Source organism: Lissotriton helveticus, chromosome 1_1 (assembly GCF_964261635.1).
Source record: "Lissotriton helveticus chromosome 1_1, aLisHel1.1, whole genome shotgun sequence".
Lineage (NCBI taxonomy): Eukaryota > Metazoa > Chordata > Amphibia > Caudata > Salamandridae > Lissotriton > Lissotriton helveticus.
Genome location: NC_136057.1, coordinates 1868290038 through 1868362126, shown reverse-complemented (window position 1 = coordinate 1868362126; position 72089 = coordinate 1868290038).

The window sequence follows — 72089 nt, the reverse complement described above, 5'->3', positions numbered from 1 at the left end:
TTTATCGATCAGAAGTACGCTCATGAATTAGGCATACCTTGCATAAAGAAGCTAAAGCCGGAACCTGTAAAACCAGTAGATGGTACTGCTTTGACATCAGGACCAGTATGTTACCACACCCAGCCAATTTCTATGCAATTGGGATTAATTCATTTTGAGACCATACAGTTCGACCTTATTGACGCCCCGAACTTTAAACTCATTCTAGGCATGCCATGGCTGACTATGCATGACCCCAATGTGCAGTGGGCATCACGCACTATAAATATTAATTCCTCGTTTTGTGCAGAACATTGCACAAAAGAAAGAAACCTTCAGCCACAGTCCAGATTTGAAAACCCTGCGGTGCTATTAGCATCAGGGTGCAGTACACAGAGTGTGTGCCTTGTATTCTCTTTACCAGAAGTATATTCTGAGTACAAGGAAGTCTTCAACAAACAGGAAGCAAACAAGCTACCACCACATCGGGAGTATGATTGTGTGATTGACCTTGAGCCAGGAGCAAGCATACCTTGCAGTAGAATATATGCTCTCACAGAGGCTGAAAATACCTATTTGCAAGCATACCTCAAGAAACTTTTGTCCTCTGGGTTTATTTGCCCCTTCACCTCTCCCGCCTCGTCGCCACTTTTTTTTATACCAAAACAAGAAGGGGGCCTAAGGGCGTGAATCGACTATAGAGCGATCAATAGAGTGACCAAGAAGAACAGGTATCCTCTACCTTTAATTCCAGTATTTATGGATCAGCTGAAGGGAGCCACCATATTTACCAAATTGGACCATCTAGTGCGGGTGAGGCAAGTAGACGAATGCAAGACGGCTTTTCGTACCAAATATGAACTGTACGAGTACCAGGTCATGCCCTTTGGCCTGTGTAATGCCCCCGCCGCTTTCCAATATTTCATGGACATTTATTGAGAGGATTGCTGGACGTCTCATGTATCGTCTATATCGATGACACCTTAATTTACTCAGAGACATTGGAAGAGCATGTACATCATGTGGCTGCTGTATTGAAACGTCTACAGCAACACACTCTCTTTGCCAAACTGGAAAAATGCCTGTTCCACACTACTACAGTAGAATTCTTTGGATACATCATCGGCCCAGGAGGCATTTGTATGGATAAAAAGAAAACGGATGCCATCATGCACTGGGAGTCACCCTCTAGTGTGAAGAGTTTGCAAAGTTTCCTAGGTTTTTCCAACTTTTATCGGAAATTTATTAAAGGGTTCTCAAACATTATACAACCAATGACATTGCTTTTATGCAAAGGAACCCCGTTTCACTGGACTGAAGCAGCGGAAACAGCATTTCAGACCCTGAAAAGGTGTTTTACTAGTGCTCCGATTCTACGACATCCAGACCCAGGACATCCCTTTGTATTGGAAACAGATGCATCATACTACGCTCTAGGCGGAGTCCTTTCACAGAGGCATCCAGACACTGGGCAGGTCCACCCAGTCGCATTCTTTTCCAAGAAACTGTCTCCCTGTGAAATCAATTACAGTATTACAGACAAAGAACTGTTGGCTATAAAAAGAGCATGCGAAGAGTGGAGGCATCATTTGATGGGGGCAAGACATACGGTGGAGATATATACAGACCATCGCAACCTACTGTTTCTAAAGAGTGCCAGAGCCTTACAACCACGACAACTCTGGTGGTCCTTATTCTTTGCAGATTTTGATTTCATCTGGAACCATGCAGAGCCCGTTTCAAACAAGCGCTGGCGACCTATAAAGCCCAGATCAAGGTGGCCAAGGCCAGACATTTGGAAGAACTTTTGTTGGCCGCGGCAAATAAGTCTCAGACCCTATTTAAGGTCGTAAAAGATCTGGCCCACCCAGCCTGTACAAAAAACATTGTGCCTGCCTCGCAAGCTCTCTGCGATTTGCTGGCACAGGCATTTGAGGACAAGATTGTTACCATCCTAAATAAGCTTGCTTTGCCATCGGTTCAGACTGGGTATCCTTCAAACTGCGCCAAGATGGTGGAGGAGGACGCTAAGCTAGCGGAATTGAATATCTTGCCCTTACCTTCGTATGACGACTTCTGTGCACTGGCCGATGGCATATCCTCGGGCTCACCGTCCGACCCGTTGCCACCAAAATTCTGGAAGCTGTGCCGGGAAGAACTGTTTCCACCTCTTTATTCCATCTGCTGCCAATCCCTCAGCTCGGCGCAAGTTCCAGATAGCTGGAAACTGGTGGTTGTCTGCCCCCTCCTCAAGAAGGAAAACTTGGATCCTGCTTGCCCAGCCAACTATAGACCGATCTCTCTGTTGCCATTTCCTATTAAGATCCTTGAGAAATGGGCCACAAAACATCTTTCCAACTTTCTCGAGGTCAACAACTGTTTGGATGTGGCCCAGTTTGGCTTCAGACCAGCGCATGGGACTGAGGCAGCATTGGTGATCGTCCTTGACGATCTGCGAACGCGGGCCGATCAGGGCCGAGCGACCTTTTTGGTGCTGCTCGACATGTCGGCCGCGTTCGACGCGGTCAGCCAGACTGGCGGAGGTGGGAGTATCCGGGCTGGCCCTTGAATGGCTGAAGTCTTATCTCGATCATAGACATCAGCAAGTGGCCATCCCACCCTTTAAATCTAACATCAGAAGGGTCGGCCAGGGCGTACCTCAAGGGTCAGCCATAAGTCCCATCCTTTTCAATCTCTACCTCCGCCCCCTGATCAAGTTGATCAAATCTTTTGGCATCACGGTCACCAACTACGCTGATGACACCCAGCTCATCTTTTCCCTTGAGGGTAAGGATGGAGTGTCTCTGGAGGCATTTAATTGCTGTATGAACACCACGGCAGAGTGGCTGGGTAACAACTCCCTGCAGTTTAACTGTGCAAAAACGGAGGTGTTGCACTGTTCTCTGGACTGCGTCCCCAGACCTTTGCCGCCAGATTTCTGGCCTTTGGATTTTCAGGGTGCTACTGCGCCCGTAGAGTCAGTCCGCAATCTGGGAGTAGTGTTCAGTACTAATCTGCAGCTTGATGCTTCTGTGAATCGCACAGTGTCCACCTGTATGGCACTGCTCTGCTCGCTGCGTAAGATCTTGCCCCTACTCCCGCCCCAGGTAAGACCAGAGGTAGTGCGGAGCATAATTTTAAGTCGAATTGACTACTGCAACGCACTACTCCTGGGAGCTCTGGCCAATTTAGTCGGAAAATTACAGCGGTTGCAGAACTTTGCTGCTAAATTGGCCCTTTCACGCCGCCGTGCGGATTCCTCCACCAAGGCACTAAGAGACCTTCACTGGTTGCCAGTCTCGCAGCGCATTGAGTTCAAGGCACTATGCATGGTGTTTAGGGCCCTACATGGGCAGGGTCCACCCCCTTTGCGGGACCTCTTCTCCTGGTACACCCCATCTAGACTGCTTCGGTCAGCTTCCTCCCACCTGGTGGTTGTGCCTAGGATTTTGAGGTCTCGGAAGGGTGGCAGATCCTTTAGATTCGTGGCTGCAAAACTGTGGAACTCTCTTCCCCTGGGATTGAGAGGTCTGGAAAACTTCATTTCTTTTAAAAAAACTTTGAAAACTCACCTGTTTCCCAGGGTAATGTAACCATGTATTGTATGTGTATTGCATCAGGATAGTCTAAGCGCCAGGATGCCCGTCGGGTGACAGATACGCGCTATATAAGAATACCTATACATACATACATACATACATACATCATCAAATACCGACCTGGACCCCAGAACGGGAAGGCCAATGCACTGTCAAGACCGGTGCCCAGTTCCGAATCCAACAGACTAGGAGATGATGAGCCTCCCGCCATTCTACAGAAGGCTTCCTTCCAAAATGAAATAGCGGCTGTGACAACATCAGAGAGCTTCTTAGAAGAAGTCAAGGAGCAATACAACCTTCCTGATGAACAAGCATGGGTGGACAAAGATCCACTACACCAATGCAAGAGAAATGACTTATTGTTTCATGATAAACAGTTGTATATACCCTCTGGTCCTTTGAACAACAAGTACTACAATGGACTCATGATTCCCCGTTCGGGAGCCATTTGGGGCAACAAAAAACCGTGCAGAACCTGTCTCGATATTTCTGGTGGGAATCAATGAGGAAGGACGCCCAAAAATATGTTACTGAATGTTCCATATGTGCGCAAGTAAAAACTAGTCATCAACCACCCAGTGGATTGTTGAGACCGATTCCTGTACCTCCATCACCGTGGCATACAGTTTCCATGGATTTTATAGTGGAAATGCCTCCTAGTATAGGACATAATACCATTTTAGTCGTTATAGACCACTTGACTAAAATGGGGCATTGTATAGCTCTAATTAAACTACCCACATCGGGAGAATTGGCTACAACATTCCTACAGCAGGTAGTACAGTTACATGGGATTCAATTGGTCTTGATAACGGATAGAGGCACGCAATTCACGTCAAGGTTCTGGAAGGCACTCTGTACGAGCATGAAGATCTCGCCCGTTTATCAACTAATTATCACCCGCAGACAGATGGCAAAACTGAGAGGTTAAATCAGACCCTGGAACAATATCTCAGATGTTTCACTCTAAAACATAGTGAGGAATGGAGTACGCTAAAATGGACTGCAGAGTTTGCGTATAACAACGCCACTCATTCTTCTTTGGGATGTTCGCCTTTTTTCTGTCTCAACGGTTATCCCCCTAATATGATGCCATTTGAACAGCCAGTTACCTCCTCACATCCTACTATACCGGGACATCATGCACATCTTAGAGCAGTGTTACAGGAGGCTAAACAACATTTGAAGGCATCCAGAGATAGAGATAAGCACAATGCCGACATGAAGAGAAAAGCTGAGCCATCTTAAAGTGTAGGAGACAAGGTGTGGCTCAACACAAAACACTTGAAGTTTAAGGGAAACACCAGACTACAACCTAGATATGTAGGGCCATATACCATTCACAGCATCATTAACCCCGTAGCCATGAAACTTACTCTTCCTTCTACGTGGCATATTCATACAGTGTTTCACGTTTCCCTCTTGAAACCTTGTCTTCCCCACACTAGGTTGACTAGGAAACCATTGCCTTTGGAGGTTGAAAGAGAGATGGATTATGAGGTTCATATCATTCTAGATTCCAAACGGGTTAGGGGGAGAGTGCTCTACCTGGTGGATTGGAAAGGATACGGTCCTGAGGACCGTTCTTGGGAGCCACGGTCCAACTTACATTACCCGGCGCTTCTTTGGCGTTTCCATGCTCGGTTCCCTGGGAAGCCTGGTGGACCGCCGGGACGTCGGTCGTGGAGAGGGGCTTCTGTCACGTTCTACCCTAGATTGATTGCACAGAGAGGAATATGTGAGGCATGAATGTGGGGACTACAATTCCCAGAATGCTAAGGGAATGTATTCTCCTTCCTTCTTTTCTCTCCTAGCTACATAAACCCCTCCTCTTCCTTGATCAGCTGCTTGTCACCTGATTTTGTGGCCGAGTGTTTGTGGAGTTCCTAATGCTGAGTAACCCGTTTCTGTTTCCCGGGGAGTTTGAATGAGCGCTTGCCACACTGGATCACGAGCGCTGGCCGCGCTAGAGTTGAAGCGCTTGCCGCGCTGGTTTACAAGCGCTTACCGCGCTAGAATTGAAGCTCATTTGCCGCACTGGATTGGAGCTTTGGGTTCAAGGGCGCTTACCGCGCTGGATTAGGGACCCGCCAGGATTGTGACCTCGGAAGCGCGAGGTAGCGTTTCTCCCTCGAAACTTGTTTTTGGTGTTCTAAGTAGAATCGGTAGCGAGCTCGCTACAAAACGTATAGCAGCTGAAGTGAAGCTGTTAGTTCGTTCATTTATTTTTTGCACATTACATGCGTAGTGGTGCTAACCTCTGGGAGTGAGATGCCCCAGAATTCATAGTTACAGAGCATTGGAAGGCTCAGAAGAATCGCATGAACTTCAGGAACCAGAACTACATTAACCAGAAGTCCGTCTGGTACTCAGATAAGTTCTGATAGTATATGTTTTATGATGTACAAACTAGTACATTTATTCGCTATGTGACAATCACGGATTTGAGTGATCAACGCTTGAGTGTTTTCTTTTTTCTTTACTTTATTTTTACTTTTGAACTTTCTTGAAGAAAACTTGCGGCAGTTTAAAATGTAAGTTTATTCACACACATAGTCATATTGATCTACCCTGCTAGACGTATGTATTGTATGTATGACGTGTTCTCTCTCCCCTGCAGGATTCATGGGTTAGAGAGGAGTGAGACCCACGCAGCTCCCAGCCAGTTCAGGATTGATTATTGAAACTGCTGCATTTTTATTGTTTCTTTGTCCCTTTTTCCCCTTCCCCAGGTGTGGTTCAATCTGTTGAGTTTGCTAGTACTTGCAGGTGGTTCCATACAGGGGGACAGGGAGAACAAGCATCATTCATTGCTCCCGCTGTATCCGGCTGAAGAGGTTAGTGGTAACCTATGTTCACTTCGTGACAACACCTCGCAACCATAGGAAAGACCACCCTGAGCAGGAGAGAGGCCCTAACACAGAGCAGACAAGGCCTTAGAAACCTCTCAATTAGAAAAGCGCACTGCTCCTTACGGAGACCAGATTGTAGCACAGTCTGTAGTAGGTGCGGGTGGATGGGAGTGTGTGTGGGGGGTCCGCTCCTCTTGCACACTGCTCTCTCTGCCTGTACAATGACCTGTACAATTTAAATTAGCACATGGCTCCACGTCCTTCCATACCAAACTACAGAAGTCTGTAGTAGCTGCAGGGGGCATTGCTATTCCAGTTACACACCGCTTTACCTGTACAATGAGCCTTAAAAACGTTTAAATTAGAACATGGCTCAATTTCCTATGAATATTCGACTACATCAATCTGTAGTAGCTGCAGGGGGGATCTATACTCCAGTTACGACCTGCTCTACATGTTTAAAGAGTTTGACCTCCAAATCAGAACATGGCTTCACACTCTCTGAATATCCATCTACATCAACCTGTGGTAGCTGCAAGGGGAATCTCTGCTCCAGTTACACACTGCTCTACCTGTACATCGAGCCTTCCAACTCCCTGACCAGCAAACATTGTGTGTGGTCGCAGAGAACTTATTGGCTGCTATTGGAAGGTTCATGTTTGCACTGATTGGTGGTTGCATCTGGTGTTTCTATTGGATTAGGGTTAGAGTTCTCATTGGTTGGGTATTTGAGGGTACTAATTGGTTTCTGGGTCATTGATTCTATCGATTTAGGGCTTAGGGCTAGTGATCTGATTGGTGGATAGGTTTAGGGTTTCTGATTGGTTCCTGGGGCTGGTCTTCCTGTATTATTGGCTGCTGGGACTTGGGTTGGGACTAGAGCCGGGGTTAGGCTTTCAATTGGACGTAGGGATTAAGGTTTCTTGCATGATTGGCTGCTGGGAATAGGGTTGGGATTAGGGCTAGACTAGTCTTTCTATTGGACGTAGGGTTTAGGGTTTTGTGCCTGATTGGATTGTGGAAAAGTAAATTTTGCCATGTTGTATGTGCCTACGTGTTCCCCATATTTTGTTATATGTGCATGATCGATATGCATGTATTCCCTTCTGATCGATTAAAGACGCAATTACAGTTGTGTCCATCTCTAGTATGCCAGTTTCCAGTCTTCGTGAAAGCAACGAATATTAGGCCCATGTAAACCTATGTTGCCACATTTTACAGTGTGCACGTTAATTCATTGAATTGTCCCCGTTTCTAGGCCTCAAAAGGGCCCGGACTCAGATTCAGCTCCTGTCTCCTGAACCCTCTCCGAGGAGCGATACAGCCCCCACCTGTATCCCTGACCCTTCACTTACTTCTTGCCACGCAGTGCCCGGCCCGGCCTGGCTCTGCCTCCCAGTCTGCCAAGAATATGTTATGTTTCTAGTTATCAGTTCAGCCCTTCCTTCTCTGCATTCCTAAGCTACTGAATCGCATCAATAGTTTCCGTCATGGTCTAGCCTTTATGTCTCCATGAAAGAGAAATACTGTATTAATATTCATAGAATATTCCTCGCACACGCACTACATATAGAATTATGCATGCACAAGTCTTAGAGTCTATTAGCCTTTGCCCTGATAACTTTTGGATTCTATCAACATGTACTCTAAACATCAGATACTAGATATGCCTGGGTACATGTCGCTCTGACACTCCAGACTTTAGTCTCCTCTTCTAGCGCAGAAGTCATAGCCCCCAGTTCTCCCTGGTAACACGTCATTGCCAGTTTGCGCGCACCACTAGGTTAGAGGTCCCAGCTGCTCAGGTAGCCCCCTCCATGTTTCCGCCCCGTTTATGACACTCCTGTTACGTTTGCATCACATGTCTATGTATACGCCCTGTACACGCCTTCTTGTTACATCATTTTGCCCTTATCTTTCGCACCTGCTATGAACCACGCCTACTGCTACGCCTACTGTATTGAATGTAATGTATTTGTTTAACTATAAATATTGTGCACTGTTATTAAAAGTGATCCCTTATTATTCCCAGATCCTGTCCCCGGCAGCTGCCATCCTATTCCCGTACAGGCTGCCCTGTTCCTGTCCTTTATGCCTGATTAAAAGCCTGTAAACTCCAGCTACCTCGAATTTTGACTCTTATTTATTGAGCTATCTGTTTATATGAGTATCCTGAAAAATAGAACCGGTAATTAATTATTTATTTACCACATAATGGCGCCCGAACAGGGACTTGCCCTTTCCCCACGCGCCGGAGAAGCCACGCAGGCCCCCTGATCCTCTGCAGCCGTGACGGAACCATACCGTGCACGTGCAGATATTTCTGCTTCAAGTATCCCTCAGGCCCACGGAGGAGACGGAGGTTGCGGTCCAGCATCCAGACGAGGCGGTGGAGGAACGCGGCGAGTCCCGACCAGAGCCCAAGCCGAGAGTTCAAGGTCCGAGGTATCCGGAGGCCCACCTGTAACTGAAGTCCGAAGTTCGTAGTCCGTCGTCGTAGCAGTCCAGTCCAGTCCGAGGCCTTCCGTTCTTGCTGCCCGGTGAGTACCGTTGCTGGGGTAGTATCTAGACAGGGTCAAAAGTAATTTGTCTCTGGTCCGTGGGTTTGGGTACACAGATCCAACACGAAGTGTCCACCTAGGTGGATGCGGGTCCTGACATGTCTCTTTATGGGACCGGTAAGTTTCGTACTGTTTTAGCAGTGCATCTAGTAAATTCCAGTAAGTTCTGTTCTCGAGAAATTCATGTGTTCTGTTCTCAAGTATACCAGGTAGTATTTTGTCCGAACTGTTATTCTAAATGTTATTTCATGTGTTTTCAATGTCGTGGTATGAGTGATTCGTTTTTCAGTTATTATTGTGTTTATCGTGTATTGTATTGTGTCCAGACTCCAGCCTGAATTATGCCTTTGTTCTCGAAATTACGTCAGTTAAGAACTAGAAAAGGTCTGCTCGAGGAAGCAGTTCCTGTCCCGCCTAGGGACAGTCCAGGTCATTTTATGTATCATAAGCATGGCATAAGTGCCATATTATATCTAGACTTATGGGTGGAGTACACCAAGGAATTAGAAGAGAAATATAGATGGCCCGTGTCAGGTACATGGGATGCCGAGTGTATCATGCGAGTAGAAGAAGCATTATGGAAAAAGAAAGCCAGACAGTCCCAGAAAGATGCCATCGAGTTATGGCGCAAAGAATCTCATAAAAGAACCGAAAAAGAAATCAGAAAATCAGAATTAAGTAGGGAATCCTCAGAAAGAGCCCAAGAAAGGGAATTAATCGAAATAGGTGAACGAGTTAAAGCCGAACAGTCAGACAGACAGAGAAATGCTCTTATTAAGGGTATGTATCCTCTTCTTGCCGAGGGCTTGCCGAAAGCAACCCCGGAAGCACCATGTAATTTTCCGCCGCCATTAGTTCCGATTAAGCTACGTCACAAACCGACCGCAGCTGATATTTTTCTCTCGTCCTATTTGGACGACACAGTCCCAGAATATGCAAATCCTGTTCCGCCAGCTCCCGTAAATAATGTAATTCCTGTTCCTCCAGCCACCGGAGCACCCGTTACAGCACTTGTTACGGTACCCCCGGTCCAGCCCACAGTACAAGTACCCGCTACATCAGTCACTCTGCCAGCCCGTACGATACCCGTCGACGATTCCAGTTTAGGAGCCGCGGGGGGGGGAAGTCCTCCTTGTACCCCGCCGCAACACAGACGTGTGACACTAATCGAGTTACATGAACGTGCGTTACAGCGTACGCCCAAACCCCAGTCCGTTGCAGATATCAAGCGAGCTCTCACCGAATGCCGTTATGATCCAGTCCCAGGCGACAATGATATGGTCATATATTCATTGCGTGTAAGACGGATGACCGAGTATTTGGACACCTTACCGAATATGAAAGAAGATCTAGACAGAATGTATCGTTTCATCCGTACAGGAGTAGATCCAGAAAGTATTGGCGAAGCCATGTCTCAAAGGAAAGCTGAGACTCAGCTCATGCTTTTAAAGTTTCTAATTAATTGTTTGATAAGGGAACAAGATTATCCAGATAAAGATCCGACCGAAATGAAAGTCCTGACCAGGTGGAGTGATCATATAGCCGAGGGAAGACACAAGACACTAGGTAGTATAGAGAGTATGTACAAGAAAATTCGTAAGGAAATAATAAGGTTACACGAGAAACGCAAAGCAGCACAAGTAAGCGAGAAAGAAGACGACTCTCCTACTAAAGAGGTAGACGACGAGAATCCCACCAGAATAGCGTATGTAGGTAGAACTAGACTTCCCGACCGACATTCACGCCTAGAACACAAGAAAGTTTTTCCTCCTCCAGCACCAGAACAAGGTTCTCTTGAGCAAGTATTCCAAGCCACCGATCACATTCTGAAATCACGAATCGGTTATAGTGAACTTAGTACCATGCATGAACAAGAATTAGCCCGATCAGCAGTCCGATGGACTACCGATTCTACCACTTTTCCAGACGAAATAGTGGCACAAATGTTTCTGAAACTGCCCCCAGCCGAGCAGCGACTGGTGGGTATGTATATGATCCAGCACCTCATTACACTGTATGAGGGACAGCATTCTGATCCAGGTCCGTTACATGATGTTCTGAACGAGTTACTCCAGTACAGATGGAGAGGTTTAGGTACCGATTTAATTAGTGTCATTCTAGAACAGCGCCACAAATATCGAACGTTTCTGAACCCGCATTTTGTTCATGTCTCACCTCCAGAAAGTAAATCATTTTACATAGATAGACAGCATCCGTTACGAGAAGTGCATCCAGTTAGAGGAACGGGTGGTGGACTTGAACGAGTATTTGTTTACACCCCTATCACAAAGATGGAACTCTTAGAGATGAAAAAGTTAATTCCCTGTCACGACAAAGATCCAGCAGGGTTCCATCGAGAATTAAAAGACATGCTCCGTATGGGAGAATACACATATCCAGATATCATTAAAATGCTAAAGGTCCTGTTGCCCGCAGGGGTATATGAAAAACTCAAGGAAAAAGAATGGGAGGTGGGAGAGAAAAAGATTGATTGGACAGCTCTAGAAGCTGAAGATACTTCACGAGTACCAGGTACCGGTCTAGGGGGTAAAGTTAAAGAATTGCCCGAGTTATTGATACAGGTTTTGCCAAGGTTACTAGCCACGAAAAAGGAAGATTGGGATGCAATCTCAGCATGTAAACAGAAACAGGATGAAGACACTAGTGATTTTTATTCTAGATTTGAAAAAAAATTTATTATCAACAGTGGTTTGAAGACAAGTAGTGAGTCATACCCTCATCTTTTTGTTACTAAACTAGTCGAGAATTCAAGTCCACAAGTTAAAAATCGAGTACTGAAAGTCGAAAGTAGTTGGCAAGCTAATACTCCGTCCCAAATGTTACAGATGCTCCAGTATCACCAGAATAGAATCAGGGAAGAGCAAGAACACGAAAGGAGACGTATGAAAGACACGAAAATGAAAGTATTAGTTGCACAATCTGTTCCACAAGACAGTCAGAAGAGGGGTCCGAATCAAGCCAGTCATCCTGCAGCTCCCGTTAAAGGGACTTGCAATTATTGTAAACAGCCAGGTCATTTTATAAACGAGTGTGCAGTTCTGAAACACAACATAGCTACTGGTAAGACTAAAGAAAGACCACGTCCGCCTAGACAAGAACAAGTCTCACAGACTTCTCAGTCACCACAGAATGCACAACAGACAGTTCCAGCACCGCAGCCTATCGCTGCAACACAGCATGTTACACAGCAGATGTACCAGTATGCTCAGTCAGAGTATCCAGAGTATCAACAGTATTCATGAAACAGCCTAGAGAGGGAGGTAGGCTTGCCTCTCATCGAGATACCTGTAGATCAAGAGGGTCCCTATGTACACAGTCAAGTATTAGGGAAAGACAGAAAGTTTCTGATTGATACAGGGGCAAGTAGGACTACTATCAGTCATGACGAGGTTCCAGGGGCTCCGCTCTCAGGCTCTAAAAATGTTTCCCTTGGATTTTCAGGAAAGCCTATTGTTAATGAAATTTCGAAGCCAGTTTCCCTAGAAGTTGGTCCATTGTCCCGAACTACTGATTTGTTACTTACGACATCATGTCCAGAAAATTTGTTAGGTATTAAAACACTGAAAGAATTAGGTGCAGTAATTTGCTGCTCCCCAGAAGGAGTTCGTTTGTTTCTCAGAGACTTTAAAGGTCACTATGTATTACGTGATTTTGATCCAAGATTACTGAATGTTCCACAGCATTTATGGGCGCAAGGTCCAACTGATGTAGGATGTATGCACATCACACCCCATCGTGTGACTCTCAAACAAGGTATAGTTTTGCCACGAATCAGACAGTACAGATTGCCACCTGAGGCTGTAGCAGCCTTATCCAAAATTATTGACGAGCTCATTGTTCAAGGAGTGGTTGTAGAAACTGACTCCAATGTATGTAATTCTCCTATCATTCCGGTCCTGAAACGTACTGATCCAAATGCACCTCCAGTATATCGATTAGTGATTGACCTTCGAGAGCTTAATAAATGTATCATACCCCAGTATCCAGTAGTCCCAGATATTTCTTCCCTATTAACAGCCATTGATTCTGAAGCTACATTTTTCACTGTTATCGATCTCAAGAATGCGTTTTTCAGTGTCCCCATTCATCCAGACAGCCAGTACCTTTTTGGTTTTTGTTTAAATGGAAGGAGCTATAAATTCACACGAGCTCCTCAAGGTTTCACAGAAAGTCCTAGTATTTACAGTCAAGCACTTAAGAGACAACTAGACAATATTCACATGCCAACTGACACTGCCCTGCTCCAGTATGTCGATGATCTACTGATCACAGCCCGTTCTGAACGTGACTGCGAGCGAGCGTCACTTACCGTTTTGTATTTGCTGGCCGAGCAGGGGCACAAGGTGTCCCCTTCCAAATTACAATTCTGTGTCCAGCAAGTGATCTACTTAGGCCACTTACTGTCCAAGTGGGGTAGGCAGTTGACACCAGACCGTATCCAGTTAATAGCGAGTCTTCCACAGCCCAAGACACAGAAGGAGGTACGAGCTTTTATTGGCCTCACTTCTTATTGCAGACAATGGATTCCTCAGTATGCATTTCTAGCTAAGCCACTGATACAGTTAACGACACAGGAGGCAGCCGTATCGACTGTCCTCCCTTGGACCCAGGAACATACACTTGTTTTTAATGAATTAAAGAAAGCCTTATGCCAAGCACCCGTTCTAGCAACACCGAACTACAGTAAGCCTTTTACACTTTTTGTCACAGAACGTGATGGTACTGCATTATCTGTTCTCACACAAGATCAAGCAGGACAGTACAAGCCCTGTGCTTATTTTTCAAGCACATTAGATCCAGTAGCCCAGGCGCTGCCTGCGTGCCTCAAGTCAGTTGCAGCCACAGCTCTAGCTATCAGACAAAGTGATTCCATAGTGTTAGGACACTCCTTGACAGTACAAGTTCCACATTCCGTGGAAGTTCTTTTAAACCGAACACAGACTCAGCACTTGACAATTGCACGTTTAACAGGTTATGAACTGACACTGTTCCAGCCACACATAGAAATCAGACGCTGCAACATTCTAAATCCTGCTACACTGTTACCGTCAGTTACTTCAAATCCTGCCACACATGACTGTGTGGAAGTTGTTAACACCATGACAAAGCCAAGACAAGACCTGACAGACATTGCACTACCTAATCCCGACCTGACACTTTATGTGGATGGTTCATGTATGAGAACAAGTACAGGAGATCTAGTAGCCGCGTATGCAGTGACTACTGACACCGAAGTTATAGAAACACACCGTATTGACACCCTGTCTGCTCAAGCAGCAGAGCTAGTCGCTCTGACCCAAGCCTGCATACGTGCCAAGAACCTGAAAGTAAACATATATACAGATTCACGTTACGCATTCGGAGTCGTACACGACTTTGGAGTGCTCTAGCAGGAGAGAGGTTTCATGACTTCTCATGGAACCAAGATTCAGCATGGTCTCCTCATTCAAGCTCTGTTAGATGCAATACATTTACCGACAGCTATCGCTATCATGAAGTGCAAAGCACATACGAAAGTTACTGACATCATTTCCCAATGTAACGATTAAAGCAGATCGAACAGCCAAGCTTACAGCTCAGACTCCAGACATTCCAGTTAACACGACACAGACACTCACTCTAGATCAGACTACTTGTATGACAGTTAAGGACCCTACACAAGATGTCATAGACATACAGTTACATGCTACTCCCGAAGAAATCAAGAAATGGTCCGAACAAGGAGGGGTCCAGACAGATCAAGGATGGGTGACGAAGGGAAAAGCCACATGGTTTCTCCCCGACTCTATGGTTCAAGTCATTATTAATACCGCACATAGTCCAGCACATCTAGGAGAAAAAGCTATGTTAGACAGTATTCAGAACCTATGGTTCAACAAGCACTTACGAGCTGCAGCCAAGCAGAAAGTCCGTACCTGTATGATATGTTGTCAATTCAATCCAGGTAAAAGTGTCCCGGTGGAACAAGGTGGATTCCAACCCCCTGACCACCCTTTTGAAGTCCTCCAGATGGATTACATTCAGATGGAGCGATGTCGAGGTTCCAAGTATGTCCTCGTAGTTGTATGCGCTTTGTCCAGGTGGACAGAAGCATATCCAGTTCCAGATTACACAGCCGCGACCACTGCCAAGCAGTTGGTTCGTGAATTCTTTCCCCGCTATGGACTCCCTAGGGTCGTGTATTCTGATAACGGCCAGCCATTCTCATCTGAGCTTATGAAACATGTTTCCCTTCTGTTAGGGTACCAGTGGAAGTTCCATTGTGTGCGCCATCCTGAAGCAGCCGGTCTCGTAGAGAGACATAATCAGACCCTGAAAATTCGCATTGCCAAAGTATGCAAAGAGAAAGGTGTAGACTGGCTAGTTGCCCTGCCAGTTGCCCTATTTTATATGCGGATGGTTGCACATTCCAGATCAGGTCTGTCCCCGTATGAGGTCGTATTCGGCCGCCCCCCAAACATGTGGGGTACACCTAGACCCCGCAGTATTACAGATGTTTCCAGTAATATGCTGACAGATTACCTAGCTTCCTTGATGTCTGCCCTACACTCTTGTCGTTCACAGGTTGCCGCCGCATTTCCAGACAACACCGAGGTGAAACCGCATGAAGTCATTCCAGGAAGCCTCGTGTTGGTGCGGAATTTTGATCGTTCAAGTCCACTGGAACCCCGCTGGAAGGAGCCTCGCCTAGTTTTATTGACTACAAGGACCGCCGTGAAGTTGGAGGGCAGGAAGGGATGGGTCCACCTGTCCCACGTCAAAAAATTCCATGGACTTCGTGAAAAATCTTTTGCTAAGGACTGTTCCATTATTAAAGACTGCCTAAAAACAGACTCTGAACTTGATTCTGAACTCAAGCCTCCCCTGTTAGAGGAAACTCCGCAACAGGAGTATAAATTGAAATTAAGGTCTAGTAAATTAAGTCAGCCAGTTTAATTGTCTAAGTCCCTCTCGGGTGAAACGGTTAGACAGGTCCCTGACATGTATGAGATAGACCCCCATAGTGAGAGAGTTAGTCAAAACTCTATCAGATGTATCATCATTCTAAGTTTTTTATTATATGTAAGTCTAATGGTTACCTGCACAAGTTATGCTTTGCATTTATGTTTCCCAAGTTCACATGTAAACAAGTTCTCTAATGCTACAGTAGAGCACACATTTAGTGATCTGCCTCCTCACGAGCTATCCTATCGTCTTGCTATGAGAAATAATACATTCATCAGAATGTTACACTATTCACACCAGACCAGCAATGCCACTAATTGTTGGGTGTGTGGTCGACTCCCCCCTTTCCAGACACCGAAGGGAGTTCTACCACTCTTTCCTTATCCGTTTTCACATAATGGTTCGTGTGGAGCATGGTCCACGTTAACGTCATCCTCCAATGATATGTCCCTTCTGAATAGAACATGTTTTCCAGACAAGCAAGGTCTCTCCCATAGAACAGGGTTAGATCTAGAAAATGAAGTATATGATTTAGGTAATTATTCTTCGAATTTCATGATCCTGAATGTTCAGTCTGATACTACTCCAGATTTACCTGCCATTTCAGTACTACCAGTCAAAGGCGAATTATGTGTCAGAAAGAATGGTTCCACACATGTAGGACATAGTGATTGTACTACTATTATCGAGTATAGTGACAGTGGGAAATCTATTTTCAAAGCCTCACGTCATTCTTATTTTGTTTGTGGTCAGACCGCATATGTTCGTCTGCCCCTCGATTGGGATGGAACATGTTACATTGCCTTCCTACTGCCACCAGTTTTTCTAGCCCCATCTGATTATCACAGAAACACACATCTAGTACACGTCAGACATAGAAGGGAGATCGAGTCCCCAATTGTCGATCAAACTGAAACTACTCTAGAACAGTATCAAGACTTCAATAAAGGTTTCTTCTTCTTTATAGGACCTATCCAGAATAGTAAGTTAATACATAGGTTAACCAGAACCCTTGAAGCAGTAGTGAATGAGACTACTTCTGCTCTAGGTAACTTAACCGAAGAGCAAACTGCTATGAGATTTGTCGTGCTCCAAAATTGTCTCGTTCTTGACGTCATACTGGCCGATAGAGGAGGAGCATGTAGAGTCATCGGATCTAGTTGCTGCATTTTCATTCCTAATAACGCGCCGTCTGTTTATTCAGCTATAACCAGACTTCATAAAATTGCCCATCAGTTACACCAGAATCCAGGCACCTGGACATGGTCCGGTTGGCTCTGGAGTATTATATCTGCCTGGGGATGGAAAGTATTGTCATTTCTAGGTATTGCAGTAGTGATCATATTCAGTTGCTGCCTCTGTATACAATGTGGCCCTGCGATTTGCGGCATTTGTGCTACCTCTTGTATTCCTAGTCCTAAGTCCCGTTCCAAGACAATTCGAGACGAGCAAATGATGCTATATGAAATGATAGATGGTATCATGAATATTGATGTTTCCTGATGGAAACGTAGGGCACAAGGAGGGAATGTGGAAAAGTAAATTTTGCCATGTTGTATGTGCCTACGTGTTCCCCATATTTTGTTATATGTGCATGATCGATATGCATGTATTCCCTTCTGATCGATTAAAGACGCAATTACAGTTGTGTCCATCTCTAGTATGCCAGTTTCCAGTCTTCGTGAAAGCAACGAATATTAGGCCCATGTAAACCTACGTTGCCACATTTTACAGTGTGCACGTTAATTCATTGAATTGTCCCCGTTTCTAGGCCTCAAAAGGGCCCGGACTCAGATTCAGCTCCTGTCTCCTGAACCCTCTCCGAGGAGCGATACAGCCCCCACCTGTATCCCTGACCCTTCACTTACTTCTTGCCACGCAGTGCCCGGCCCGGCCTGGCTCTGCCTCCCAGTCTGCCAAGAATATGTTATGTTTCTAGTTATCAGTTCAGCCCTTCCTTCTCTGCATTCCTAAGCTACTGAATCGCATCAATAGTTTCCGTCATGGTCTAGCCTTTATGTCTCCATGAAAGAGAAATACTGTATTAATATTCATAGAATATTCCTCGCACACGCACTACATATAGAATTATGCATGCACCAGTCTTAGAGTCTATTAGCCTTTGCCCTGATAACTTTTGGATTCTATCAACATGTACTCTAAACATCAGATACTAGATATGCCTGGGTACATGTCGCTCTGACACTCCAGACTTTAGTCTCCTCTTCTAGCGCAGAAGTCATAGCCCCCAGTTCTCCCTGGTAACACGTCATTGCCAGTTTGCGCGCACCACTAGGTTAGAGGTCCCAGCTGCTCAGGTAGCCCCCTCCATGTTTCCGCCCCGTTTATGACACTTCTGTTACGTTTGCATCACATGTCTATGTATACGCCCTGTACACGCCTTCTTGTTACATCATTTTGCCCTTATCTTTCGCGCCTGCTATGAACCACGCCTACTGCTACGCCTACTGTATTGAATGTAATGTATTTGTTTAACTATAAATATTGTGCACTGTTATTAAAAGTGATCCCTTATTATTCCCAGATCCTGTCCCCGGCAGCTGCCATCCTATTCCCGTACAGGCTGCCCTGTTCCTGTCCTTTATGCCTGATTAAAAGCCTGTAAACTCCAGCTACCTCGAATTTTGACTCTTATTTATTGAGCTATCTGTTTATATGAGTATCCTGAAAAATAGAACCGGTAATTAATTATTTATTTACCACAGGATGCTGGGACTATGGCTGTGATTCGCTGTAGAAGTCTGATGTCCAATTGGTTCTAGGGCTTAGGGCTAGTTTTGTGATTGGTTAGGATTAGGGCTACAGTTCACATTGGCAGAAGGGGTGACCTGCTAATTAGAGCTATTTAAGGCCAGGGTTCAGAGCGTCTCAGCCTGGGCATCAAGGTTAAGGGCAGGGAGAAAAAGGTCAATTGTCTGTTTGAGCCTGTTCAAGACAGGTCAGGACTACCCTATGCCACCCACATCCACAACCAGAGTAACACACCCACAGAACATGTACTATGCTCTTTTATTACAAACTAACCCTATACAAAATGCATTGTCTCAGTACCCACTATAAAACCTCACAAACCACACCAATACACCCTTCTATCCCACCTACCACACATTTCCACCGTCACCTACAAACAGTACACAACTCTATTCTATACTGCTAACCAATGCACGTATTACTAATACAACTCAAATCCACAACATATTTAACTATATCCCATCCATACACAGACGTCCCTGTTCTAATTACTCCTTTTTGTCACTAACAAACCTATACTCAGCCTTCCATCCTTTCTCAAACTAACACCCTCCTCTTTTTTCTACCACAATAAAACAACCGCACAACACTTACACTCCACTGCACCACACATATTACCTCTTGCAACAGACAAGTCTACGAAAAACACTCTTCAGCCTCTCTTACATACAACATACACTCTACTCACAAACACATCACCACCTCAATACACAATACCAATCAAACAAATCCATATCCAAAAAAAACAAATACATCAGCACCTCGTTTCACTACTCCTCAAAAACAAAACATATCACGCACACCAACACAACAAAATCTCTCAAGCGCAACACCTCATAAAACTTACCATCACAAACTACAAACATAAACCCTTTAACCACACAAATGAACAAACTCCAATGCCAAGCTTTCTCTCTTCCACCAATCAATCAATCAATCAGATAATTTGTAAACCGCACTAAGGGCCCGATGTAGGTAAATCCCATTTACCGATTTTGAAATACCGAATCTTACCGATTCGGTATTTTAAAATCGGTAAATGGGATGTAGGTCCCAACATCTGGATTCGTTACCGAATCCTTAACAATTCATTAATTACCAATTGGGTAAATACCGATTCGGTAATGCCCATTCTTTCCTATGGGCTTTGAAGCCCATAGGAATGATTAGGCATTACCGATTCGGTATTTACCCAATCGGTATTTAAGGAATTCACAAGGGTGCAGGGGGTGTCACTTTGACACCCTCTAGCACCCCCAAAACGGCCATGTGTGCAATGTGGCACACAGACATGCCCTAAGGGCACGTCTGTCTGTCACATGGCACATGTGTACATGCACAGATGTGCATGTACACAGGAATCGGTTTTTTACCATGGATTTGTATTCCATGGTAAAATACCGATTCTGTAAGCCATGTGCAGCCGGAACATAGGCTACCTACATTGCATTTTCGGTAATTTTACCGAATCGTTATCATTACCGATTCTGTAAATATTACCGACTCGGTAAATTTACCGATTCGGTAATGATAACGAATCGGTAAAATTACCGCAAATGTGCCCCTACATCTCCATAGCCCTTTACCGATCGGAAACGGCCGAAAATCGGTATTTTCGGCCGATTCCGATCGGTAAAGGGCTACCTACATCGGGCCCCTAAATACCCGCGAGGGTTTCAAGGCGCTGAAGGGAGGGGAGGAAGGAGGTGCTGTATCTACTGGTCGAACAGCCAGGTCTTGAGTAGTTTCCTGAAGGATAGAAGGTTTTTCGGTTTGTCGTCGGACGAGGGGGAGGGTGTTCCAGGTCTTGGCGGTGCGGTGGTAGAAGGATTTGCCTCCGACTGTGGTTTTACAGATGCGTGGGACGGTAGTCAGGGAGAGGTCTGCGAAGCGGAGTTTCCTGTTGGGTACATAAAAGGAGAGTTGGCTGTTGAGATAGGCTGGGCCGGTCCTGTGGAGTGCCTTGTGTGCGTGGATCATGAGCTTGAAAGAGATTCTTTTGTCGACAGGGAGCCAGCGCAGGTTCCTCAGGTGGGGGTGATGTGGTCGTGGCGCGGGACGTTGAGGATCAGGCGTGCCGAGGCATTCTGGATTCTTTGCAGTCTGTTGATGAGCTTGGTCGGGGCTCCGGCGTAGAGGGCGTTTCCGTAATCGAGTCTGCTGCTGACTAGGGCCTAGGTGACTGTTTTCCTTGTGTCTGTCGGGATCCATCTGTACATCTTGCGGAGCATACGGAGAATGTTAAAACAAGTGGAGGAGACAGTGTTGACTTGTTTGGTCATGGTAAATTTCGAGTCGAGGATGACTCCCAGATTGCGTGCGTGGGTGGTGGGTGCAGGGGGGTGTCCCCAGTGATGCGGGCCACCAGGAGTCGTCCCAAGCAGAGGGGTTGGGCCCGAGGATGAGGATCTCCGTCTTGTCTCCGTTCAGTTTGAGGCTGCTATGCTCCATCCATTCGGCGACGGCCTTACTTCCCTGGTGGAGGTTGGATTTGGCGGTGAGGGGGTCCTTGGTGAGAGAGAGGATCAGTTGCGTGTCGTCAGCGTAGGAGATTATGTTGAGGTCGTGCTGTCGGGCGATGCATGCGAGAGGTGCCATGTAGACGTTGAACAGCATCGGGATGAGGGAGGATCCCTGCAGGACGCCGCAGATGATCTCGGAGGGGGGAGGCGGACTCTCTGGGTTCTGCCGGAGAGGAAGGAGGAGGTCCAGTCCAGGGCCATGTCCCAGATCCCTGCGTCGTGGAGTTGTGTGCATAATGTGCTGTGGCAGACGGTGTCTAAGGCGGCGGAGAGGTCCAGTAGGATGAGGGCCGCCGTCTCGCCGTTTTCCAATAGGGCCCTGATGTCGTCTGTGGCGGCGATGAGTGCGGTCTCGGCACTGTGGTTGCTACGGAAACCTGACTGGGAGGTGTCCAGAATGCTGTTGTCTTCGAGGTAGCGGGTGAGCTGAATGTTGACTATCTTCTCGATGACCTTGGCCGGGAACGGAAGCAGGGAGATGGGCCGGACGTTTTTCAATTCGCTCGGGTCTGCCTAGGGTTTCTTCAGTAGGGCGTTGATCTCGGCGTGCTTCCAGCTCTCAGGGAAGGTCGAGGTCTCAAAGGAGAGGTTGATGATGTTGCGTAGGTGGGGTGCGATGGAGCTGCCGGCTTTGTTGAAGATGTGGTATGGAAAATTGGTCAGACGGTGAGCCGGAGTGGATTGTGCCCATGGTCTTGATTGTGTCTCCGATGCTCAAGTTGGCCCAGGTTGTCAGGGGGTCGTAGTCGGTGGGGTGTGGTGGTTCCTGCGTGTTGGGGCCTGTAGGGGTCATCCGGGGGGGTGAAGCTGTTGTGGAAGTCAGCGATCTTGCAGTGGAAGAAGGTGGTGAGGGAGTCGCACAGGGCTTGCGATGGCAGGATGTCATTGGAGTTGGAGCTCGGGTTGGAGAGTTCCTTTACAATGTCGAAGAGCTCCTTGCTGTTGTGTGCATTGTTGTTGAGGCGGTCTTTGAAGGAGGACCTCATGGCGGACCTGATGAGGTGGTGGTGGTTGTGGATGGCGTCTTTGTGGGCTGCGCGGCTGCCAAGCGACTTCTCACTTTGCCATAAGTTCTCCAACTTCTGGCAGGTGCACTTGGACGCTGGGAGTTCCGGGGTGAACCAGTTGGCTCTCTTGCTGGTGTCGTTGAGGGTTTGTTTTTCGGCAGTGCTAGGGTGTTGGCGCAGTCGTCCATCCATCGTCTGAGGGCGCGTGCGCCAACGTCGGGGTTGGAGGGGTTGGTCGGTGGGATGAGTGCGAGGTCTGTCTGTAGTTCTACTTCGGTGATTCTGCCCCAGCAGCGATGGGGATCTGTAGGGTGTAGTGATGTGCGACAGGTTTCCAAAAGGTGAAGTGGATTCAGTGGTGGTCCGTCCAGGTGGGTTCGGAGACGTGGCTGAAGGAGACATGTGGGCTTGAGGAAAAGATGGTGTCGAGCGTGTGTCCGGCGATGTGGGTCGGCGACGTGTTCCAGTCCGAGGTTGGTGAGGTTGTCTATCAGGGTGGAGGAGTTGCTGTCGTTGTTGTTCTCCAGATGGGAGTTCAGGTCTCCGAGGAGGATGTAGTTGGTGGAGGTCAGTGCGTGTGCGCTGATGAAGTCGGCGATGGTGTCGCAGAATTGTAGTCGGGGTCCGGGTGGTCTGTAGATGAGGGTGCCTCTAAGGGTGGTCGTGGGGTCCGTGTGGATCTGGAAGTGCATGTGTTCAGCGGTGCTGAGAGTGTCGTCGGTGTTTGTTGAGACCCTGATGATCTTCCTGTGGATGATGGCGATTCCTCCTCCGACTCCGTTGGTGCGGTCTCTGCGGGCGATCTTGTATCCATCGGGGATGGCTATTGCGATGTCAGAGGAGGACGCTTCGTTCACCCAGGTCTTGGTCAGGAAGGCGACGTCTGGAGATGCGGTGTCGAGTGGGTCCCAGAGCTTGACGGCGTGTTTGCGTGCGGAGCGGGTGTTAATCAGGATGCAACGGAGCTGGTTGTGTGTTGTCGTGGCGGGTTTCTCTGCGTCTTCGATGCAGGAGAAGCTGCAGTTCTGGCAGGTGAAGGGACCATGGGTGCGCTTCGGGGTGGCCCAGCAGCAGGAAGTGTTCGTCCTGGGTTGAGAGCGATGAGGGTGCTGGCATCATATTGGAGGCTGTCATCACGGCTGGTGCAGTGGCCAGGGGTTCTGGCGCTGCGCAGCGGCCGCCATTTAATGGGGAGGTGGGAGGGAGGAGCAGCGGGGAGGCGGGAGGCGGGTGGCAGGGGCGAGTGAATGGGCACGGGGGGGCAGGCCCACAGGGGCAGCAACTGCGGTAACTGCGGCCTGGGAGCGGGGAACAGAGAGGAAAAGAGTGGGCACCAGGAGCAGCTAAGGCAAGGGGCACACAAGCGCTGGCGGAGCTGCAGCGGGGGAGAAAAACCTACCTGGCAAGGTCAAGGGTTGCTCTCCTCACCGCGCAGCAGCCGCAATTTAATGGGGAGGTGGGAAAGAGGAGCAGCTGGGAGGCAGGAGGCGGGTGGCAGGGGCGAGCGAATGGGCACGGGGGGGTGGGGATGCAGGGGCAGCAGCGACAGGAACTGTGGCTGGCAGCGGGGAACAGAGGGGAAAGAGTGGGCACAGTTGAGGCAAGGGGCACATAAGGTGGGAGGGAGGAGCAGCTGGGAGGCGGGTGGCAGGGGCAAGCGAATGGGCACGGGGCGGGGCCGCACGGGCAGCAGCGGCGGGAACTGCAGCTGGGAGCGGGGAACAGAGGGGAAAAGAGTGGGCACCAGGAGCAGTTGAGGGAAGGGGTACACAAGCGCTGGCAGAGCTGCAGCGGGGGGAGAGACCTACCTGGCAAGGTCAAGGGTCGCTCCATGCCTAAAACATATAAAGCAACCCAGCAACTCTCTTTTAACGTCCTCTAATCCATTGGAGATTTAGAACCTTACTAAATGACCCATATGCTGCACCACTACCCCAAACTCATACACCTTCTGCCTTAAACACACACAAACAAAATAATCAAAATGCCACACCTCACAGCTTCATTTCTCCATGTCTACTGCACAACAAGGTTACACCACAAAAACAACACAGCACACCAACTCACGCTCAAACACCGTCTCCACCACCTACACACGCAGCCCATCAAAATTTCTTTTTAGCCTGCTAGATAAGGAACACGATACCGAACAGATACAAGATTGCTATCCTCATATACCTAATGCTAACACCAAGAACACACCTGCAAGCCCTCAAAATACTGCTCACTCTTCTACAAAACAAAGTCACATGATCACCAAAGTACATTCTCTAGACTGTCTACTAATAAGTGCTCAATTGCTCTCTAAAAACTTCACATCAATGACCTTTTCACTGATGCGAAACCAGACATACTATTCATAACTGAATCATGGTTGGGAGATGATGTGGCGCCAGTCCTGTTGTAATTTAGCAATGATTAGGTTAAGCATTAGCAGTAGCATTCAGGTGGTGCCGGTCCTCGACTGAGATCTCTTCTGTTGATTCACCGTGCAGTGACCATTTGGTCAATTTGAGAACTTGGCAGTAGGAACCTGGACACCATTTGATTGGTAAGAGTCGTTCTGCGGCACTTGCTGTTGGTTTTGATGCCTTTGATTGGTAAGGTAGTTAGTAACACTTACTGCGGTATTGTTTGAAAAAGATTGGCCAATATCGAATCTAGTTTGATAAATATATATATGTGTTGCAATACATATAGGCAGGTAATGAGGAGATTTTTCTCTATTTAGAATTGTTTGAACAGCGCAACGTACGAAGAGTACCTTAAGCGCTACTTTTTCTAATACTGCATATTTTGTACTATTTTTTTTTGGGGCATAACTGTTTCCAGCACACATAGTAGGATGGGTTGCTTTTTGCTTTTGTAGTGGTACCACTTTGAAACTTGACGAAGCACAACTAGCCCCCCCGGAGGGGACGCCTAATAGGGACATGCATATTAAGTATGGTATTTCGTCCATAATGTACGGCACGTTATGGAACAAATACACTCGTAAGGATCCTGAGTTGCGTTGGCCTATGCATGGGTCATTTGATTTACGAAAGATTCAGTATTTGGAGCAACGAATGTTTAAGCGAAGGGCTAGGCAAGATATGTTTGATTGTGTACGAATGTGGAAGAAGGAAGTGCGTGAGCGAATGAAGCGTGAGCAGGCATTGATTGAAAAAGAACAACGTAAGAGCATGTATGCGAAAGCATTAGAAATTAAAAACAAAGAAATTAAAGAAAGGGAAGATAGGGAGCATCAGTTACAAGTAAATGGCCAATACGCTATTCGTAGGCCTCTTTATCCTATTCTTAACAAACCCCAAGAAGATTCTCTCTTATTAGATCGTTGTCCACCTCCGTATACTCTTCCCTCTGCTCCTGATGAGTCAGATGAGGACTCTCCTTACAGAGCAGGATAAAATCCGAGACACTCGCTCGATGTTAACTACCGAACGTTCCTCAGAGATTAGATCCGCGGCAATCGTAGTACTAATACTACTTCTGCACTACTAGATACTATTAAGAATTGGTCAGAAAAGGATCAAAAATATTTTACCGAGATATTTGCTGCAGAGGTTGTTGAACGATTTTGGAAATATTCAGCGGCTGTAAAGCCAGATGATATAGCAGCTGATTGTAAGCAATTACGTGAAGGTTCTTTTGTCTTCTCCCAGGTGATTGACACAATCAGACACTTGGTTAAACTACGCGATGAAGCAGTTCATTTGCGGGAGGAGAAAAAGGCAGCAGACGCAGCTGCACAAACATCCCGAATCAACATGGCACAAGCTTCGACACCCGAAACAGAAAAGAATATTGTAATTAATGTGAAACCCATGCGGGAAGCCGCGCCTTTATATGTTCCTCCTAAAGGAGCAGGTACAAGTGATGATAAGACTTCTACCGATGCAAAAGGGTACTTTATTTATAATTGGGTTTACACTCCTTGGAATAGAGCAGATGTCATGGCTCTTAAAAATGCATTGCCTGATCCGCGAAAAAATTCAACAGCCTTTTATGCGGAAATTGAGGGTGCCATTAGCTCTTGTACTATGACTTTGTCTGATATTGATTTGTTTTTTGGATTAATATTACCGCCTGATATGTGGAGAACTGTGCGTAAAGTCGATGATCGTGTGGCATTTGGGGCATCGTGGAAGAGATTTAGAACAATTAGATGAAGATAGAAAACCTGCACAGAAACCGTGTCAGCTAATTTTGGAACTTCCGGTAGCTATATTGGATAAATTAAAGACGATTATTCCCCCTAAAAAGATAGATTGGACGATGTTAGCGTCTTGTAAGCAAAAGATAGATGAATCAGTTTCAGACTTCTTCACACGCTTTGAAGAAGCATTCCACGATTTTAGTGGCCAGTCATTGACAGATGACACGGGTAGGCATCTGTTTGTCGATAAATATGTCACAAACATTTTGCCAGGAATAGCTAGTCGCCTAAAGGCCAGTGAAAGTTCATGGACTACCTCCTCTCCGGTTTCTCTCTTAATTATAGCTCAGTATTATGAACGACAAGAATTAGAAGCAAAAAGTAAGGAGGATAAAAAAATCTAAAGAGTTCAAAACAAAGGTTATGATGGCTCAGGCTTATGGCCCACCTTCTAGAGGCAATAATAGAGGTGGATGTGGATCTTATGGTTCGTCCTTTCCTCCATATACTCGTTCGAATTTGTCTGTTGGCTTTTTGACTGTCCAGTACTGCGTGCTCAGCAGGGTTCACGTGGTTGGGGACAAATGAAAAATCGTTCAGGATATTCAGGGCCTAGAGGAAACACAAATGATCGTGCTAGGTTTGATGCTAATACACGTGGACAGGAGGGGTCTAATACTTTTGACAGACGGAACCAATTTCAAATGTCCGACTATGAGCCATCTGATTAACAAGATTCTGCTTATGCATAGGATTGCCTAGGATGGGGTAAGGAATCAGTTGAAGTTCCAGTAGATCAGAGGGGTCCCTATGTTACAGCACATGTTTCGGGTTCTACTGATCAGTTTCTGGTCGATACAGGAGCTACTCGTAGTGCCTTGTCTAAACACTTGATTCCTAGGGCTCCCCTGTCTGGCTTAACTATTACAACGATAGATTTTGATGGAACGTCTTCCCTTAGCCCATTGTCACAGCCACTTGCACTCCATGTTGATAAGTTTACTGCTCCATGTCCGTTTTTGCTTTCTCCAAATACACCAGACAATATTGTGAGTCTTGACATGCTCAAATATATCAGGGCTACGATATGATGTTCTCCGGAAGGAGTACGGGTTATTTTAAATGACAACTACCCCATGATTGAGAGATCTTGTGTTATTAAAGAGGACATTGCACTAGCTTCACTCCCTAGTACTTTGTGGGCTACTTCAGACACCGATGTAGGACAAATGGTTATTCCACCAATAAATATTAGTGTCAAGGAGGGTGCTGTACTGCCGAGATTGCCTCAGTATAAAATTTCCCGAGAAGGAGAAGAAGCACTTACACGTATTGTACAGGATTTGATTAAGGCGGGGGTTGTGGAAGAAGTTCCTTATAATGTTTGCAATAGTCCGATTCTTCCCATTTTGAAAAAAGATGCTGACACTAGAATTTATAGATTTATCATCGATTTGAGAGAAGTCAACAAGATTGTTGTACCACAGTACCCAGTAGTATCTGACATAACGACATTGCTTACCTTGGTCCCTCCAACAGCAACTACATTTTCAGTTGTCGATTTGAAGAACGCTTTCTTCTCGATTCCTATTCATCCTGATAGTCGATATTTGTTCGGTTTCACTTTGAATAACAGATCATACAGATTTTGTAGAGTTCCTCAAGGGTACACTGAGAGTCCGAGTATTTATAGTCAAGCCTTAAAACGACAACTCGATTCCTTTACTTTGTCTGAAGGAGTGGCTCTCATACAATATGTCGATGACATCTTGTTGGCAGCTGATACACCTGAGCAGTGTGAAAAATTTACTTTGTCCATACTTTCTTTTCTTGCTACACATCACCATAAAGTATCACGGAAGAAATTGCAATATTGTAGACCGAAGGTAACCTATTTAGGTCATCTTCTGTCTAAGGAGGGACGTGCACTGACACCAGATCGCATTCAAGCAATTTTAGACACCCCAGTACCTTCCACCCAGAAAGATGTCCGCGCATTCATTGGTTTGACTTCGTTTTGTAGGCAATGGATATTGGATTTTTCACATATTGTTAAACCTTTGCTAGCACTTTTGACTAAGAACACTCCGATTCCCATTCCTTGGACAGATGAATGTCAAAATGCTTTTTGCCAGTTAAGACAAGCTCTTTGCTCTGCACCAGTGTTAGGCACACCAGATTACACGAAGGCCTTTACACTCTATGTATACGAGAAAGATGGATGTGCATAGTCAGTTTTAGTACAGACACACGGTGACAAGCAGCGACCCTGTGCATATTTTTCTGCATTTCTTGATCCTGTTGCTCGTGCGTTGCCTGGATGTTTCCGTTCAGTTGCAGCGACAGCTGTGTCTATACGTCAGAGCGAAGGGATAGTTTTGTCACACAAACTGTTGGTGCTAGTACCCCATACAGTGGATGCCCTTTTGAATCAGACCAAGACACAGCATTTAACTAGTGCTCGCCTGACAGGATACGAATTGACACTGTAAGCACCTCATATTACATTGAAGAGATGTGCAACATTGAACCCAGCCACTTTGTTGTCATATCCTGCGACTCAGTCTCAATCAAAGGAGCCTCACGATTGTATATTCCTTACTGAGGAACAGACAAAGGGTCGCATTGATTTGCAAGATACGCCCCTTCCAGATGTAGATGGGGAGCTGTGGGTTGATGGGTCCTGTTTGAAGTTACCAGATGGCATATTCTCAGCCGCATATACAATCACCACACTCAAGACAGTAGTGGAAACAGCTCGCATACCACAGAAGTCGGCTCAAGCAGCTGAATTAATAGCTTTGACACGAGCATGTGAGCTTAGTACTGACTTATGTGTGAACATTTACACGGATAGCCGCTATGCTTTTGGAGTGGTTCATGATTTTGGCCTACTCTGGAAGGAAAGAGGCTTTCTTACATCCCACGGGATGCCGATAATGCACGGAGAATTAGTACATAATCTCTTGACTGCACTTACATATCCGAAGAAAATTGCCATTATGAAGTGTAGCGCACACAAGAAAATCATTGATAAAATAGGACAAGGCAATGCCTTCTCAGATCGCGTAGCCTGTGAAACTGCAATGCAGCGAAGCACTACATCTATGTACGTAGTAAAATCACAAGCTGAGTGTTGGCATGATGCTAGAGAGGAAGTATTGGATATACAGAGATTCTGCCTCTGTGGAAGAACTTGAGCAATGGTCTAAAGAAGGAATGTTAGATGATGAGGGTTGTTGGCGTAACAAAGAAATGAATAAATGGAAATTGCCTGCAGCCTATTTACAACCTATGGTTCAAATGGCACATGGGCTGGCACATGTTGGAACCCTAGCAATAACTAAATTGCTTACACAAGTCAGTGAGCATCCTGAAATTGCCAGCACAGCTAAAAGAATAGTACAGTCCTGTTTGATCTGTTGGCAGTATAATCCTGGAAAAGGGACACAAACTCCTACAGGAGGGTTTGCTACAACAACCGCACCTTTTGAAGTTTTGCAGATGGATTACATCCAACTTGAACGCTGCAATAATCTAAAATAAGACCTAGTTGTGGTATGTGCCTTCAGTAAATGGATAGAGGCGTTCTCTATAAAGGATAATACTGCTCTTACCACAGCAAAGGTGCTTCTAAAGGAATTTTTTCCTAAGTATGGTGTTTGTAAGCTTTTTGTGGAGTGACAACGGACCTCATTTTATTGGGCAAGTTGTTGAGTATGTCCTGAAAGGCTTAGGGATCAAACAGAAATTCCATACAGTCTTCCACCCGCAATCAGCAGGATTGGTGAACAGGTATAACGCTACTTTAAAATTGAAGCTGGCAAAAATACTGGCTTCCACGTCCCTAAAGTGGTCAGATGCACTACCTTTGGCACTGTTATCCATAAGATCAGTGCCACACTCACGATCAGGTCTCACATCGTACGGGGTGGTATTTGGGAGACCGATGAACATTTGGGGAGTTCCTAAGCCACACCTAATACATGATGTAAAGGGGGGTGGGAGAGCCGCGAACATGTCCTTGCCGGATTACCCCATTGACTCATGGTCATTGTAGTTGAGCATTCTTCGTTTTAGTTCAAAGTTCTCAAAATGTTCAAAAGGTTTGTGGCCAGTGCCCGTATATTCTCAAATCATATCCCTAGACATGTGTTTCTGGTTAAATACCTTCATCAGTAGGGAAAAAATATCTTCAGAGGTTGCTTGACATGCCACCGTCATCTCCTCAGGACTATTACCACTCCCGGTGTGCACGGGCGTCTCCCAGAGCTCGTCAGCTCATAGGCTCGCCGGAGCCATTTTATACAATACAAAGGGGGTGGGAGAGCCGCAAACATGTCCTTGCCAGATTACCCCATTGACTCATGGTCATTGTAGTTCAGCATTCTTCGTTTTAGTTCAAAGTTCTCAAAATGTTCAAAAAGTTTGTGGCCAGTGCCCGTATATTCTCAAATCATATCCCTAGACACGTGTTTCTGGTTAAATACCTTCATCAGTAGGGAAAAAATATCTTCAGAGGTTGCTTCACATGCCACCGTCATCTCCTCAGGACTATTACCACTCCCGGTGTGCACGGGCGTCTCCCAGAGCTCGCCAGCTCATAGGCTCGCGGGAGCCATTTTATACAATACAAAGGGGGGTGGGAGAGCTGCGAACATGTCCTTGACGGATTACCCCATTGACTCATGGTCATTGTAGTTCAGCATTCTTCGTTTTAGTTCAAAGTTCTCAAAATGTTCAAAAAGTTTGTGGCCAGTGCCCGTGTATTCTCAAATCATATCCCTAGTCACGTGTTTCTGGTTAAATATCTTCATCTGAAATAGCTTTATTCGATATAATTGATATCTTAAAAAGCATTACATATACATTAAAACAGTTAAAAAAGTAGACATAGAAAAAACATAATTCTGTACAGCACTTTACATATTTAGATCAATAAAACAGTGTAGAATGCACTCAAACAAGGTAGGATAGTCTATTGAGTCTAATACGCCATGCCCAGCCTAAAAACTTAGCCATTGCAATAGCGAACAGGGGATGAGGGTCCGTTTTAAGAATCCCTAAGGCCTCCCTATGCGACCTAGTCCCAAGGTCTCTACAGAGTGGCTTCAGCCATCTACTACGAGGGGCTGCATAGGCCAAGCATTCAAACAGCAGATGGGGAACTGTCTCTAATCTGTGTAAACAACAAGGGCAAAAAGGGGAGGTCTGTGCCGGGACCTTCCAGTTGGCAGTCACAGTTCCCACTGGGAGAACGCCTACCCTGAATTTGTAATAAAGGGCCCTATCCCAAGGAATTGTGATAGAGTCCAAGTATGGCTCCCGAAAATGCACTTCTTTTACCAAAAGAAATTCTGTTGATGACCTACACAAGTTAGCATCATTTTTTCTGCCCTCAGCCACCCAGGACCAGAATAACTTTTTAAATATTAACTTTGGCGGGGCATATCTATTATCCCAATCATCCTCAAGGCCCAAATTAATTAGGAGATGTTTAACTTCCCTTAGCCACTGGATCTTGGCCCAGCCGGGCGATGCAAGAATCTCTTTTAAGCCATCTGCATAGCTGGACAATTCAGGGACTCTCCAGATACGGGCCCATAAGAGAAGCGGACGCAACCTCGCTTGATCACTAATCAAACAAATGCCCATATCTAGTAGAAGAGGAAGAGTTGGAGTATTGTGAGGGAGGGCCATTAGATCTTTGAGAAATTTATTTTCGGAGCGGGCCAGCTGGTCCACGTTCTGTACACCCCATAATTCTGCGCCATAGAGAGCTGCACTAACACCCCGTGCCCTATAGATGTCCAGGGCCGGTGCAATTGGTTTATAGGAGGAGCCACGATGTTTCTTAAGAAGGGCACCTGTCACTCTCTTATGGGACAGCATCATCTTTTGGAGATGGTTTTTCCAACTCATGGAGTCGCAGAGACGGATGCCAAGATAGTCAAACTCCTTGACCCTCTCAAGTGGGACTAGATCAAGTGTAGGAGGTATAACTGATTTCTTTGGGGGATTTAAGACCAGGAACTTCGTCTACCCCGTGTTTATGACCAGACCTCTCGAATCGCAGAAGGTCTTAAAGCCCACTGGTGTCTTAGAGATCAGGAGGGTGTCATCTGCAAATAAGAGGGTAGGTATTTTCTTACCCGCCAGGGAAGGGGCATCTGCTGGATATTGTAGCAGATGTTCCACCACTCCGTTGACATATAATGAAAACAGAGTGGGGGCCAAGACACAACCCTGGCGGACACCTCTATTTACAGGGATGCGTGATGTTTTTTGTCCCTGGACTCCCCACCTGATCTGGGCAAAGTTGTCTACCTGGAATTTTATCAGCATATCCAACAGGTAAGGGGGAATGCCCAGTGCGTCGAGAACACTCCAAAGCTGCTCACGCGGGACCAGGTCAAAGGCAGTCCTTAGATCTATAAATGCCAGGTACAGGCTGCCTTTGCCCAGTACAACCACTTTCCAGTAGAGCATCAGCAGCCGTAGTGCTTGCTCGATCGTCCCTGTGCCAGTTCTAAAACCAGCTTGGAAATCTGACAAAATGTTGTTCTCTTCAACCCACTGCGTGATTCTTGCTAAGACAACCTTGCCTGCCACCTTCTGCAAGCTATCAAGGAGGCTTATGGGGCGATAATTGGCAGGGTCGTCCCTGTCTCCTTTCTTAAAGACAGGGACGACCTCTGCTCCCCTCCAAGAGTCTGGTAGGGCCGCACCAGCCAAACCAGCATTCATGACGGAAGCAATAAGTCTCCCCCACTCGACCAAATTGGCACGGAGTAGATCCCCTGGGAGGCCATCCGGGCCTGCCACCTTATTCGGGACCTGGCGCTTAATCGCCCATTCTACTTCTTTGCATGTGAAGTGGGAGTCCTCAGTGGGCTCCAATTTTCCCAAGGCATGCTGACCCACCTCGGTAGGCGCATGGGCCTCGCTCACTGCATACAGCTTGGAAAAGTGGTCAACCCATGCTCCCTCAGTTATATTACACGTTATGAGCGAGTCCGTGGGTTTGTCCTTATTTCTTATTAATTTCCAAAAGCCTTTGGAATCCTTCCTAAGGCTAGCTGCCAATAGATCCTGCCAAAACAAGTTCTCATGGTCAGCCTTGGCCTTTGCTAAAGTTTTTCTATAGTGACGCCTAGCGAAGCTGATCTGGGCCCCATCCTTGACTTTTACCGCCCTGATCAGTTCTTTCTTGGCGACACTACAGGCGTGCGAGAACCAGCCCGTGCTGCGCATCGGTCTACCGTTTGCGGTGCGCCTTGAGCCTGGGGGGTAAGCCACAAAGAGTTCCCCCAACGCGGTGGATGCTTCAAGAAACAAGTTGGGAGCCTCAAGATCACGATCAATGGGTCCTAGTAGGTCTAACCGCGATGCGATGTTAGTCATTATAGATTTGGCCTCCCAGATCTTGGCATCATTTGCCACAAAGGTATTCCATTTTAGCCGTCTGGCACAATTAGAGGGAATTACTTCTTGTGTTGTTTTCCAGACGTGAGGGGTTAGGGCTGAGGGAGCACCCATCATAAGGGAAGACAAGGACAGGGATAGGGGATTGTGGTCACTAACAGGAGACTGCATAACTTCCATATCAGTTAAGTATGCCCAGAGGCTATAGTTCAATAGAATGAAGTCAATTCGCGAGGAATGACCCACTCTATTGTACGTATGAGCTCCTGACTGGTCTGACTTAGTTCTACCATTGGTGGCCCTAAGGCCATGTTCCAGGCAGAGTGCATTAAGATCGATAGCATTTTGAGACCAGCTTCTGATAGGGGCCAGTGAGAGGGGTGGGATGCCTCTCCTGGCGTCATCCTCCCAGGTGCCCAATATGTAAATAAACTTTATTGTATAGTTAATAAAAACCATTACAAAAAATAGAAAAAGGAACAGCCATTTAAAATGAATGATCAACGAGCATCCATGATTAAAATTAGCAACATTAAAATACGAAAGGTACGTACAAGAAACATCCAGTGCCAAGTAAATTCAGTTATGTGTTGTCCATTTAGTTGTTGTGCAACAGTAAGTAAAAACTCGTCTTCCGTTAACTACCAAAGAACAAAAAAAGAAAACAACATTTTATTTACTTTTCAAACTTGTGCGGTAATACCCCTTTTGTTCTCAAAGTTCGTGACAAATTTAACTAATCTGCAGATCAATTGTGGATCCACTGTACACAAGGCTTGTATGACCGCGGAGCGACAGGTACGTATTCTATGTTCAATTAACTTTGACTTTAACCAGTACCGTCGTTCCTGATCCAATGCAGGACAGATGCATAGTAGATGGATAAAGTCTTAATCTCCACATAGATCACACTCCTTAGTGTCCGGTTTTCTCCAATCCGATTTGTCAGCATTTGTCGGCAGATTACCCATCCTCAAATTAAGATATTTCGTTTTGACATGTGAGGAAAAGGAAAGACCAAGGTAGGCTGCAGGTTTAAGCACTTTGTATGATTGTATTATCATCCATGCATGCGCTCTGTGACTGAAGATTAACTTGTCATTGATCAGAGAGTGCCTGTTTGCAGCCCTTTTAATCGCCAGCTTGAATGATGATACCGGTAGCTTAGTTTGCCACAGGGCTGTAAGTTCAGTAGTGTCAAGGGATAGTTTTAAATACTTAGCGTACTGAGAATTAGGGTTATTTTGCAATTGTTCCCAGGTGGCTTGGTTAATTCCTGTTTTCCTGTTCATCCAAATATCGTACCAGAATTTAATGGTCTCATACTTTTTTTGCAGTTCTTGGGATTGCAGACCGAACTCCAATCGGACCTGCGCAGGTGAGGCATTGGACCATACACTGAAAACCCGCTTGTAGACTCTAGTTTGAATTCGGTCTAGGAGCTGTGCACTTCTGCCATGATGTAACACGCTGCCATAGCCTATTGTGGGTAGCAGCTTGGCTTTGATGACTGTCAGAAGTGGATTAAAAAACAGGCCCTTAAGCTGTTTGGAAATGCTATTGAACGCATGTAACAGGGCTATTCCTTTTTTTTCAATGGCATCGAAGTGCTGAGAGAAGTTGAGGCGACTGTCCAATTGTATTCCCAAATACTTATAATTGCCCACCACTTCCAATTTTTTATTGTCTATAACGAAAACCGGCAGAGTATTTCGTCGACGGGTCAGTATCATGATCTTTGTTTTCTGGCTGTTGATTTCCAGAAGATTAAGCTTTGTGTAATCTGCCAGTTCGTGCAGGAGACGTTGCAGACCTATTTTTGTTTGACTTAGGAGCACCACATCGTCGGCATAGGAGAGATGTGTCAGGCGTAGAGTTCCTAGCCGTGGTGGGTGAGCATTGGTTTCATTCAGCCTTAAGGTTAGGTCTGCCATGAACAAATTAAAAAGATAAGGGGCCAGCACACAGCCCTGTTTTAATCCGTCATGTGTGTTGATCTTTCGCGTCAGCCGGTGCCCATTAGCAATCTTTACCTGCATCCAGGTGTCTGCATATAAATCCATTATAGGGTTTAGAATTGTGTCCGGCAAGCCCTGCTGCTTTAATTTGGACCATAGTAGTTGACGGTTTATACGGTCAAAGGCCGCCTTGAAGTCGATGAAGCAGGAGTACAATGCTTGATGGTTTTGCATACTTTTTTCGGCAATTAGACTTATTGCCATTGCATTGGCCATGGTGCCTATGCCCCTGCGAAAACCAGTCTGGTTTACCGGGATCTTCTGATTGTCCTCAGACCATTTTAAAAGGTCCATTAACACTAAGGATGCTTAGTATTTTGCTTCTGCATCGATAAGTGCTATTAACCGGTAATTTGCTGGGTTTTTGCGGTCTCCTCCTTTATAAATCGGACTTATAATGGCCCCTCTCCAGCTTTCTGGCAGCCGACTCGTCTCATTTACTGACCTAAATAGGATGTTTAACTTGCATGCCCAGAATTGAGGGTCCTCCTTATAGATAGCCTGGGGGACACTGTTTGGACCAGGTGCACAGTCTTGTCTGCTTCTCTTGACTATTTGCGCTGTTTCGATATCCACGAACGATCTCGAAGACTTTTCTCCGCCTCGCTGGTCATCACACATGTTGTCAAATTCTGCAGAGACTGTGGTCTTCACTTCCGCTGTTTTTAGTATTTTTTGAGCTGGTATTGTAGGCGGCACTAGTTGGTTTACCGAAAAAGTGTCATGTAGATGTTGGACCCATGCATTTTCCGTAACACAGGTCCTACTTGTTGTTTGTACTGATCTATTTAGAGAATTTACTTGTGACCAAAGTGCTCTGGAGTCGGATTTTTTTGTGATATGTAGCAATTTAGTCCAGAAATCGGAGACCTTAGTTTTATTTTCTAGCCATATTTGTTTTTTGTATTGTTTCCTGATTAATCGAAACGTTTGCCAAACTTTCAAATCCGAACTGCGACCCTTTGCATGCCTCATAGTCGCCCGCAGACGCCTTCTTAAGGACAATATGATCTTGCTGGTCTGTCCTTCTTTCTTTTGATTGTAGTTCGCGCGCAGATTAACTCCAGTTTTTGGTAGCTTCTCCAAAAAGACGGTCCATGTTTCTGCACATAGCTCGTTTTCATCAGTTATGGTTTGAAGTGAGTGCTTGGCCTCCTTAGCTATTTGTGGTAGTGAGTTGGTCGTCCACCTTAATTGCTTTAGGTTGACTGTTGTTATTTCCCCACCTGTTGATCGAGCTTTTAAGTGTTTAAACGGTGCTAGTTTAATCTCAATATGCTGCATTAAATGATCACTCTCCGTTGAGCTTCGAATTTGGAAGCTTTTGATTAACCCCAGCAAGGGGAGCGAGACGATGGTGTAGTCCAGTATTGCGCTCGTACTGGGGCCGATGTGGGTAATTGAAGGGGGTTTATCCTGTTTGTTTCTTCCGTTTAGTACTCTCAACCCATGGTTTTCCAAGGCCCACATCAACTGTTTTCCCACTTGGTCGGTCCTCTTACTTGGTGGGATCTCCTGTGTTTCGACCGCCCAGAATTCGTTTGCAGCCATGATATTGTCTTCCTCTTCTGGGGACTGTATAAGATTTGCATTGAAATCACCCGTTAGGATTATCTCCCATTCTGGATGGTCGAGGCGGAAACCTGATATTACATTATTAATGCCCTTGAATAATTCCTTTTTTACCTTTGTTTTTGGATGGGCATATATATTGATAATTATATTAGTTCCGATGCCGACCTGGGATATCCTCTCTAATTTTATTATTTGCATGTCTGGTGTGGAGGCTGCCAGTTTGGAGGCTTTGACACTTAGTGCAGTACTTATGAAGACCGACAGACCCCCCTTTGCTCGACCATAGCGCTGAGCGCGAATTGCGCTGACATGAAAACTAATTCTGCCTGGAACATCGATTGGCTCTGTTAGCCAAGTTTCTTGCAGAGCAATGATGTCATATAAATCACAAGTGTATATTTTTCTACTATTGCTTAAAAATTCTTTGGCACCGGCGATATTCCAGGAAAGGACTTTTACTATAGTATGTCCTATGTTGCGCGCCCTGCTTTTATTTCAGTATTCCGTTGATTCTTGCATTTGTATGTTCTGTTGGTCATTTTTGGGAATGTCTGTACCCCTTGCCCCCTGCAGGACCGAATATGTACATCGGCTAACCCCAGTGTGATCTCCTAATTTGGCGCGCTTTCTTAATAAGGGCGAGGGATAACCTGTCATTACTTCTTCCTTAAGTGAGATTCCCCATTCTTCAAATTTCTTAGTTTCATTGAGTAACTGTTTAATTGTTTCTGCGCTCCTCCAAGTTGTAAGGGTACCTTCGTTGGGAATTTTGTTTCCAAGGGTGATGAGTTCAATTGTCAACAGGTCTGTAGGTGTTATGTGGTTGAGGCTCCGGATCGTCGATATTAGGTGTAGGATGTTTCCTCGGTTTAAATAATCTTGCGTACCTTGTATTTTGTAATTGGGTATGAAAAGCAACCTTCTAGATGTTATGGATTGTACGCCATGCATATTGTCGTTCAGCTGAGTTCTCCCTACTTTGTTGCTTCCGTTGTGTTTTCCCTCAACTCTTGTGCTATTAACCTGTTGGCTATGAGCATCACTCCCTGGTTGTTCTGGAAGTATACTTTCCTTAGTTTTTACTTTCCATATTGTTCTTTTGGGTCCACCTAGTTCTATATTGGGAGTACGATTGTTCACGCTGTTGAGTGGGTTAGGACCTGGCCTTATGGCCTTTTCTGGTCCTGTGCTTTGATGTTGTCGCTCGGTAGTGATCTTTACTTGAAGATGGTCTTCTTTATTCCGGTCAGCTTTTGCTATAACTTGCCTTCCCTTTATTTAATCTCTATTAGAGGCGGTGTTGATACTCATGATTAATTCAGGTTTTGAGGCAGCTTTGTGTATATCATCTGGACCTTTGGTCACTCTTCTTTGGGCTCCGTCCTTAATAGATTCATATCTGCTGTACTCTTGATTCCTTGTGGGCCGGTAAGTGCCTTGTTGACTAGCCAAAGTTTTTTGCCTGACGTTATTCCCATTGTTCGGTAACTCGACCTTTGGACTTGCTAGTATTTTGTTTAGGTGTGGATGTTCATAATCGATGTTTTCCAGGCTCCAATCCTCCTTATTTGAGTCATCTGTGTCAGTGCTTGTTACATAATCAATCTCCTCAAATATTGTTACTGCTCTTTTTCTTTTTCTCTGTGCTGAGTCATTACAGCAATCCTCTTTGGGCATTCGCTGCTGTCCTTTTTCTTTAATACTATACTTCCGAAAACTGCCTTGGGGTTTTGGCGTTGTTAGTGATTGACATGACCCCTCCGTATCTCCCTCTTGGGTTTTAGCAATTGTTTTTCGACAATTGAAAATCGGGAAATTGACCAAGTCCTGCTTGGTAGCAGGTATACGGTTTAATAGTTGATTTCTATTTTTCCTCGCACGTTTTTTCTGCCTTTTTGTTAACGGTAGCTTGACATGCAGATTGTTTTCGCCGTCATAAGCATGCTGTTCTTTTTCTGATGATTCATGAGTAATGCTATTCCGGGCTCCTGAAATATTCGCTGCGATGTTTTGTTCTTTCTGTTTGTCGTCGAGTTTTTTTTTGTGTGGCGAGTTTTGTTTTGGTTCTTTATCTATTATTTGTTGTATTGCCAATGCTGGCACTTCTGACTTTCTCTTTTCCCGGATTAATGTTGCTTCTTTATGTGCATCCTTTTGCTGAATGGTGAGGTCTCTTTCATTTAATATGTTGTTTGCACCCTGATTTGCGTACTTACATTCATATAGAATGTCCCCAAGTATCGATGGTAAGTCTTTTAACTTTTCTAGAATTGGGCTGCAAGTACAGTGTGGAGTCTGGGTCCCAGGACGGGGCTGTTCCTTAAAAACGTCAAACAAATTTCCCAAAGTATCCATTTTTTTATTTATGGTGGCTATATGTTCAGCTATCGTACTCATTAAAGAAATTTGGATGTCAAGTTTGTCTGACTGCATGTTCAATGTTTTAATTGAGGTTTCCAGGATTTTACCCAGTGCACTATGTAGTGCAATTATGGACTCCAGATTTTGGCTGATATTGCTCACTCCTATTTGCTTATATGTGTTCGTTTTATTGTGCTTGCCATGAGTTGCGGGAGTTTGATGTTCCTCATATTGTGTATGTGAGAAACCTTTGTGTGGCGGCTTTTTTACAGGTGGTGGGTCGATTGGCACTGACACACTCGAAATTTCTATTATTGTAGGTTCCTGACGATAATTAGTATCCGGGCCCATGGGTGAGGCTGGCTGAGCTTTGTTTTCTATGTCCTGATTTGACCCACTTGATATTTCAATTAGGTTGTTATTTACTAGTTCCTGGGTTTGTAAATTGGTTTGGTGCTGTTCACTTAAGGTTTTTCCTTGTAGCTCTATTGCTGCAACTACCGGCTTTTTTTGTAATTTCTTTTGCTTGGAACCAGTTATACTTTTTTGTTTATCTTGCTTTGTGTCGCAGCATATTATGCTTTGGTTCTTATCCCTAAAGATTTGGAGGTCCGACCGCTGATCGCACCCCTCAGTGTCTTTGCGATATTTGCGCTTTAATTGGTTTAGACGCGAGTCCAATCTTGGGGTTGAGTGGTTATTTGGTTGCACCTTGTAGGCCAATTCTATGGTGCTAGTATTGTGGCTTTCCTCCTCGTCACCATTTGCCGATGGACTGCTGACTCTTGGTAGAAGTTTATTTGTTTCCTTTGCTGGTAAAGCTGACGTTTTCGGTGTCCATTGAAGCTGTGTATTTAATAAACTTCCTTCCAAGGGTTTGTCACTGAGGCTGTCCATTATCCATTCAGTGACACTTGACGACTTCCGGTGATTTATTTGTTCTTGGGGCGAGTTTTGGGCCGAGCCATGGCTTCTATTTTCCGTATGCTCCATGTGTACTTGAGCTTGTATTTGTAACATATGCCTATTGTTTCCCTCGGTGATTTGTGTGCACCTCCCTGGTGCATCTATTCCAATGCCCCTCACTGAGGTAAGGTTTCCCTTGGAGATTTGTGTGCACCTGCCTGATACATCTATACCAGTGCTCTTTACTGAAGTGATGTTTTACATCAGGCAAGGGAGAGTGTTGTTCAGCCGACTGTGTGGTTAGTTTGCTAGGGGTCATCGGTTTTTGTAATCCGTTTGGGGTTGCTGGCATTGTGTAGATTGCTGTTACAGGATCTTTCAAAAATGTAAATTTTCCACTGGGCTTAATTGAGCCAAAAATTGAGTAGATTGGGGGTATTAGCGAGGTAGTGAAGGAGTTGGCTGGAGTATCTTCAGAGGGACTAGTGAGTCCTTTCTTTTTAGGTTTCTGGTTGGTGGTTTTCGGGGGGTTCCTCCGTGTCCTCCCCGACCTCATTTTTTGATTCCTATGATAGTCCGAAGCTTCCTGCTTCCCTTTGGAATCTTTACACTGGGATCTCGGGGAGTGTTTGCTTACGTGGTGGGGTAGTCAGTGATAATGTACGGTGGTGAATAGTCGCGTAAAGCTGACCCCAACTCTCCACACTCCGCTTCACTCCTCACCAAGTTTCTATCTAGCCAGTGATTATCTTTACCGCGTTTCTTCCCAACCAGTAATTATTTTTGCTGCTACGCGTCACCTCTGTCACTTGTGCCACTCACCCCCTCCACCACTCCTCACCGGTTCCGTTGCTCCCTCGCAAGATGTTACTCGCAAGATGTTACTGCACTTCGCTTCCCTTTAAATTTAAATTTTGAGCAGTCGGTGAGTGTCTGCCAGTGGGCTGGTTGGTGGTTAAGCAGTTATAACAGGCTGTGAGGTTAGTGAGGTGGTTGAAAAATGGCTATTGCCTCACCTGTTGGGCTGGTTGCTGATTTGCTGGTCACTGGCTGTTATTTGCTAGCTGTTTATTGCCAGCTGGTTGAATTCTGCACAATCTGGTCCGGTCCGGGTCACAGGTTGCTCCCGTGCCGTGCCCCTTCACTCCTTACGCCTTGTGGGGAGTGATAAGAGAGCTGGCGGGGGGAAGGGCAAGGCAGGGGCGAGGACAGATCGAGTGTGCTGCCCTGTTACTTAGATGCCCCTGCTTCCCCCTCTCACAGCCCCCTTGTGAGGTCGAGTCCAAGAGCAGTCCGAGGTAGGGCGGGGCACAGAGCAGCACAGTAAATGCAGCGAGTCAGCTCCAGGCTCTGACCGCTGCTCTGACCGTTACGGCGAACAGTGGTGGTGTGATTCTCACATTCGCTCTCACACCACAAAACCAGTGACTCTGGCGGCTCTGGCGGCTCCAGCGGCTCACACAATCACAGCGCCCCCGGTGCCACCCTCAATGCCTCTCTTGGGGGGTGAAAGAGGGCGAGAAGACGAAGCACTCCTCTGTACACAGAACGCTGACCCGTTCGCAGCTCGCGCTCCTCGTTCCTCGTCTCTCTGACTGCTCAGCTCTCTGACTGCTCAGCTACGCCACCTGCTGTCCAAATGCCCAATATGTCTTCACTGGTCAGGGGTTCAAATGTGCAGTTGAAATCCCCTGCAAGTATCACTAAAGCATCGGGCGCACAAGAACCAAGGCCCTCCTCAATACCCGTAGATGACAATTTTGATGTCCCCCCCCGTGCCCCCCTAACATAGATGTTAAAAACTTCGAGCCTGCTCCCCCCCTGTGGCCTTCTAACAGAAATTCTCTGTAGATCTGGTGATTTATTAGCAATCTGCCTAATAGAAAGACCCAACGAGATATTTGCCCAAATAAGGAGGCCACCAGAAGGACGGCCTTTACCTCCCTGTGATTGTGTTGCGGGAACAAAATAGGTGGTAAAACCCACCTTATGATGTGATTCCAGACACCAGGTTTCCTGGAATAGGCACAGCCTGAAATCTTCAATAAAAGAATTCCAATCGGGTATGTCTATGTTCCGGGCCAGGCCTGCTATATTCCAACTGAGTACTTTCAGAGCCTCCCCCTCGGATCTCTTTGGACCCTGCACCTGGTCATTTGCGGGGTGAACCAAAACAATACTAGGGGTTATACTAGAAACAGTACTAGAGGACTCAACTGTGGTCAGGGCAACAGTCTCAGTTCCAGGCGCCGCCACCCGAGAGCAAAATAGCTCTCCCCCCGTGATTGGCAGCGGTGGTGGAATAAGACTGCTGGCCTGAGGTCCCCCACTACTAACGGCCAGTTCGGATGAGGGAAGTTCTGGGGGAATAAATCCCTCTAACTGTAGCCTGCCTGTTACAAACAGCACCCCAGGGAGGAGGTTACCCTTGGCATTATCATGAGGTGGAGCTACCTGGCTTGATTTGTTGTTAAGGGGCTCATGGATTATATCAACTAGCCGATATTCGGCAAGTCTACCCTCGTTAAGCGTAACCCTATTTTCTGGCACATTGTATTTTTCGGGGATACATCGAGATTGCATAGCAGTAGGATGCTGTGGGGAGGGAGGTAAGTTCAGAAAAAACTGGACAAGACGCATTGTTAGTGAGTCAATCGACATCTTCGAGACAACCAAATCTATTGTAGGTGGGTGCCCCATCCCACCTCCCTTGTGTGCCCTGCCAGCAATCTACTGGATCACCCCATGCATGATTTCTAGACAAAGGCCAATTCCCCCCATTTTTGGGGCATCGAAGCAGGGGATAAAAATAGGTTAGGGGTCTAGCTACTATGGACGAATTTCCCCCGTGATCGTTCCATGTGCATATGTAGTGTGCTGTATTGGGGTCATCAAAAGAAACAATTATACAGTCACCTGAAATTGATTTGAAGGAGGTGCCTATCCATGGTACCCTTCGCACCATGAGAATTTTACTTCTCAAGTGGGCGGGTAACGGCCTGTTTTCGTTTAGCCAGTGTGTTACCTTGTTTCTCAATGACCCATAATTTTCCTGCTGGTGGTATGCAATCTCCGGGACACCTGTTAGCACCACTACATAAGGTCTAACATCCGGGGGGAGGTTGATATAACCCCCGCGATGTTTCTCCTTATGTTTCGCCCCCTGCGTCTTTGGATAATAAGACTTTTGTTCTTTAGCCCTTGTGGCTACTGTGGCCTTTGTAACTGGAACAGGTTGTGCAAGCGACTGCTTGGGTAGCTCCTTTATGCCATTAATATTATTACTTATAGCAGCCTTGAGACGGGGTTTAGGAATGGGTTTGGTGACAGGGACCAAAGGGGTAGGGACTGTAGTTATTAGTATGTGGTGGGTTGAGCCAGATGTACTAATCGGTTTTTGATCAGTTATGCTAAGAGTTGCTAAAGTTAGTATGCTCAAGCAGTTGATTTTCTATGCGCGATAATCTGACTTCCAGGGGGGTTAGAAGTTTCTTTAATGTTTCCCAGACAATCGTTAAAAATTCCACATCTCTCCCCCCTATCACACACACAGGGACCCCCTCATTGTTATTGTTATTTTTGATTTGTAACGCGCCCAATCACCTACAGGTCTCTAGGCGCTCGCCCTCTATTACTAGATCCTGCTCCCCCTCTGTACCCGCCCAACTAGTTTCTGCAATGATTGTGGTGTTATGGGCCGTAGGTGGTAAGGATTGTGGAGGAAGGTGGGGCGGTATAGTGGGCACCCCTCCTGCTATAGGATTAGCACTCATGAGGATCTGGGCCTTTGCTACCTTCGCCTTCTTCTTAGAGTAGGCAGATGTAGTTTGGCGTTTACGTTTTTGGACAGTGCCCTCTTTAGATATAGAAGGATTCCTCCCTCCCTCCCCCTTGGGGTTAGATGATGTGTCTATTGGGGATCCCTTTGCCAGCTCCATCACACCCGTGGAAGGGGTGTGATTGGGGGTTGGTGAAAGTGGTAACCCCCCCATAGGAGCGGGGAGTGGGGAAACCGGTATCTGGTGGACATCTGCCTGCGTCGTGGTAGGGGCAGTACCTACCCGACGTTCGGGAGTTTTGGCTAAGGCAAGATGGCCTAAGGATGACTTCCTCACTAAAGTCAATTCCTGGGATATTCGTCTAGCTACATCAAGGTCCATAGAGACTCTATGCTGCATTTTATTAATTTCCACATCAATAGCAGTGTTGGTTCTAGTTATAAAGTCATCAAGAGTCCCATTCAGCTTCTTCCCTTTAGCTGCCCTGTTTCGACACTCACGCACGGACATTGTGACTATACTTAAAGTTCCTCAAGAACTAGTAGGAAACAAGACCGAGGGTTAAGCAAACAATGATAGAGCCAAGGGAAGAGGCCCGGTCCGGTCTCTAACGTTCTCTAACGGCCTCAAACGGCCCGCCCTTTGCCCGGGCTTCGCCCCGGGCGCTCCCGCACGCTCCCGCGCAGCGTGGTTCTCTGTAACCTATGGGCGTGAGGACGTAAGAGTGAGGGTGGGGCGGGGCGGTCAGGGAGAGCGGGCCCGGTGTCTCGGCCTCAGGGTTGCCGGGACTCCTGGGAAAGCGAGTCCCGGTCCCAACGCTCGCAGCCCTGCAGCCCTGTCACTCACCCAGCAGGGGCCAAACTCCGGTGAAATCAGCTGGGCGATGCGGGACCCGCGAAGCGGGTTCCGCGAGAAGTAGCGTTGGTCCTTGTGAATAGCAGCAACAACAAAGGTCTGAAAAGGCGTCCCACGAAGACAACAGCAAGGAAGGTCTTTTAAAAGAGTGAGGGTGGGGCGGGGCAGTCAGGGAGAGCGGGCCCGTTGTCTCGGCCTCAGGGTTGCCGGTACTCCTGGGAAAGCGAGTCCCGGTCCCAACGCTCGCAGTCCTGCAGCCCTGTCACTCACCCAGCAGGGGCCAAACTCCGGTGAAATCAGCTGGGCGATGCGGGACCCGCGAAGCGGGTTCCGCGAGAAGTAGCGTTGGTCCTTGTGAATAGCAGCAACAACAAAGGTCTGAAAAGGCGTCCCACGAAGACAACAGCAAGGAAGGTCTTTTAAAAGAGTGAGGGTGGGGCGGGGCGGTCAGGGAGAGCGGGCCCGGTGTCTCGGCCTCAGGGTTGCCGGGACTCCTGGGAAAGCGAGTCCCGGTCCCAACGCTCGCAGCCCTGCAGCCCTGTCACTCACCCAGCAGGGGCCAAACTCCGGTGAAATCAGCTGGGCGATGCGGGACCCGTGAAGCGGGTTCCGCGAGAAGTAGCGTTGGTCCTTGTGAATAGCAGCAACAACAAAGGTCTGAAAAGGCGTCCCCTTCATCAGTAGGGAAAAAATATCTTCAGAGGTTGCTTGACATGCCACCGTCATCTCCTCAGGACTATTACCACTCCCGGTGTGCACGGGCGTCTCCCAGAGCTCGTCAGCTCATAGGCTCGCGGGAGCCATTTTATACAATACAAAGGGGGGTGGGAGAGCCGCGAACATGTCCTTGCCGGATTACCCCATTGACTCATGGTCATTGTAGTTCAGCATTCTTCGTTTTAGTTCAAAGTTCTCAAAATGTTCAAAAAGTTTGTGGCCAGTGCCCGTATATTCTCAAATCATATCCCTAGACACGTGTTTCTGGTTAAATACCATCATCAGTAGGGAAAAAATATCTTCAGAGGTTGCTTGACATGCCACCGTCATCTCCTCAGGACTATTACCACTCCCGGTGTGCACCGGCGTCTCCCAGAGCTCGTCAGCTCATAGGCTCGCGGGAGCCATTTTATACAATACAAAGGGGTGTGGGAGAGCCGCGAACATGCACAGATTTAGATTACCCTAGATAGACGAATGTCTTCAGCAAATGCTGAAAGGGTCTGTTGTAATTTAGAAATGATTAGGTTAAGCATTAGCAGAAGACATCTTGTATTTAGAGACTATCTTGTCCGTTTTACGGAATCCATTTTGGATTTCTGTCGGCCTTTTTGTTTGCCATGTGCTCTGTCCTACCTTCCTGTTAACTGCTCTTGAAATCTGCCTAGAGACATATTTATCCTCTTCTGCTTTGCACATGCTCAGTTGAGCTTACAGCTGTCGCCAACTTGTAACTGTCAAGATGTGTCCATCAGAATTAGCTAACTGTCAGCCCCTCCCACTTGTTGCTAGCACACTCTCTGTATGACCTTATATGTATTTGGAACCAGCATTCTGAACCTTGTACCGCCTTCATTTGAGCCCCTGTGTGGGTATAAAAGGACTAAGCTCCTTCCAGTCAGTGTGCTACCTCATACACTGTGAATGTAGTTCCACCTCATGAGGTTTAATAAACTCTGTCTTTTCTATTCCAGTTTCTATTGGTCTAAGGACTCTGTGCAGAGAAGGGCGAATCCCTTGCACTGGTAGGCCTGGCTGAGGTTTGCTACTACAGTCCTGCATGAAGCCGTTCCTCTAGGCTATTAAACGATCACCCAAAATCATATAGGCAAAAAGAAGGTGGCCTAGTTGTTGTGTTCAGGCAAACATTACATATCACTAAAGCTGACGACGTCTCCATAAAAGATTGTGAGGCCCTTTTCACCAGATGCAACCCTACACCGTCTTCCTCCTGTAACGTCCTGCTTCTTTACAGACCTCCACCTAGCAATGCAACATTTCCAGACACACTTCTAGACATGGTTTCCAACCTGTTAACAGTGCACTCCAACGTATGCGTTCTGGGTGACCTCAACATTTGGTTTGACAAACCCAATATGCCTCATCTGAAAACAATCATCTCTGGCCTAGATGCACTGAATTTGCATCAGATCGTCCACAAACCCACACACATTGCTTGCCACATCCTAGATGTCATTTTTGCAAATACAGAACTAATTACCTTTAAAACAATAACTCCAGTCACATGGTCAAATCACCATTTGCTTGCTTTTCCACATAAAACAACACTAAGCGATGCACCTAAAACCACCTTACGTGCATCGACCTATCAACGGTGGAACAAACTCAATTTGGAAAACTTAAAGACACAAGTAACATCCAGTACAGATCTAGAAACACCACATTCTGTTAAAAACTATATGAGTGGTTACAAGAAGCTTTTGATATCCTGATACCACTAAAAACCACACAACAGAACAAAAGAAAACAAGCACTTTGGAGAAATACAGAGATAAAAGAGATAAAACAGCAAACTAGAAAGCTGCAACATGCTTTGCTCAAAACAAACGCTAATCAAGACAAACTTGGCCTACAGAAAATTAACAGATTATACAAGTCAGCTATCAAAAAGTGAAGACAAAAATTCAGACAGAATTCAAAATGCTAAATGTGCAAATAAAGAATTCTATAAAATTCTCAATTAATTTCATAAACCAAGTTGCTTAGAAGGAGCTCATCCCGTCACTCAAGATTTCACAGACAAAATGGCAAATCATTACACGGCCAAAGCAGATACGTTGGACTCATACTTAAAACAAAGACAGGGGCCTGGCCAAGATGGCGACCTGAGCGGTGGCCATTCCTCGAGGCTCCCTGCTAACCGGCCTTAAAGTCGCCCTATCACCCCAGCGTGGCGAGTTTTGGGGTTGGGGGCTCGTCAAGAGTGAGGTGCCCGCCAAGGACTCGTTTGAAAAGCGAAGGTGCCCTACAGCCGGAGGCGGTCGGTGATCAGCCCCAGCGCCGCCGCGGCAGTGTGATCTGAGCGCTGGGAGGTGGACGCCTTGCGCTGTCGGTCCCCTCCCGGGCTGGAGCCAACGGAGGTGCCGGCGAACCCGCAATACAGCGGCACAGAGGAATTTGGTCCGAGGCAGCGGAGGAAGCGGCGAGGGGCTTGGTGGTGGCCGTGAGATGTGCCCGGCGGCTGCTACGGCCCCCCTGAGGGCTCGGCGAAAATTGAGTCCCCGGCATCTGGGCCTACTTTCCATCGAGGGGCGTGGCGACAACCCAGTGGGTGCGCTGACGGCTGTCGTCACAGGCGGTCGCGGCCACAACATAGACTGACGGTGAGGAGCAGCGACTGGCTGGAGGGCGAAGGGAGGAGGTACGCAGCAGGCGACGCCGGGGTCCGGGCCCTTTCATCCCCGGCAGTCGTGAAAATCGAGGCCGAGACTTTGCGGCCTACACGTGAGGCCTTAGAACGTGAAGAACCGACTCCCAGGGGGGGTGGCGGACCCCCAGGCGCCTTAAGACAACGCGAGACCAGTGGGGAGTGCATACTCCTCAGACCACATATAGAGAGGAGGTGCGCTGGAAAGGACGCCATTTCAAGGCGGGCGCCGCTACACAGACGGGAGACAAGAGGCGACAGGCAAGGTGAAGGCATCCGAGAAAACTGGGCTGGACGCTGATGCCGCTGGTGCATGAGCCCTCTGGTCAGCCCCACTTGATAGGATAGCACACTTGGCACGGGGCACGAGGGCCTGGAGGCCGAGACGGGTGAACGCTTGACCCCTGCGAAGGTTGAGGGGGAGCAGCTCAGTCCCTGTGGAGTCCTACCGCTACGCTGGTGAGAAGCGAGTCCAGGGTCCCTGAGGCAACTCAGAAGTCGCCTCAGAAGTCCGGAACATCGACCAGGGTTCCATGGGGGGCGGCTCCATACCCCCAGCGTGCCAACCGGGGGCCGCACCAGTTCCCACCCACCGGGGGCCACCAGTGGAACGGGGGCCGAAATCAGACGCTCCTCCAAACAGCGAGTTGTGCCAGAGAGGGAAACCTAAAGAAGCGGCTCTGCGACAGAGCTGGTTGCCATACTCTTGGCTTTCTGGAACTCGAATGCGGCATGGCCACGGTCAGGAAGAAGGGAGAGAGAACCCTAAGGGACATGCTTATCAGATCTCCCCCCCGCAAGAGATAATGGCGGAGCGTCCCAAGTAAATGCACGACTACAAAGAGACCCAACGTCTACAGAGGCCCCAGTCACGAGGGAATTCCTGGAGGCTCTGTTCAATACCCTTAGGGATGATTTTCGGTCCTTAAAACAAGAGGTGGCGAGTGAAGTCAAAGAAATCTGCTGAGACTTGATGGACTGGGGGAGAGGGTCGCTGCAGTAGAAGAGGGCGCCCACTCTAATAACGAGGACATCGAGTCCATGCAACAAGAAATTATTTGCCTCAAAGACCAACACCTGGACCTTCAAGTGCATGCCGAGGACCTAGAAAATAGGTCCGGGTGCAATAACATCCGTGTTAGAGGGGTCCCGTCAAACGAGGAAGGATCGGACTTGGTGGGCTACTTACAAGGCCTCTTTAGAGACATCTTGGGCGAAAATGACCACTTCGATGTTCGCATCGACTGGGCGCATCGGGTGGGCCTGGGAAGGCGAGCGCCGGCCCCACCACCGGATAGTTTGGCATTTCTGCCGGATTTCGAAGGAGCGCATTTTATGGGAGGCCAGAAAGAACCAGCCTCTCCATTACCGGGGCCACCCGGTCGCCCTGTACCAGGATCTTGCCTCCATTACACTGCAGAAAAGGAGAACTTTCAAGGATGTGACACCCTTCCTAAGGGACAAAGGGGTACCTTACTCATGGGGGTACCCCTTTCGCATCATTTTCAAGTGGAATGGCAAGCTGCAACAACTGCGATCCCTTCAGGAGACCTGTGCTCTACTGGGCATTGAGGCTCGGAGACGTGAACCATCTCCTCCCTCGACCCAGAGATCACCGAGAGACGGTTGGCAGACTGTACACCGCTGTCGTTCTCCTAAAACTGTCCTGAAACCTGATTCTCTGGCATCATCCCAGGAACGAGAAGTTGCCCTGGAGGAGGTGAAGCGCGACACCTCCACCACGGAGTGATCATGCGGAAGCACCAGGGGTGTGAGTAGCATGTGGTCTTAGCTGGCTGGGGAGGGGGGGGCGGGGTAGCCCGGATTCCACGTGGACCCTACATTCGTCTTGTTTCTTCCAGGTGTTTGCGAACACGGACGGCAGGCACTGGACAATGGGGAAGGGCTGGGGCAACACTGTTGGGGTTAGGGAGGGAGTAGGGGTTGGGGTGTTGGGGTTAGGGTGGGGGAGGGGGGCTGGTTTGGGAGGGGGATGGGGTGGGGTGGAGGGACAGGGGTTGGACGGGGAAGGGAGGTGGGGAGGGTGGAACCGGTGTGCTGTCTGGGGGGGTGGGTGGTGTTGGGGATGCCATGGAGCTTTTGCCTCGTAGCGACCCTTGAATGCACAGCTCACTCCCTTTTCCCTCACGGTGGGTCCCTGTAGGTCAGAGCCTGATCCAGGTCTCTTCTCATGACCCAAGTCTTATCACTTAACGTTAAGGGGTTGAATAAACCCATCAAGAGGCAAGCGATTCTGAGCTATCTAGAGAGCTCAGGGCCTCTATCTGTTTATTACAGGAGACACACTTACTATCCAAGGACTGGCACAGAATGAGGTCCCGTGCCTTCCCGCAGCAGCTCTATTCCTCCATGCCAGATAAGAGAGGGGGGTGGCCATACTCCTAGCACGTCACTTTCGGGGGAGGGTTGGAGACAAGGTGGCGGAAGTGAAAGGAAGGCTTTTGGCGTACACATTTTGGGTGGGGGACACTTCTGTGGTTATAGGTTCTATTTATGCCCCTAACTCTGGACAGGAGCCATTTCTCATTGATTCTATTTCCGATACCCTCCGTCATCAAGACAGGCAGGTCTTATTGGGAGGGGACATTAATATAGTTATGGACCCAGATAAGGACAGATCGGGTAATAGGCACGGGGCTACAGGGGCTCTTTCCAAGGGTGGGGTGGACTGGTTCCGCGATAGAGGAATGGTGGATATCTGGAGGGTAGCCCATCCCCATAGCACGCAATACTCCTTTTGTTCCCACATCCATCATACCTATGCTCGCCTTGATCACTTCATAGGGTCTTCTGAGCTCAATGACCTGGTTCGCTCGGTTGACATTATCCCTGCAGCTCTGTCGGACCATGATGCAATACAGTTGACTATAGACTGGCGTTCCGCGAGCCAAAGGAGAGGGAAGTGGCGTCTACAGGAATCTCTACTGCAGCGGCCGGACACCTGCCGGCAAGTGCAAAAATGTTTGATGGACTACTTGGCCTCTAACGATACGGAGGACACACCACTGACTACTTTATGGGGGGCCCTTAAGGCAGTGGTAAGAGGCGAGCTTATCATGATTTCCGCAGCAGACAACCACGTGCGTACGGAAAAGAAGGAGGAGTTGACGGCTAAGGTGCTGGAACTTGAGCGTGTTCATAGCAGGACTGGGGCCCCGCGTATGTGGCAACAACTCAAAGCAGCCAGAGCTCAGTTGGCCAGTCTGGATCTAGACCGGGCGGAGTATGCCACCCTCCGGCTTAAACACTCCTACTATATAGGCAGTGACAAGACAGGGAAGCTCCTGGCCAGCAACCTCAGGGCACGTACAGAGCGCCCCAGGATTGCGGCCGTCCATACCTCGGATGGGGTTAGGGTGGAAAGCGACGAGCAGATTGCAGACGCCTTCCGGGCTTTCTATGCTTCCCTGTACAGCAGGAAGTCCACCGTGGATGGAGCAGGGGAGGGATACATTGGTCGAGAAGCAACTACGGCTCTCAACGCCTCCGGGGCTGCGGCGCTGGATGCTCCTATTAGGGTTGAGGAGGTGAATAGCGCGATAGCGCACCTCAAACCGTTGAAATCTTCGGCCCGGATGGGTTTTCCGTGGGCTTTTATAAGATTTTTTGCCAAACTTTGGCGCCCGTTCTGAAGCGCTTGTTCAATTCTTTTCAGGGCACAGGGTCGATCCCGGCAAAAATGTTGGAAGCTGACGTCGTTCTTCCCAAACCCGGGAAGGATCCCACCCAGTGCGCGGCATATAAGCCGATCTCCCTCCTTAATCTCGATTTGAAATTATTCACAGGAGTTTTAGCAGCAAGGTTAGGCCCGCACCTTCCAGGCATAATCGAGCCCGACCAGTCGGGCTTTATTCCCAACAGGCAAAGCAGTGACAACACTAAGAGAATCATGCATTTAATAGATGCCCTGGATGCCCTGTTGCTTTCGATCGATGCCGAGAAAGCATTTGATCGGGTGGAATGGGGGTTCCTGGATAAAACACTAGCCCATTTCGGAGTAGGGGAACACTTCTGGGCATGGGTGGCAAGTTGCTACGACACGTCCAGGGCAACGATACGGGTAAACGGGTTGTGCTCCAAACCTTTTGATATTCAGCGGGGCACAAGACAGGGGTGTCTCCTTTCCTCCCTGCTCTTTGCCCTATAAGTCGAGCCCTTAGCGCAGCGTATCCGTGACAACACCCAGATATCCGGTATCCCCTTCGGGGGGGGAGTAGCACACCATCAGTCTTTACACCGATGACATTTTGGCGACGCTCACTTCTCCCTGACGGTCTGTTCCTGCTTTCCTGGGAGAGCTTGAAGAATTTGGCACGGTATCGGGCTTTAAAGTTAATGTTGGGAAATCTATGCTTTTGCCCCGGGGCCTTCACAAGGGTGCCCCGGCGGATGCTTTCCATGAGATGGGGGGATTGAGGATCCTGGGCGAATTCCCATACCTGGGGAGCACGTTAACCCCGTCTACTAGCTCCACACTCACCCGCAACTATACTACCCTTACCTGTCAGGTTACTGCTGCTTTGCAGCGATGGAAAACATACCCTTCGTCGCTGTTGGGCAGAGTGGCTGCAGTAAAAATGTCCATATTGCCTAAAATCCTGTATGTTTTTCAGACGATACCATTAACACCCCCCTGCACTACATCCGTATGTTACAGTCTGAGATTCAACACTTTATATGGGACGGGAGGCGGCTGAGGCTCCATCGTGACTTGGCCTCTCGCCCCCCAGATGAGGGCGGTCTAGGGATTCCCCATCTTATGACATACTACAAAGCTGCCCAGCTCCGCTACCTAGTAGAATAGAGCAGACCAGAATCTGAAAAACAGTGGCTATTCCAGGATAGGGCTATGGCCCGCCTCTCCTTGTGGAAGGTTCCTTTCTTGAAACCAACAGACCGTCCCTCGTATATGCAGTGATCTCCTATTACCCGATCAGTGATGAGGGTGTGGGACTCGGTCGCCATGCACAGAAATCTCACGTCCTTCTCCTCGCCTCTTATTCCTCCTTTTGACAACCCTGAATTTCCTCCGGGCATTGATGCCCGAGCTTTCCCTCAGTGGCGTGAATCGCCCTGCAGGTCAGCGGGTCACCTTTTTGATCTTCAGGGTTTCCTCTCCTATTCAGATTTGTCTGACTGGTATGGAATTAAAGCCCCCAACGATTTCAATATTTTCAGCTTCGCCACTGGCTGCTCCATCCCGAGGTGCGTACCGGGGTTAGCCGTAAACGTACAACCTTTGAGAGATGGCTCCTCTCCAAGCACTCAGATCATAAAATGATCTCTGAACGGTACCCTATGCTGCTCCCTCCAAGGCTGCAGGAGAAGTCAGCGTGTCAGTGCCGTTGGGAAGCAGAACTAGGCCGTAGTCTTTCGATACGGGAATGGCAATACATTTATTACAGGGCTCACTGCACGGAATGTAGGGAGTAGAGAACCGGCAGTCAAGGTGGCCACCTATTGGCATTTGACGCCGGCTCATCTGCATCAAATTAACCCGGGCCGTAGTGCTGAGTGTTGAAGGGGATGTGGGGAAACAGGTACCTTGACTCACCTACTTTTGGAGTGTGGGGAGGTGCGTGGTTCTGGGATGAAGTTCTTAGAGATGTTGACACCTTTTTTTAAACAGAGATTCCTCGCTTCCCTGCCTACACCCTATTAGGACTACCTAATGCACTCACCTTTCCACTTAAATCTATACGAGGGAAACAAATGGGGATAGCCTTAGGTGTAGCTGTACATCATATCTTAGCTCTCTGGGGCTCCAGGACTTGGCCCTCGCATACGACGTGGCTGCATAAATTATGGAACGTCATTGGCATGGAGCGTCTGCAAGCCCCCCTCACAGCCTCAACAGCATCCTTCCAGGAGGTGTGGCGATCGATCATCTCGCTGCTGGCACAAGAGTTCAACGAAGTGACTTGCCCTAAGTATTTGCGATTGCTTAGACTTACAGAGGCTCCGACTACTGTGGAAGGGTCACAGATTGGGTAACCTAATGGTATTTCATTGGCGCATGGCACACCGGTTCCGGGTTCCGGGTTCCAGGGTGGGGGTGGGGGGTCGTTGGGCTAGGGAGGCAGGCTGAAAGGGGTGTTTGGGAAGGTACGGCTCAGGGTAAGACATATTTATTGTTGGCTACAGCACCACTGGCATGCAGAGACCGAGGGCAGAGACTCCTCTTCTGTCCTGGGCGTTTGCTGGTGGGATATCGAATACACACGCTGGGGCTCTCTGTTATGGTTTTTTAATATGCGTATTAGATCTTGGTGGAGGGTGGTGGGCGTCTTTCCCTGCTGTGATGTACCGCTGTTTGCTTGAATTACTACAAAATTAATAAAATAAAGATTTTTTTTTTTAAAACAAAGTCAAAGCACCAGCACTGACCCTTTTACAAAACAACAATCCAAGAATACTCAAAACCAGCCTCTCCGTTACCTCCAACACATTTCACACAATGAATTTATGGACCTGGTCAAGGCAAACAGGCCTGCCGCCAACCCTCCTGACCCCTGTCCACTGCAAACCTTCAAGACAATTCTTGTAACAACATCTGCTGCCACTCCAGTAAGAAGAATCATCAACAACTCCTTAACTACTGGAATATTTTCAGAAGAACTCAAAAAGTCATACATATACCCATTACTGAAAAAAACAAAATTGCACCTGCTGAACCCTGACAACTACAGACCGATTACAAATGAACCTTTCCTGGGCAAACTGATAGAAAGAGCAGCATTCACCCAGATGTCACAATTCATTGAAGATAATGCCATACTTTCAGAATTTCAAAAGGGGTTCCGTTCAGAAAGAGGCACAGAATCTGCCCTCCTTGCCATCTGGTAGGACCTGAAGAACACAATTGACCACAACGGGTTGCTGCTCTACTTCTCTTGGACCTCTTGGCTGCCTTTGACACATTCTGATACAAAGACTCTATAAAGCCAGCATAGAGGGGACTGCTCTAGACTGGATCACATTCTACCTTCTCAACAGAACTAATGTCATCCATACCCCACCTTTCTCATCCAAACCATAATACACAAAAGCAGGGGTACCTCAAGGCTCTATCATCTCGCCCATGATTTTCAACATCTACATGAAGCCATCACTGGCACTGATCAATCAATTTCACCTCATGTGCTATAACTATGCAGATGACATTCAAATACTCCTTCAACTGGAATGCCACAAAGACATTGGAAACTCACCAATTTTCAGTTGTCTCAGAGTCAATGAATGACATGAAGCCATCTTAAGTTGAATGCTTCCACAACGGAAATACTCACGTGTGGTGATTGGAAACTTATGACCCGCTCACCGCCTGGACTTTTGATCCGAGAAGACTTTCGACAGTATTGAAGGAAGTAATAAATCTCGGAATGACCATGGACTCCAAGCTATCAATGAATGCCCATGTGGACAAACTAGCAAGATTAAGCTTTGTTACTATAATAATTCTGTGAGAAATCTTCCCACATTTGGGATTTCCACACAAGAGCCAGGCTACCCTCTCTCTTGTTCTGTCCAAAGTCGATTACGCCAATAGACTCTACCATGGATCACCGTTAACAACCATGAAAATATTACATACTAATTCAAAACCTGGCTTCTTGACTACTCTTTCATATAAAACCGCTATACCACATGTCCCCTGGCTTGAAAGCCCTGTATTGGTTACAGGTTGCCAGAAGATCCACATTCAAGCTGCTTTGTATCACCCACAAAGCGGTACATGGAACAGGACCACTCTTCATCAGGAATAAAATCACCAAACAAATCCAAGGATAGGATAGGATTGGATAGGATAAGAGTTTATGAAGCGCTCGATTGCCATGGCGTCTTGGCGCTGATGTGTGAGAGGAGTCCAGAGATTGATTAATTGGCAGTTTAAGTGACAAAAAGAAGCTTCTTCAGGTTCTTCCTGAACAGCTTCCTATTAGCTTGAAATCTCAAGTCCAGAGGTAATCTATTCCATAGGTGGGCTGCCCCATTGGATAGTGTCCTGCCTCCCCATCTGGCCCGCTTGACCCAAGATGTCTTAAGCAGACCTAGATTAGTCGATCTTAGAAGGCGTGTGGGGGTATAAGGCGGAAATAATTTAGAAATCTCGTCTGCACCACCTCCATACAGCGCCTTATGAACCAAACACAAGGCCTTAAACTCCACACGCTGCTGTACTGGAAGCCAATGCCGTGATTTAATACCCACCGATGTTGAGCAGCCCCTAGGTATGCCCAAGAGCAGCCTTGCTGCTGCATTCTGGAGAGATTGGAGCTTTCCCATCTGAGCTTTATCTATGCCCAGAAAAAGGGCATTATAGTAATCTAATTTAGATAGAAAAAGACTCGCCATTACTGTCTTCTGAAGCTCACGTGAGATAAATGGAAAAATCTTTCTTAGTGTTTTTAAAAGAAAGAAGCAAGAAGAGGTCAGGCTATTGACCTGGGCACAGAAATTTAGCTTGTCATCAAAGATGACCCCCAGGTTCCTAACCTTAGAGACGGGAACTGGACACTTCCCTGCCTCAGTTGGCCACCATGAATCATTCCATACAGGAGGTCCCCCTTCAAATTCCATCACCTCCGTTTTATCTGTATTGATCTTCAAAAAATTGTGGTTCATCCAGGTAATGATCTCAGATAGGCAAGCATGGAATTTTGCGGCTGTGTCCTCAGGCTGCTTGCGGATGGAAATAACAAGCTGTGAGTCATCCACGTAGGATACCAACGCATAGCCGTACCTTCTGATGAGCCTTGCTAACGGGGTGACATAAATATTAAAGAGTGTGGGGGATAAAGCAGATCCCTGCGGAACCCCGCATGGAAGATAAAAGCTCTTAGATACCAGTCCATCCCAGACCAATTTTTGTTCCCTATCCTCTAAAAATGAGAAGAGCAGGGCAAGGGCGGTATCCTCAACCCCTAGATCCTTCAGCCGCTGCACCAACACCATGTGATTCACGGTGTCAAATGCTGCTGATAGGTCCAGGAAAATAAGGACCGCCCTGCCCCCCTCATCGACAACCCTCCGTATATCCTCAGATGCAACGATCAAGGCCGATTCGGTAGAGTGACAGGCCCGAAAGCCATGTTGTGTCGGGTCTAGTAAGTTATGAAAATTTAGATAGTCACTCAACACCTTGATCATTGATTTTTCAATGACCTTCGCTACCATAGGCAGTCCCGCAATCGGACGATAGTTCTTTAGCACTAGAGGATCAAGGTTGTTTTTTTTTAACAAGGGTCTGATAACCACTTGTTTCCATAGTGCAGGATATGATCCAGTCTCCAACACTTGATTGATGAGAGGCGTCAGCCTCTCACAGATCTTCTTAGAAGCCAGATGCATAATAGCAGGGGGGCATGGGTCCCTAGGAGAACCAGATTTTATAGAAAGGAAAGGACTAAATTCTGCACCTCCTCATTTGTCATTTGTGGAAAACAGGATAGCCTGCATTGCATAGGTGGAAATCCTCCTCTAGATATCCATTGGCGTCACCGGATCACTGCATATTTAAAAGATCATCATGTATTACTTGGACCTTATTTTGAAAAAATAAGGCCAAGTTATTGCATATCTCCTGATCTTCCTTAAAAGCGGTTTCCAGCTGTGGTTTTGCCAATAGGTTAACTACTCTAAAAAGCTCCTTATTAGATTTAGCCGCATCTCTAATTTTGGTGGTGAAATATTGCTCTTTAGCCACAGTTATTGCAGTCTAATATCGCTGCAGTGCTTGATTATAGGTTACTTTCCTGCTCTCACTATAGTTGAGCCTCCACAGACTTTCTGCTCTCCTGCATTCCACTTTTAGAACTTTAAGCTGGGGGCTATACCAAGCGGAAGATATCCTAGGTCTTCTTACAGTTAGCACTTTCTCTGGGGCTACCTGCCTGCCGCCACCTCAATCCACTCCTTAAACTTGAGTACAGCAGCATTATTGTCCAGAGACGGCACTTCAGGGCCGACATCCAGGGCCGCCACAAAATCTCTGCCCTGAACCTTATTCCAGCCCCGGACCCTCATTTTGCCAGGTTTAGTGATGGGTTCTCGAATGGTCTGCGCGGTTCTGATAGTGAAATGTACAGCCCTATGGTCCGTTCATGCCAAGGTAGTTATGTCCTCCATCTCAATGTCAGGCTTGTTTGTGAAGATGCCGTCTAAGGTATGGCCAGCTTTATGGGTCGGTCCGGTCACTCGTTGTCCAAAACCAAAGGCCTCCAAAATGTCTAGCAATTTAGCAGACTCTGGGTTGTTTAGCAACTATAAGTGATAGTTAAAATCACCCAAAATAGTGAGAGGCAGAGAGTCGGTGCAGGACTCCAACAATGTTTGCAAGGCTTGGGTGAAAGCTAGCCTTACCCCTGGCAGGCGATAAAGAAGGATGTCCTGAAATAAAGTAAAATGATTTAATTTTATGGAGAAGCGTAATGCTTCTGCCGGCAGCATTTATATGGATTCTATCGGTGTCTTCAGGTGTCTCGGTATATGATGGCTATTCCCCCGCCTCTGCCCTTTTCTCTATCCTGCGACAGGATGGCGTATCCCTCAGGGACCGCAACGTTCCAATCGGGAGCAGCAGTGTTATCCGTCCATGTTTCTGTCAGGAAAAGTATATCTGAGGAGGATGTCTGAATCAGTTCCTCTATTTCATATTTATGCTTTCCCATCGAGCGAACATTTAGTAAAGTGCACTTGACATTACATTGAGTTGTCCCTTGTCGATCCTTACACAATCCCCCTCCTTTGGTAGCCTTTCCCTTTCTATCCCCTACTTCCTTATTGTTCCGTTCCACTGATTCGCTCACATCCTGTATCCCTATCTTGTTACTATGGTCAGGCATAATTATGCTGTCTGACAGGGGATGGGAACAGTGGTCGGCATCCTGACCCTCTTGAAAACTCTGAGACATGCTGACACTGCTCCGAAGAGCAAGAAGCTGGGCCTGACTATACTTATAGAACATAATACCACCAGGGTTCCTGGCCCTAGGCACGGGCCAGGTGCGGACGGGCACCGATGGGCTTGCCTTAGGCATGCCTTCGGCGCACCAGCGGTGCGCCCGCTGCGCGCGTCTGCTGTGCGGTCGCCCCAGCGTGTGTTTAAATGGTGTCGGCAAAGAAATGACTAGACCGCCAACCCCAAGTGCAGTGCGGTCCCGTCTAACTTCCGGGTACCGCTGGGGCCGGGCAGGGAGCTCAACAGTGCGAGTCTGGCGGGAAATAAGGGTAGGTAAATGAGGTTTCCAAAGCTAAAGGGCAGGACAGCGTATTTCTAAAAGACTGGTGAAGATAGGCAATTTCAAAAAAAGTTTTACACAGCTAATGTGCAAATCAGCGTTCTTTCTAAAAATTGGTGCAAATAGGCAATTTAAAAACACAGAGCATTAAAACAATCCCAGAAGCACTCACACACACGTAGCGCGGTCGCCCCTGCTCGCTCTTAAATGGTGTCGGCAAAGAAATGACTAGACTGCCAACCCCAAGTGCAGTGCGGTCCCGTCTAACTTCCGAATACCGCTGGGGTCGGGCGGGGAGATCAACAGTGCGAGATCAAGTCTGGTGGGAAATGAGGGTAGGTAAATGAGGTTTCCAAAGTTAAAGTGCAGGACAGCGTATTTCTCAAAGACTGATGAAGATAGGCAATTTTAAATAAAGTTTTACACAGCTAATGTGCAAATCAGTGTTCTTTCTAAAAATTGGTGCAAATCGGCAATTTAAAAACACAGAGCATTAAAACAATTCCAGAAGCACTCACACACACGTAGCGCGGTCGCCCCTGCGCTCTCTTAAATGGTGTCGGCAAAGAAATGACTAGACCGCCAACCCCAAGTGCAGTGCGGTCCCGTCTAACTTCCGAATACCGCTGGGGTCGGGCGGGGAGATCAACAGTGCGAGATCAAGTCTGGCAGGAAATGAGGGTAGGTAAATGAGGTTTCCAAAGCTAAAGTGCAGGACAGCGTATTTCTCAAAGACCAACAAAGGAACCTCCTCTCTAGAGTGGCACCTCACCTAAAAATCCCAAGATACAAGAACGAAACCATGGATGGCACATCCTTTACTGTTCAAGCAGCCAAACTATGGAACTCCTTATCCCCCAACATAAGATCCATGTATAACCACCTTATCTTCAGAAAACTACTCAAGAATTGGCTCTTCCCCACGTAACCACCATACACAAACAGAAATATACAGCATGTCCCTCTGTATATAAGCCTTTATTTGCACTATAGATATGTAACTATTTATGTGTATTGCTTTGTATAAACATGTAAAATAATTATATTTAAAATATATATCAATGTACATATTACTGATAGTTACATTATTGTATGTTTTCAACATGTATATAAGTGACTGCATAAATAAGTATACCATTTATCATAACTATTTATCTACAATTGCTTCACTATTGAATTACAAATATATACACACACTAGTTGAGTTTTGTGAAAAAGCTTAATGTGAATGCATACAATCTAACTTTCACCGAGCACATTAGCAAATGTTCTATTGATTTTTTGGATGTAAAATTAGATGTAACAGGTGAGACACTGGAGACTAAATTGTTCCGGGAAAAAACGGCAAGGATCAGTATACTCAGTGCGAAGAGCTCCCATCCCGTAATCTCATTTACAGTATCCCCTATGGGGAATTACTGCGTGCTAAACGTAATTGAAGTGACATTTGAATCTGAAAAAGAAATCATGTGCAAACGCTTCAATTAGCAGGGGTTTAGCCAGAAAACTATCATAGAAGCTAGCAGGAGAGTGGAAGAGGTTACTAGAAATGAGCCATTACACCCAGTAAGACGAAAGGATGATTCTGAAACCACGAGAATTAATAACAACTTTCTCTGGTCAGGCACATGAGGTGCGCAGAATACTCAACAATCACTGGCATGTGTTATTAACTGAAGATAACATTAAAACAAATCTAAGCAACAATCCGCAGATTAGCTTCAAGAAAATCTGTTCACTGCTTGATGAATTGAGCCACAATTGTATAACAGGATCTGAAAAGGCGAGCAACAGTGGCTGCCCGCCGTGCCCGGGATTTCGATGTTGCAAAAACTGTAAAGCTTGTAGCAACAGTAGTGATTGCGTTAAGCTTGCAATACCTAACTCTAACAGAGAATGTGTGATTAAGAAACCCCTAACATGTAATACATGTACTGCGAATATGCTCATATCTGCCTCTGTAATAAGCTATATATAGGGAGCACGATACATTGTCCGAAAAAGAGAGTGTTAGAGCATGTTCGTGCTATTAGACACAACAATAGAAATTATCCTGTAGCATGTCACTTTTATGAGTGCCATTTCCAAGATGAGAAATTGCTGAGAATGGTTGTAATCGATGCAGTATTAACTAATGTTAGGGTTGGCAACCGTGAACTCTCATTACACAAACTGGAATCAAGGTATATTATTGATTTTGAGACCTTGGTACCAAACTGTTTAAATTCTAGTGAAGAACTTGCTATCCATTTGAATACTTGAAATAATTGATAAATGTAATAAGTAGTGCAGAATTCTATTTGGCAGTTTTTAATTGATTTTAACATTGATAGTTTCTATTTTTCGTAGGTGTGGGCACTTTTTCCTTCTACTGTGGCAGCAATGTATGTAGATTTTTCTTCTAAATGTTGGTTTCATGAACTTGTGGGGTCGGCATAGTTGACATTTCAGTACATTTTCATTCTTTACGCCCACTGGGGCAAGATGTAGGTTAAATCTGACTTAATATGTGCAATTTGTAATATGAACGAATGCCTTGTACAAACTAGATCAGTGCATAGGCAGTTTGCCCACTGGGGCTGGACACTTTCTAAAAGGTCACATGGATTTATACCAAAGTTATTGTCATGTTACTGATAGAGATCGCAGGTCACCCGGCCAATATTTTCACCATACACGTACCAGGCCCATATTTTTCCAATTTGTCATATACATTAATCGGGTGACCTAACACGCTACTACCAGCAACCCTGGTTCCTTCCTATTTATTTCTATTGTACCTGACTTACCAATCCACTGTTACAGGTACCTAAGATCCACAATGGATCAGGGAGCTAGCTGTAAAGAAAGGCAGGCAAAATACAAAACCCAACTTATTTCTATTTCGCATTAAATGATCACAGACAACTGGGAAGTTTTAAAAGTTTATCTAGAAATCAGGTTCGGAAATTAGCAAACTTACAGTTAGAAGGCAATCAATAATCAAGATAACGAAAAGAACATAGCCATAGAGGAACAGTGTCAGGGCAACCATTTATGAGTCTACAAGAAAGTTATAACAATGCGGTCTACTAAATAGATTTTAGAACTTGAATCACGAACTAGACTCTACAGGTTTGGGAAAAATACTGCAAGGTATGGATTGGAAATCCTATACATCTATAGGAGGGGGGAAAAATTGGAACACGCTATATTTCTAGTATCTCAATGCAAAATCAGATTTCAGGAGGATTTATATACCACAGTTATGTTTCATAAACAGAATGGAAAGAATGTGTTCTAAAAGGTAGGGGAACATAGGAACATGCTAAGGAAAATATACTGAATGACTTTTATAATAGGTTTGCGGAAAGCATGGAAATTAACATATGCAAAGGAATGTCTTTATTTAAGCATAGACAGAAAAATAGAAGGTGCAGTGAAGAGTTTTCGCACTATATTTACCTAGAAAGGTGTGCAGACCAACCCTGGCCAAGGATCAGTCAAGGACAGGAAATACCCCAAGGAAGAACAGTCATCTATGGGACAGCAGGTGCAGATTGGACACCCCAGGACAGGACAGGAAAACCAGATTAGGATCAGGACAGGACCACCAAGGCACGACCAGCACCCGCAGTTCGGAAGCAACGCCTGCGCTCCACCCTCTCTGCAGCTATCAGTCAAAACCCCGATTGGGTTAGCGAACTCCCCAGCAAAGTGCTCCGCCAGCACTTAAGGTTTAGTAAAACCTTTCAAATCTATGGTCAAATTCGGACAGAGTGCTCCGCAGCGCTCTGTATTCAGTCACCTATTGAGTGCGTTGGGTCAGTGACAGGTCAGCTATTCAGACAAGTCGGACAATCTCTCTAGCTGAACCTAGGCTAGATATACTGTTTTCGGGTCAGTGTACCACCCCCCAATGTTGCAAAGTGTCAGAATCCCCAATTTCGATTGGTCCCCACATAGGATAGGTTAACACACCAACCAGAACAGACTTCTTCAAGCTTAGTTTTGCATCTTATGGTACCGCCTAGCAGATTTGGGGTTCCCATGACATATTCTACCGAATACAATAGGATTTATACAAATGTAAAAAATGCAGAACATTTTCGTTTCTCTTGCTGGGTGAAGGTGCATCTTCCCAGGCACGTCTTGGCAAGGACCTTCAGTTGGCACTCGGTCAATGCCATCAGCAGCATACTGGACATGCGCACTAGGGACCTTCAAGATGGTTCACGTCTCATTCAGACCCCCCCATATCGCGGTACATGAAAAGTAAGCGAAAACAAATTAATACATAGAATATAAATGAATGTACCATATACTATGAGTAGTTACTTTATATTTCTTATTATAAAAATATACTATGCCATTATGGATTAGTGCAACAGACATTAACACGAGAGCATCTGCGCAAGCTTCACCATGTGAGTATTTCAAACAGCCATATTAGCGGCAAATACGCATGCGCACATTTTCCCACCACAACTGCGACTACGTCACGTCACGTGAGTGTGACTAACGCATGCGCAGTAGTAAATTCCCAAGCGACGGCCATTTTTAAAACAAGGATTAATCGTATTAGTAAAACACATAGGCAAGCATCACTAAGATACATGTATACCCAAAAATAAGAGAAATTAGTAAGACATACAATTTGGATTACAGAGTTATACATAAATCGAGGTTCTTGATCTCAGCAAGTCGCGTAATGTGCGAAATCTTGCTTCATCAATCCCCTCTTTGATGATATTTACTATCATCACAACTTAATGGAACCAGATGCCAACTTTTCTCACACTTTGTGCAGTTCGATTTCTTCCAACATCCTATTCAATTTCTCTTTCACATCTTTATTAGGGTGAGAATTTTTCACCCTTTTGTAAATTTGATTATTCAAGTCTTCCAATTCTAGTTCATCCACACTCCGTTGCACACCTCTCTTATTCACAGCGTATTTCTTTGTGTGTTTGCGACATTTGCAGCAAACAAATATGAGAAAATTGATGAAACCTATCACTCCAATTGGCATCAGTACCTTGAACAATAAACCTTTACCTAAATTAGCAAACCAATGACCTACATTAGAGAGACCATCGACAAGTCTCTTCCAGGCACTGTCAACCTCTAGTGGTTTGAGTTCCCTTTCCAAATTAGTAATGTTTTTCACATATCTTTTGATCTGTACACTTTTATCCGGTATGTAAGTGCAACAATGTTGCGCCCTCAGCATCCGGCAGACTCCGCCCTCTTTTGCTAATAAGGTGTCCAGCGCAAGTCTGTTCTGCAAAACCATTTATCTGATCGCAACCATTTCGGTATTGACCAGCAGGAATCCATGAGCTGTGTCAGTAGACAACACATCCACTATTGTGGATAATTTGCAAATTCTGTGTGTGTTCAGAACCACTCCCACTCCAGGTATCAGTGCACTAAAAATACTACCCATTATTTCACCTACGCTTTCTCTTTTACTACGCACTAAGCCATTAGTGTTGTCATTGCTTCCAGCAATTTCTTTCACATGGTATATTTTCGGGAAAACAGTGCCAAAGTAGCAGCTTCCATACCAGTGATCCGGCAATTTGAAATAAGCCTTGTTTCCACATATATAATAAATTCCGGGAAACACAGGTTCTGACCCATTTTTGAAACCCCAACCTCCAATTACCTTATAATTGTGCTCACATTGACTGGAACCAATGAAAATGTTATTATAATAACTAGTCTTCTCGCGATGAAGACACAGTTTCCCTTTCCTTTCGAAATCCAGCAACAAAGCAGGACCACTCCCACCATTTGAGGTGCTTTCCATGGTTTCAGCCCATTTAGGAGTTTTCTGTCTCTTATCATTTGCCTTTCTTTGGAAACTCTCCCTTCTTTTCTCTGCCATGTTTAAAAACATTTTTTCTTGTTCATGTAATGAACAGGTCAAGTTATCTCTGTGTGCTTCATTTAAGTCTATAGTACCTATTGTCAGGAAGTATTCTCCCATATAACGTGTAACGTCACTTTTAGTATGTACAGGATTTAGATTTCCACGTATGGGCAGTTCAGAAAATATCACGTCTGAGTTAGAATAATAGTACTGTAACGGTCCTCTTTTGTAAAATAAACTAGCTAAAATGCTACAGGAAATTCCATAGGTCAAAGGTAGGTGATGGTAAGTCACGCCTTCAGCTACAGAAGTAGGTAGCTTCATGCAGACATAGCAGTCTTCTATTTCCATAGTTTCTACATAGTGCACTAAAAGATTTGCGAAAACATTTAACTGTGTCTGGTTTTTAACTCCATGATAATGTAGTCCTTCCTCATCTGATGCTTCTAAGTCTCGTTTTATTTGTCTGAGTGCTTTTTCACGTCTTTCTACACTTCGTGTTGTCAGTTTTTCAGTGTCAGAGGTCACAGTCTGAGTAGGGTCAATATTAGTATTCTTGCTCACCATATATGGAATGAAAACTGTTAGTCCTATCCAAATTACTAACACTATAGCTATGCTACATATACATACTCTGCAGCATGTTTTGCAACAACTGCGTCTAGGCCTTCCATTCACATTTGAATCAGACATTTTCGTTCAGAAGAAGATTTCTCAACCCCTCTTTGTAACTCTGCACAGGTAGCTTACCCTGCATAACTTCAGGTTGGTTCGTCTTCCTCGGCAGAATAATCAGCTGTCTGTTCTTCATCACTTTCGTCAGTAATATCAAGATCTTCGAATTCTTCTAACACTAGATATGTCCATTCAGGATCTTGGTATTTTTCGTTCAGTCTTTTTATTCGTTCACTCCGTCTTTTGGAGCTTTCTCCAGCTTGATCGGTAATACGGGGACTTTTCCTTCTTTCTGCAAGTTTTTCTTCTACTGTTTTTATTCTCAGTCTCAGTTTCTTAATATATCCTGGTTCAATATTTTTCTTTTTCTTGAGTCTTTTAGCTGGCACTGTGATTTGGCTTTCTTCTAATATTCTTTTATTTTCGTTTGTTTGTGGCACTTCTGTCTCTGTCTCTTCCCTTCCTGTCTGACTAGTTCCAGGTCTTGTATCTATTTCTTCTGCCTGGTTACTAAGCTGGCCTGGTTCAGGGGAATTTTTGTTTTGGCTTTCGAATGTCTCTATTTCTGAGTCCTGAACACGTTCTTCTATTTCTATCTGATCCTGTTCAAGCACTTCGATCCCTTGATTTTCTTCTGCTCAAACTTTTGTACTAGTTATAGTCTGTCCCTTTTCAGTTTCAGGAGTTTGTGGAGGTGTGTCAATCACCTGTTCTGTCCCTGTCTGACCTTCCTCTTCTTCCTCAGATTTGACGTGAATCTCAATGATCTGAGGGTCTTCGCCTGTGTCTATCTCTTCCGCTCTATTCCACTCTCTATCTTTGTAGGTTCGCTCTCTTGTTCTGATTGGGTCTTCGGTCAGGTCGATTATGGGTATCCAATCATCTTGGCTGGTGCTCGGTTGTTCGTCATCAGCTACTTCAGGACCAACGTCTGCAGACCCCTCAGCTGGACAACCTTCAGCGCCTTTTTTCTCGTCTGGAATCACCTTCTGTGTATGGCTGGCATGGATCCACTTGGGCACGCCTGCACACTTCACTGCTGTCGTGGTCACCAGTATTATTTGGCGTTTTTCTCCCCACCTCGGTGCAAGGCAACTCGAACGAGTATGTTTCTTTATTCTGACCCAATCGCCAGGGACCAATTTGTGGACTGGAGTCGTTGGATTGGCGACGGCGTCTTCTCCAATCTGGCGAGAGATAGAACGCACTTGGTCACCCAGTTGCTTGCAGTACTCAAGTACCAAATCATCAGAAATGTTTAACAGTTTGTATCCTGGTACCCATGCTTGTCTCATCACTCTTCCCATCAGGATTTCATGGGGGCTCAGGCCTGTTTTTCAGTCTGGAATACTTCTGAGTCCCATCAGAACAAGAGGCAAGGCATTTATCCAGTTCATGCCAGTAGAATCACACATTTTTGCTAATCTCGATTTTATAGTGCCGTTTATTTGCTCTACTACTCCAGAAGCCTCTGGACGATAAGCACAGTGCAGTTTTTGGGTGATCTGGAATGCTTTACAGAGCTGATCGATTATCTCATTCTGAAAATGTTTGCCTCTATCTGATTCAATTGTGACTGGAACCCCGAACCTAGGTATCAATTCCCGTAGTAACAATTTGGCTACTGTTATGGCGTCACTCTGTTTGGTAGGGTAGGCTTCCACCCATTTTGAAAACAGGCAGACAATGACAAGGACATATCTTTTTCCCTCACAACAAGGCATGGTGATGAAGTCAATCTGTATTCTCACAAAGGGACCCCCTGATTTTCCAATTTCCCCCAGTTCAACTACTGTTCTTTTGCCAGCGTTGAACTGCTGACATGCCAAGCACCTTTGGCAGAGTGATTCTGCTACTTTCCTGAACTTCAGATTGTACCATGTTTGTTGGAAAACCAGAACCATTGCATCCCTACCAGTGTGTGAATCTCCATGTATCAGTCTGGCCATAGAAGCAAGCAGATGCCTAGGCAACACAGGCATACCATTTGGGCCCACAATGACACCATCCTCACTTCTTGGTCGACAACCAAGTTTCCTCCACTTCTCTTTCTCTTCTGATGGCACAGCATGCTGCCAATCTCTCACCTCATCCCATGTAGGCACCTCTTCAAACACCATAAGTTGGCAGCTGTTTCCAGGTCCTCCCAGTTTAACGTTTATAGACATGCGATTTATTGCACAATGTCTGGCCACTTCATCAGCAAAATTATTTCCCAATGATACATGGTCAAGGCCCTTTTTATGAGCAGCACATTTGACCACTGCCAATTCTTTTGGTAACTGGATGGCCTCCAGTAAATCTTGTACAACCTTCCCATTTCGAATGGGTGTACCTGATGAAGTGAAAAATTCCCTTTGTAGCCACAACTGGCCAAAGTCATGCACAACCCCATAACAGTACTGACTATCAGTATATACTGTTGTTCTTTTGTTTTTCCCAATTTTGCAAGCTCTTATCAACCCAATCAATTCGGCTACTTGTGCAGACTTTATTCCATATAAACAGGATGCTTCTTTAATGCTGTTTAAAGTGACTACAGCATAGGCAGCACTTAGGCCCACTAGTTCGTTTCTTATACATGAGCCATCTACATACAGCTCTTCGTCATTAACAGGCAAAGGAGTTTCCTTAATGTCTGGGCGTGGTTTAGTACTGAATTCTGTCAAATCTATGCAATCATGCTCGTTCTCTCCCTCGTCTTCTACAACCATTGAGTCAGGGAGTAAGGTGGCTGGATTCAGGATATTACACCTAGTAATGACTACATTTGCAGCACCCACGAGAATCCTCTCGTATTTAGTCAGCCGACTATGGGTGAGATACTGAGTTTTCGTTCGGGTCAACAAAATCACAACTGCATGTGGAACATACACAGTTACAGGATGTCCCATTACAATGGATTCACTCTGTTCTAAACTCGTGCAGGTTGCAGCTACTGCTTTCAGACATCCAGGTAATCCAGCAGCTACTGGATCCAATGTGGCAGAGAAATATGCCACCGGGCGTCTAGTCAACCCATGCTCCTGAGTTAAAACTGACAATGCACAGTTGTCACGTGTGTCACAGAACAGTGCAAACTCCTTAGAATAGTCAGGCATCCCTAAAGCAGGGGCTGTACACAGGCAGTCTCGTAATTTAGTGAATGCTGTTAAGCTTTCATCATCCCATTCAACTGGGTCCTTGGCTCCTTTCTTTGTCATTTTTATCAAAGGCTTTGCCAGGACTGCGAATCCCACAATCCATTGCCTGCAGTAACCTACAACCCCAAGGAACATTCTGATCTCTTTTTGAGTACGGGGTAACTGCATCTTTTGAATTATTCTGACTCTCTCTGAAGTGACTTTTCTGATGCCTTTTTCTATCTGGTGCCCCAGATATTTAACTGACTTTGAACAGAACTGCAATTTTTCAGGGGCCACTTTATGTCCCTTTTCACCTAGGTGATTCAGCATGGCAATGGTGTCAATCACACAATCTCTATGACTTTTAGACGCTACCAAAAGGTCGTCTATATATTGCAACAATACAGACTTTCCAGGTAAGACTAAAGATTCGAGGCACTTTTTCAGGATCTGATTAAAGATAGAGGGGCTTTCTGTGTACCCCTGGGGGACCCGATTCCAAACATACACGTGACTGTCGAAAGCAAATGAGAAAAGAAATTTGCTGGCTGGATGCAATGGGATCAAAAAGAATGCGTGACATAGGTCTATCACGGTAAACCACTCAGCATCCCAGGGAATCTGATATAGGATCACTGCTGGGTTTGGGACAATAGGACAGCAAGGAACCACAATTTTGTTTACCTTTCTCAGGTCCTGCACTACTCTGTACTTGCCACTAGGTTTCTTGATTCCAATTATGGGTGAGTTACACGGACTACTCATCACTTCTTGTATGATGTTTGCTTCGAGCAACTTTTGTATTTCAATCGCAACTCCTGCTCTCACTTCGGCACTCATTTTATATGGCTTGGTATTGGGGTAAACTGCATTTTCTTTCATAGCTATTTGTATGGGGTCTACATTTGCCATCAATCCTACATCCTTTCCAGTAAAGTCCCATACTTCTGATTTCACTGCCTTTTGAAGTTCTTCGGGTAAGTCTTGTACAGTCATTCGTTTAATTTCTGAGTCAGGTCTGATTAACATTAATTTATATATGCCATCCTCGTCTGGGGTTTGAATTTCGACGCCTTTTGGTGTGCAAAAGATGGTGCAGTTCATTTTGCACAACAAATCACGTCCCAGTAAGTTTACTGGACTGGTATCACACACTACAAATCTATGCATTTCTTTAAAATTCCCTATTGTGATCTCCATGGGCTCGGTAACTGGGGTACTAATCAATTGATTAGACACACCCACTGCTTGGATTGCTTCTCCCGAGAGGGGTAGGTTTGGAACGTCCGCTGTTCTCACAGTAGAACGGGTAGCACCAGTGTCCAATAGAAAGGTGACATCATTTCCATCAACCTTTCCTTCAATGTATGGCCCTGACTGGTCTACCGGCAAGGAGGCGCCAAGAACACACTCCTTGTCCTCCCCTCTCAGGCCTCGTCAGTATTGATTGTCACAGAAAAAGGTATCATTCAACAAAAACTGCGAAGTTGCTGCATTTCTATTTTCATCGCCTCCCCAGATCTCTATGTCATCACCCTGTGGTGATTTTCCCTTATAATTTGGCTTTGGCGCTCGGGGCAATTGACTTGCCTTTACCTGATGCTGAGTCTTTCTTGGTTTTTCATTCTGCGTCTGTGGAGTCAAATCAGGGGTTTGGGTATTATCATGCTGTAAATATGGACACTCGTCTCTCCAGTGCCCGATTTCTCCGCACTGGTGGCAGGGAAATTTCTTTTTAGCTTCTTCTCTGCTCATTTTTACCTTAGGCTTCCCTCCACCCCCAGAGCCTTGATTTTGGGTACTCTTATTCATCTTATTTAACTATTTTTCCTGTTGGTCTGCTAACTTCACTTGTGCCCACATGACCTTCTCCTTGAGTGCCTTTTTCTTATCTGCCATCTCGTCCTCACAGTACTTTGCATACCGTAGGACCTCATCCATTTTCTTAGACTGCCAACAAATCTAATTGTCTTTGAACCACTGGCAAATTTCGGGTCTTAAACCGTTTACAAACCTGTAAATGAAGTGGGTCATGTCCTTCATCTCGATGTTATCTATTCCACTGTAAGTTTTGAACACCTGTAACAGTCTTTCATAAAAGGAGTGCACAGACTCATCCCTTTCCTGCGTAGTTCTATCTATCTTAGTCCAATCAGTTTCCTTCGCAGGCACCTTCAATTTCAGATGTAACATGACCTGGTCATATTTTCTCATTACCTCATCAGAGGGAGCACCTGTTACAGGGTCCCTATCATACTCTTTGTTAGGCCAATCGATGGCAACCTTGTATTCGGTCCATAAATCCACAGGAACCACAATGTCGAAAAACCCATCCAGGTCTTTCCACAAGCACTTTTGCACCTTCACAAACCTTTCCACTTGCCTGTACCAGTCCACAGGCTTTTTTCGTAGTTTTGGAAAATCATTTGTAAAGGACACAATATCCTGTC